The sequence below is a fragment of the Pseudophryne corroboree genome, chromosome 3 (genome assembly GCF_028390025.1).
Source record: "Pseudophryne corroboree isolate aPseCor3 chromosome 3, aPseCor3.hap2, whole genome shotgun sequence".
Lineage (NCBI taxonomy): Eukaryota > Metazoa > Chordata > Amphibia > Anura > Myobatrachidae > Pseudophryne > Pseudophryne corroboree.
Window position 1 is genome coordinate 675,745,278 of NC_086446.1, and position 72,089 is coordinate 675,817,366.

At 45.1% G+C, this 72,089-nt stretch overlaps 1 protein-coding gene across 1 annotated transcript; it reads right to left on the bottom strand.

Moving 5' to 3' along the window:
• Positions 1-7,937: 7,937 nt before the first annotated feature.
• Positions 7,938-56,728, bottom strand: SFXN3 (sideroflexin 3). The gene is made up of 11 exons (XM_063961903.1): positions 56,620-56,728; positions 48,433-48,599; positions 45,105-45,275; positions 26,753-26,851; positions 21,184-21,259; positions 19,518-19,603; positions 18,654-18,781; positions 16,993-17,042; positions 14,922-14,971; positions 12,898-12,945; positions 7,938-10,769 (listed from the first exon to the last, which is right to left on the bottom strand). Exons 2-11 carry the CDS (start codon positions 48,594-48,596, stop codon positions 10,673-10,675), a joined length of 969 nt encoding a protein of 322 aa, XP_063817973.1. The 5' UTR covers positions 48,597-48,599; positions 56,620-56,728; the 3' UTR covers positions 7,938-10,672.
• Between the last annotated feature and the right edge of the window lie 15,361 nt (positions 56,729-72,089).

Here is a 72,089-nt window from a genome sequence, read left to right on the forward strand (position 1 = left end):
CCTGCGTTCGTCCAGCGACTCCCCCGTTTCTCCAGCCACTCCGGCGTTTTAACCTGGCACGCCTGCGTTTTTTAGCACACTCCCTGAAAACGCTCAGTTACCTCCCAGAAACGCCCCTTTCCTGTCAATCACTCACCGATCAGCAGTGCGACTGAAAAGCGCCGCACGAACAACAGCAAAAGTGCTAAGTTTTTAGTTAAATAACTAAGCGCATGCGTGCTGCGTACCATGCGCATGCACATTTAGTAGCAAATAGCAGCATAGCAAAAATCAGCAACGAGCGAACAACTCGGAATGACCACCAATAAGTACAACCATAATGGGAGGCACTCGCTATACTGGCTGTCGGGATCCCGGCGTTCAGCATACCGGCGCCGGGATCCCGACCGCCGGTATACTGACACCTAATATACCTCTTTGGGTGTCCACCACATCCCTGGAGGGAGAATAAATAGTGCGGCGTGCTATGCATATTCTCCATCCAGGGGTGTCAATAGGACAATACGTAATTTAGATATTAGAGAGAATAACTATATTGATCAATCATTTGATTTATGAGATACGTAAATATATAAAAATACCAATTTTCAGAGTGATAATGCAGTACATAACATATACTTAAAATATCATCTACATAAGTGGGCAGTACGGATGGTATAATGGTTAGCATTACTGCCTCAGAGCACTGAGGTCATGGATTTGATTCCCACCATTGCCCTTAATATGTGGAATTTGTATATTCTCCCCGTACTTGCGTGGGTTTCCTCCGGGTGCTCTGGTTTCCTCCCACAATCCAAAAATATACTGATAGGTTAATTGGTTCCTCACAAAATTAACCATAGCGTGAATGTGTGTGCATGTACATGTGGTAGGTAATATAGATTGTAAGCTCCACTGGGGCAGGAACTGATGTGAATGGACACATATTCTCTGTACAGCGCTGTGGAATATGTGTGCGCTATATAAACAACTGGTAATAATAATAACTGTGTCAGTGGAAGTAAATAATAACAGCTGATGGTTATTTCTGACATTTATTTGTGGCTGTTGTCGTATGCTTCTAACACTTTACAACATGCGTCTCTAATAGCATTTTAGAAAGCTGTGCTACCGGAAGATTTCCCAAGGGTGAGGACTGACACTTTTATAAAGGGAGAGTTTGAACTCACAGGAAACTCGCTTGTTCTAGGACAGTATTTTATTAGGATTTTTTTCAGAAGTACAAAATAGAGACGTTCCCACTGTAATGTTCCACTTTGAAATACAATATAATTACCATCAGATTTCTGGGATAATGATTCATGTGTGACATTGCAGTGTTTACAGCTGTGTAAAGGATCATTACGATTCACATACAAGTTGACTTATGTGAACGAGAAGATTGGAAGAGTCACAAGTCTACATACAGAAGTCTCAGAATTGTTCCAGAGGTAAAAAGGTATTTCAAGGTTGTTCACTCCGTTTGTATTCTAGGGGGTCTGCATTCAGGGCTGTAGTGTACTGAGGGGTGTGTGACCAGTACTGCCATTCACAGCAGGGACGTGCGGTGAGCTAAATGGCTCAGGAGGCACTAGCTGGCCCCAGAGCCAGATTTACACACCATATATGAGTCAAATTGGTACATCTGGGCATTATACACAGGCACAGCAGTATAAACTCCTGGAAATTTGGTGAGGTTTGATCAGAGATGTTGGAAAAGATAGGCAGGGGAGGCACTGCCTCACCTGCCATAGACTTTTTACTCCAGAGTTTTGGCTATAAAAATTATTAGAATAATGCAAGGGAGATATTTCTAACATATTCTTTGTATTTATCATATACTTTACACAGTTAAAACTGGCACAAACGTAAGTATGACCGAAAAGGCTCTGCCTCACCCCACCGCACGTCACTGATTCACAGTACAACTGAGGCACAGTCATTGCCTTAATAGTACCCTTTTGCAGTTTATGGGGTACAAACCGCTGCCTAGAAAGGCACAGGGGGCCTGATTCAGATGTGGACGGAGTTGCTATCTCTGCTGCTTACACATAAGCAGCAGCAATAATAGCTCTAATATGGTAATGCAGCAGCAGGGGGTGCCACATATCCTGCTTACATTAGTGGCCCGAGCTGCGCACTGTATCATCTGCCACACCATCGGCCGGCTGCGTGACCCATGGGGTTGTGCAAGCTGGTCGCTGCAAATACAACAAAGATGCCAGGAAATCTCCATCAGCCGACGGAGATCCTGGCCTCGTCACTCCCCCTGGCATCGTCACTGACACACCGCCCCCTCCAACCCCCAAACGGCAGCAGACCAGTCAATCACTGACAGCCTGCTACCGATTTGCATTCAATGTTGCAGACAGGTGCAATACGTGCGCAGTACGGGTCCATCTCAAAGGACTGAACATCGGTACTTGCATGTACTGCTGATTCATCTGCGTGTATTCACTCTACACCACCAGCATGATATTCCTGCTTCCCCAGCGCTGTTTTATGATGTCATTGCATCATGTGTGCCTGGTGGGGAGGGGGGGCCGCCCTTGATCGCCCTGCCATGGCGCTGAATACACAATGCATTCATAAATCAAAGCTGTGTGGAAACAGATGCACAAACTGAGCTAGCCTCAAATAACCTATTGCCAATTATAACTTTTTAATGTTAACAGCAGCACAGGGCATTTTAGAACAGCCAAACCCTGCATGTTTATGCATGTTCATGTGTAGGCAAGTTGCCAACCTGAGCATTTACATGTTAGCAACAGTACTGATTAGTTAAATGAGGATCCTGTTAAACAGGTGTGTGAAAACTGTGGCAGTGATCACATCTAAGTTTATTCAGTAAACTTCTAATGTCATTTTACACTAATAATACCTAGCATTTAAGTAACAATTCTTGTAACAGTGGTTTTCAACTCTAAATAACTGCAGCTGGTCATGTTTTCAGGATTTCTGCCTGTGGAAACAGGTGGGATATTTACTGACTTGGCAAAATAGATTATTTGACCTGTGCATGCTTATAGAAGTCCAGAAAACATGACCTGTCGGGGGTATTTGAGAACTGGAGCTGAAAACCACTGTTCTAATAGAATCCCCACCTACAGTAACTCTCAATTTTATTTTTAAGTCAAAGCCCTATTGTAATGCCGCGACATACTTGATGTCTGGAAAGTCAGATGTCAGCCTGAATCTCTTCATGACAGCAGTTTAAATTCCTTGGATTCTATGGCAGAGACTCAAACTGTCAACGGTTTACCAATTTACACTGGGATTTCAAAGTGACTGTAGTGAGTATCAGTCGTAAGGGAAGGTTGGACTTTTTGCTGGTGTTCATAATAGTGGTAACCCAGAGTAGTGGCATAGCCAGATTTTGACACGAGGGGGAGCGAAGTTGGAAAAATAGGTGTCCCAGAAACATGTAAATACATTAATACTATTAAGAATAATAATAATAATAATAATAATTAGTACCCCATACGCACTACTAACATAAAGAAACACAGTCAGAGGCTCCAGTAAACATCATACACAGCATTTACACAGCATTTCAGCGACCGCCATAATGTACACACAGCATACACTGTGACCGGCATACTGTAAACACAGCATACAAAGTGACCTCCATACAGTACACACAGCATTGCAGTGACTGCCATACAGTACATCACAGAAACTGGCTGAACGGCCCCTATAAGGAGGGGGCTAATGTGCATCATCTGGTTGGTGGCAAGCCACTATCTGCCAACCCAACTCTCTATTCACCCACTCCTCCTGTGCTCCGCTTTTAAAAGACCACAGCACCCAGCAAAAACAAACAAACATATAAGGCATCCGGGTGGCCCTGCACTGACTAATGCCTCTCTCAGATAGTCACCGTTTTCAATATTTCTTCAGCATGGGGAGCAGTCGCTCCCCTGCACCTTCCCTGGCTGTGCCACCATCCCAGAGGAGCAGGAAATAAAGGTAAATTATGACTTCTCGGACTCTCACCCTTCAAAAAAGTGAAGTACATCTTCAATTTAAGGGAAAGCTTTTCATGCTCAAGAGTAATACCCTTAATTACATATTACAGGGGACATAACTAGATATCTATGGCGCACAATTTCAAGTATGTTATGGTGCCCTAAAACACAGTGATCATGTGGAACTCATCCCCAGCATATGCTTTAAAAATGCTAAGAATAAGTCCCACTAATCCTTGGCACTAAAGGGAGATGGTGGCACAATGATGATGTCATCATGCCAGTGCATGATGATGTTAATGAGGAGCTGCACATAGGATAATACACAGCACTACACTTACAGTGCCACATTTTCTCCACCCTGGTAGTTGCAAACTCCACGACTTTGGGGATCATTCCGACCCGTTCGCACGCAGCGGTTCTTCGCTGTGGTGCGAATGGGTTGGGACTATGGCTGCACAGCGCCCGCAATGCGCATGCGTGTCATTGCCTGGCGACGGTCGTCGCCGGGCAGCGCCGCCGCCAGCGCTGAAAGTGATCGCAGCGGCAATTGCAAGAAGATAGACGGCGGGGAGGCGTTCCGGGGCATCTACTAACCGTTTTCCGGGCGTGGAGATCCGAACACCGGCGAGTCCAGGCGTTTGGAGGGCAGATGTCTGACGTCAATCCCGGGACCTTCATCGCTGGATCCGTCGCACAGGGTAAGTAGGTCTGACCCTGGTCTTGTTTTGCAGGAAACTTTTTTTAGCATAGCAGGGCTGCACAAGCAATCGTAGCCCTGCTATGCTAAAATACTCTCCCCCAAGGGCAAAAAGTTGCTACGTGCGATCAACTCCGAATGACCACCTTTAAGCGTCCATCTGGACATGCAAAGGCTGAGACTCCCACTTTGTACATCTGCAGTCACAACTATCAGGAGCACCCTACGGGACTTGCATTTGATTTCAGACTAAAGTCATCCATTGTTACTGATCGTTATGTTTCGATATGTCAGGAAGGGGTAGGGTAAGGGGAAAGGGGAAGGGAACTAGAGCACAAGTGGTGGAATATAGATTATATGGTCATGACAACCAGTAATTTCATAAACCACAATTCTTTTGTAATTATGTCCTTAGGAGAAGGATTATAACCATAACTCATGTGGGGGTGCTCCCCTGAGAGTATATAATTACAATTGTAGAAAGAAGAAAAGAAACTCTCTTTTTCTGGGGGCACTTATTGAAAAATTAGTATATTTAAAATGTAACCTTTATTTGCTCAAGATTAAAATATTATGGCACACTACTAGACATAGACATTAACATATATATATAAGACACAGACACTTTGATTGTTCACTTTTATAATAGCCAGCTCTTCAGGGTCGAGCAGAATAAAGTCTTAGACAATTGTTGTATCACAAGCTGCTAGTTTATTGATATTATTGAGGCCTCAAATGTAGCCAGGTCTGTCAGATCTTTGAATAACAATGTATCAAAAGATATCTTTTGCTTCCTCAAGCATAGCGAAACAGCTGTCTGAGGCGGGCGTCCTTTCAGACGGCCGAACGGGACGCCGCATACCCAGTGCAGTGTATCTGCAAACCGTGCACGCTGACAAAAATCCCCACTCTCAGGTATCTCTTCTCATTTCGGATGACAGGTAGCTGGTCCGCATGTAGAGCAGTGGATCCTGCAATACCGTACGGCATCAGGATCACTGCTATCATTAGGGATCCGGCACTGCCATCTATCTACCTAATTCTATGCACCATAGGCGCTGTTGTTGTAGCGCTCACTCTGCATCAATGTTATACATATGCAGAGAAGTAGCATATAAACATAAGGGAATCGGTGCTCTATAATTATCTTTTACTGTGACTATTATATATACTTTCTAATTTCTTTATCATGCTCTCTCATTGCCTATGATAAATCTAGAGGACTCCCTGCGCTGATCCATTAGAGATTCAACAGGGTGCCCGGGTTAATCGTGACAAAAGCAGAAGCAACTGTGCTCTTTCTAACCCTTAGATGCAGACGGGACACGCTCATTTGCTGTATAATGTTTGACACACAGCAAACAGATGCCACCCCGCTGCACCAATGATAGGTGTGCCTTTTTTCCTTTTCTTTTTTCTTTTATTTCATTTAATTCCATTGGTTGCCAGCCTCTTCTATCCTATTAATTCAGGGGTGAGATTAATACCTACTATATTATTTATTAGAGAGACCATCACATGTTTCTAACCCCAAAGTGTTACATGCTAGTAGCTGTGGATACTATTCTATTCTGTAGATACTACCCCAATTTTGTGAAGATATCTTTTGATACATTGTTATTCAAAGATCTGACAGACCTGGCTACATTTGGGGCCTCAATAATATCAATAAACTAGCAGCTTGTGATACAACAATTGTCTAAGACTTTATTCTGCTCGACCCTGAAGAGCTGGCTATTATGAAAGTGAACAATCAAAGAATAGGGTGCCTGAGATCACTGTATTTTCTTTTCTATAGGGAATTGACTATTTAACAACCATATATATTTTTTTCATTTCCTTGCACTGGGTTAGTATTTTACTAAGATCAATTAATACCATACATATTTATATGTGTGTATCTTGGATTTTACCAAATATATTTGAACACTTATATCTAAATATTTCGCTAAGACCTCTTCAATGGGAACGTATGTCACGAAATCAGTAAGGAGGAGTGTTGAGGTATAAACACAAGGCCATACCTGCACTATTAATTGCCCTACTAAGCTATACCAATAAAATTGGGAGAGTATCTATAAACAATGAAACTGATTGAGATTTACTTACCTCTCTTGAAGCTGTTTCATTAAAACTATCTGGGCTATTATTAGGCAATATATTACAACGCCTATCTCCGTTAGTGACACTGAGCCATACAAATAATTAGTGTGGCTTTATCTCTTACTTTATTTTTGTTTTGTTCTTTTCTTATTTTGAGTGTCTATCTTATATATATATATATGTTAATGTCTATGTCTAGTAGTGTGCCATAATATTTTAATCTTGAGCAAATAAAGGTTACATTTTAAATATACTAATTTTTCAATGAGTGCCCCCAGAAAAAGAGAGTTTCTTTTCTTCTTTCTACAAATGATCGTTATGTTTGTCAGATAATCTCATGCTTCAAGCAGTTGATCATTTGCTATCACAAAACTTCATAATCACTGGTGATTTCATGAAACTGGATTTGAAACTGTAATTATGTAGAAAATTGCAGCAAAGAGACAATAATGCTGCTTTCACATTGCAAACCCTGCTTTTGAAATGGTTCTTTAAACGGTTCTTAAAACGGGTCTGAGCAGTTAAACCCCCTTCACATTGCATGTTGTAACCGGTATATTACCGTTTCATTACCATTTTGGTACCTTTCACACTGAACCCGTTTCTCCCATAGAAAACAGTGGTTGTCATTTTAAATGGACTTTTCTGGCCCACACATTATTAATAATTATTAATTAATTATTAATAATTTGGCTAGTCGTACGATGGAACCCAGCAGCTTCAAGCATCTTTACCATGTTTATGTAGATTACTGCATCCTAACCTCCTCATCACTCCAATTTGCCATTTTAAACTGTATTCTGTATAAAAAAAAATGCTTCTTCACTCTCATGTGTTTCCTCCAGTTTATTTCCTGCTTTTGCCTGGTGACATCACGCATGGAGACAGCCTATCACCTTCTGTGGTTTGGAAATACCGTTTCTGAGCCTTTCACATTGCACAATGAAACGGGTCTGAACCGTGTAGGACCCTGCTTTCTAACCGTTTTAAAATACCAGTAATCTGTAACCAGTAAATTCAAAGTGGCCCTTTCACACCACAGCTAGAACCGTTTTGGAAGGCTTAAAAAACGGCAATTTACCGGGTTATAGTTGCGGTGTGAAAGGGGTATAACAGTAGCTATGTATGTGTAGGTGTGTATGTCATAGCTCGCACTCAGTATTTCTTGTATGAAAAAACAAACGCAATTAAAATGTTATATTTTTATTTCATATGTAATAATATTGTTTACTACTATATGTAAAGATTATTTATTTGCCATTTACTTACTGAGGCAGTTGCTATTCAATATATTTATCAACCAATTACAAATGACGTATAAATACATATCTTAACTCTGATTTGGGGAATATTGCCTTTAAAAAAATGTTTTTATATTTTATAGAAGTGTCTCTTTAAAGTTGCACTTCCACATAGAGATTTTATTAAGTCCTGAGGTTCTTCTATGTTTTTTGTAATTTTTGTTAGAGCCCAGCCAATGTCAGGGGAAGAGGCGTAGGAAGGTGAGCTGCAGTGTTGGATTAATAACAGGGGAGTGAGGGTGACTGCTCAGGGGCCACAACATGGGGGCCCCCCACATATAGCAGCATAAGAACCCTGGGGTTTCTATGGCATAATGTGTACTGGGGGACACTACATTATTTCTTTGCACATCTGTGGTGCTGGGAGAATTGACACATTATACTTTTATACATCACCAGTATATCTTAAGATCCATACACACTAGACGATATTGCTCTACGCATGACGCAGTCTAGTGTTTCCCCTATCGGGCAGAGCGGTCGGCAGCCATGCATGCAGCTGCTGGATGATAATCCAGATAGAGCGTGCATGCACTGCCGACAGCGAAGATCATTGCCGACCCGCAGGGCCGCGCATAGATTATCGCTGGCGGCATACACACCTGCCGATAAAATGAGCGACATCACTCAGGAAGGGGGAAAATGAGCAACGTTGCTCATTTTATCGTCAAATGTGTATGGCCCTTTACTGACAATTGTATTGGCATGTGCCCCCAAACTCCTTCGTCCAGCCCTGGTCTACAGGAGCACCAATCACAAGCAAGATCAATTTATTGGCCAAGCATTTGGAAAAAACGACTACATGTAGCAGCTCCCTGGGATACAGCTAGGAGTAGGAGCATCCTAGTAAAATATTTAGCACTGGTGGAAGCACTGCTTTAATAAATTAACATTTCTTATTTTTAGTCAGCCTTAAAATCTGTAAGATATCTGTTAATGCAATGAAACAATAGGACATACAATACTCATGGAACCCGGTGGTGAGGGCTGGCCTGGCAGTGCCTCTCTACCCATGACCCTCTGCTATGCTCTTCTTAGCTTGACAAGTTGTTAATTCAGAGTATTGTGCATTTCCAATATTTACGGTGTTGAGCGAATATCGGTAAACTGCGCATGCGTTACACTGTGCAAGCACCAAGGTACTTTAGAGATCTCGCTCGCAGCGAGGTTTTATTCTCAAAGTGATTGACAGCCAAGGACTGCTTGAGAGATGTGTGGGCAATGGCGGCAAAAACACAGATGAGTCATTTTCTGTGACCATTTTCTGGGCGTGTCTTAGGCTGCGACTGTGATTCTCTATGCAGAAAACATGGTGGTAGCGTATCAGTTCCCGCGGCCATCCTGTGCGACCTTATGGTTACTTAGATGGTCTTTTATGGAAGGATTTGCGTCCGGTGCTGTGTTTCTGTATGCAGCTGCTGGGGATGCGGTCATGTGATGGGCGCTCAGGACTACGACACCCATAGAGTGGGAATAGAACCTGTGGTGAGTGCCGGGATCTTGAAAATACCGGCAGACAGAATGCCGACCCACAGAGACTATTCCCACTCGTGGGTGTACATGACACCTATAGAGTGGGAATAGAACCTGTGGCGAGCGTAGCAAGCCATCGAGCCAGCTGTGTGGTGAGTGAAAGGGGCTTTGTTGCGCTCGTTCCCCTGCATTCTGCTGCCGGGATCCCGGGGTCAGTATACTGACCGTCGGGACCCAGGTGTGGGTCTCCCAGCCCCAACCCAGCTGCTGGGATTTGCGATGCAATAGCATATTTTCACACATTAGTAGTGTACACCTCTAAATAAGGCCCAAAGAGGGGATCCGGTGTCAGCAACAAAGGAATGAGATTTATCAAAGCTAGGATAGTGATAAAGTATCAACCAATCAGCACATAAGTGCCATGTTCCAGGCTGTATTTGAAAAATGACAGGAGCTGATTGATTGGTACTTTCTCTCTCTCCACTTTATCACTCTCCCCGTTTTCAGAAATCTGTCCCCTAATTTGTCATGTGCCCCTGTAATTAAAGATTTTTCCGCAGCAGTGTTTTCTATTCCAAATGATGTGCTTATGTCGACATATAAGGTTTGCTCCTCATAGCTGTCTTGTCTCTCACATAAACATACTAGTATGTCTATATGTATACGTTTGGAATAACTACAATAGTACATACATGTACAGCAGAGCTAAAGAATATTCAAAGCACATTCAGCCTCTGATTTACCAAAACAGTTCCAGTCAGTAATTTACTGCAGGGCATCTTATTTGCACTCTGGTTCAGTTACCGATTTCCTAGGAAAAGAAAACGACTAATAGATGAGAAGCAGAAGTATGTTTTCTTGTATATTTAATGAGCGCCATATGTCTTCACTTCTCAGCTTCAAATGACAATGCATCCTCTTGTAACACCTCCTGGAAGATGTCACTGGAATGTATTCAATTCTCCAGGAAAACATCAAACCAAAACAAAGTCACAAAACATGAAACTGTTGCTGGTTGTACCTGAGAAAACCGGGGAATATACCCACATGGAAAAATGCAATGTGTGATAGCAGCTTGTAAAGTGAATTGTATAAACGCCATGTTCATATATAGTCTGCTCGATGTATGTGGATGGTATTATTCGGTTCTAGAGTCCTTTGTTGAAGTATACAATGTCTGTGTTTGGGCTCTTCTCCAAGATGAGTTTGCGGACCTCCGGCTCCAGGCTGGATACTCTCATGGAGCTAAAGGAGAGAATAACAGAAATGTTGAGGGGGGGTACACATGGAGAGATCCGTGCTTAAATTCTAAGCAATCTGACTAGATTGCTTAGAAATTAAGCACAGATCTCTCCGTGTGTAGGGTGCCGGCGATAGTGATGCACGGTCCCGTGCGCCGATATCGCCAGCTCTAGATTTGTCTTAAGGGGGGTACTCACGGGAGAGATGTGTGCTGAGCGATCTTAACACAGACCGCTCAGCACACATCTCTCACCCTGCTCAGCACAGCGCGATGTGCTGAGCGAGGGGGAAAGCCGACGGGGGGCCGCTCACTTCACACAACGGTGAAGTGAGCGACCCGCTAGATTGAGCCTGCATGCAGCTCAATCTAGCATCGGCGATAGCGATGCGCGGGGCCGCGCATCGCTATTGCTGGAGGGCATACACATGGCAGATCCGTGCTTAAAATCTAAGCAATCTAGCAAGATTGCTTAGATTTTAAGCACAGATCTCTCCGTGTGTACTCCCCTTAACATCGCTCATTTCACCCAGCGCCCTCGCTCAGCACACATCGCGCTGGGTGCTGAGCGGGGGAAGAGATGAGTGCTGAGCGGTCTGTGCTAGATCGCTCAGCACACATCTCCCCCGTGTGTACAGGCTTAAGACTTTTAATGGATTGTTACAGTTTTATAAGGATTTTGGCAAATCAATAATGAAAGCAGGTAGTTTGACAGACAAATAGATCCACAAAGAAATCCATTAACAAAATAGAGATAATAATTAGATTAGCTTACATAAACAGATCTATCTATCTATCTATCTATCTATCTATCTATCTATCACTAACAGTAATTGCAGACTATCCCTGACCCTAATTGCAGCCTAAACCTAATTACAGGATGCGGTCAGGATGCCGCAATCAGAATATCGACAACGGTATCTTGATTGTCAGAATCTTGATGGTAAGTACTGGGGTTAGTAAGACACTAGGGGGAGGATTAGGATGTGTTGGGAGGGGGTTAGACTGCAGAGGGGGCTGTTGGGGTTATGATGTGGAAGGGTGCTGTTAGGGTTAGGCTGAGGGAGGAGAGGGTTAGGGTTACACTATGGAAGAGGGTGGTTAGGGGTTAGACTGCGGGAGATGAGGGTTTTGGACAGGATTTAGATATATGCCGCTGTCGGCATTCTGACGGTCGGAGTAGTAAATGCTGGGATTTCAATAACAACCCCTAATTGCATCCTATTCCTCATCCTAATTGCAGCCTACTGTAACCCTAATTTCAGTTTATCCCTAGCATTAATTGCAGGATAACCATAACTGTACCCTAACCATAATCCTCATTACAGCCTAATACTAATTGCAGCCTAACCCTAATTGCAAACCCTAAATCAGAGTGTAGAATTCGCTACCTGCCTCCCAGCCTGCAGCCAGCCACGCTAATTGGTGGATGGCTAGAGTTATCTATCAGAGTGTTTATAACCATTCACTGTATGCAGGGCTGCCATCAGAAATTGTGGATCCTGTAACTGCCAAAGAGACAGGGCCCCTCCCTCCCCACAAAAAAAAAGATTCTGCCACACTGCTCCACCCCTATGTGATGTCATACATTGTGACATTACATATAGGTGGAGCACTGCGGACCTACAGGAACGGTTCAGAGAACTGATGCGCAGGGAAGGCTTGTTTGAAGAAGTCCTCTCTGTGCATCAGCCTGCTGTTGTTGCACAGTCTGGTGCAGCTCTCCAGGTATTGATGGTAGGAGCCAGCGATGGGCCCACCTCTCTGTATGGGCCCGGGACACCAGTCCCCACAGTCCCCCCTGGTGGCTGCCCTGACTGCATGTGGAGAGAGAGTGGGGGACTACAGTAGAGGTAAGTTATTATTTTAATTTATTAATTTATTGCCCTAAATGGGTTGGTAGAGGCCCCAGTGCTTTGCTTTGCCCAGGACCTACAATGCTGTTAAGATGGCCCTGGCAAGTTTTCAAACATAAATACAATTTGATATAATGCACCAATTGCAAATCTACTGGCTGTGTCACTTATGTGATACAAATCACCTATTCCAAGCATTTTACAGGGGAGGGAAACCTCTTGTTGTAAGACACGGACCAGTCACACAGGACGTGTAATGCTCATGCTTTATACATACCTATTTTGAGGGAAGAGTGCACAGCAAAGCGGAGTTGCGAAGACCAGGCTAGAATAAGACAAGAACAAACGTTTCATGTTTTATATTGTATTTAGTCAGGGGTTCTCAACCATATTATATCATGTACTCCGCCATCATAGAAATGTTTACCAATTATTCCCTATTGTGTAGCAGTCTATGGAGTATATTTACTAAGCCTTGGATGGAGATAAAGTCGCTGGAGATAAAGTGCCAGCCAATCAGCTCCTAACTGCTATGCCACAGGCTGTGTTCGAAAAATGACAGTTAGGAGCCGATTGGCTGGTACTTTATCTCCATCGACTTTATCTCCATCCAAGGCTTAGTAAATAGACCCCTATTTCATATACTGTTCAAATATGTAAATAAATTCACAGACTGCACACACTGGTGAGTGAGGTGCGAACTGATTTGCAGCTGTCCGCTGACTGAGGGGGGTTTTAGCAGCTCAGCGTACACATGTGATTGCACACTTGCATGGCGAATATACACTCCCTTTGGGCGGCAACAATTTTAGCAGCCCAGCGATCAGGTGTGAATCACCCCCAATGTACGCTACAATCTCATTTTACTCTTTACTGCAAATTCCACTTTTTTCTTGGTCTCCTCCTCATTTCTCAATGAATTTGATAACTTGGGGCCTTATTCAGGTTGGATGGCTATTGAGACAGAAATTGCGATTTTCTTAAGCCTGCTTCTGCTAAAAATCGCATGTGAAGAGCCGCCCAGAAAGGTTAGAGACGCCTACCAATGCAAAGGCAAAATTGCATATGTAGTGGCACATCTGCGATGCTTACGCAGAGATTGAGTACCATCAACAGTTGCGGATGACCCAGGGCTACTCAGAATAATGAGAATGCAGTCACATCAGGCACCATGTTTTAAGTCGCAGCTGACGTCAGATGCACGCGATGACACGCCTGCGTTTTCCCAAATACTCCCTACAAATGCCATATTAACTCCCACTATAGGTCACTTCCTGGCAATCACTATGCAATTGCACTTTGCTTGGCCTGCGATTGCATTGCGAACGGATTTTGGCTTACGCAAACGTGTGATGCAGATGTAGCGCGTGTGCAGTCGTCCGACAATCTAGGCTTCGAGGCTGAATATGGCACCTCAGCAGTCCCTGCAGCGTCTTTTACGTTCCGGTGCACATGCGCAGTACAAAAATGTGATAAAAATTGCAATTTAAAAATTACAAAAAATGGCTAACATTGCATACACTATAAATATCGCATTTCATGCTAAAAAATATGCCAATCAAATGCGATATTAGACCAAGAAAAACTGAAGTGAATTGCCATGAATGATACATCAGCACCAAGATGTTTTGCCTATGGATAGAGTCAGAATGCCCAAACTTGAAGTCACCTCTCCAAGCTCAAGACTTGAGGTTTTGGCCATATTCCCTTTATTACGCATACAAATGGGTATTATATCATGTGATGTGATTTGTTGGTACAGTTTTATCTGGGTGTGGTATGAGTGTCCGGGGGCCGGGATCCCGGGGGCCAGCATACCGACAGCTGGGCGTGCGCTAATGTGCCTCTTGCAGGATCGTTGCGCTCGCCACGCTGCAGGCACGGTGGTTATTCTCCCTCCAGGGGGGTCGTGGACCCCCAAGAGGGAAAATATGTGTCGGTATGCTGGCGGTCGGGATACCGGCGCCGGTATGCTAGTCGCCGGGATCCCGGCCGGCGGCATACTGAAGACCACTGCCTAGTAACTGATTAAACATAAGAATGAGTGTCTAAACAATACTGGGGGTCAGTTCTTCATTCCAGATCTGCCCTCATGCCGCAGGATGTATCAGCTGGATATCTTTAAATGAAATACCTTACGTTTACACTTTTAACAATATTTTGTGACCCTGATTATTATTGGATTAATTGAGATTTCTATATAAGAAACATTTATAGTAAAACAAAATTTGACTTATATAAAGAAAACACCTGTAAAACGTGATAGTAATCAAAGACAGGGTCAGCCTAAAGGCAGCTTACCAGAGCCCAACCAGGCCGACCTGCAGTGGCGCATTCATCCATGGGTAGCGCTGTTTCAGGGATACACAGAAGGAGCACAGACATAAGGATTATGCTATTTTTCTTTGACTATTTCAAACAGACACATACAGTATGTGAAATACTAATTGTCAAAGAAAATCAATGTATATTTTTGGTGGCACTGCTCCCTGTTTATTATTTATTTTATTTATTACCAGTTATATAGCGCACACATATTCCGCAGCGCTTACACATAGGCCCTCATTCCGAGTTGTTCGCTCGCAAGCTGCTTTTAGCAGCATTGCACACGCTAAGCCGCCGCCCTCTGGGAGTGAATCTTAGCTTAGCAAAATTGCGAACGAAAGATTCTCAAAATTGCGAATAGAAATTTCTTAGCAGTTTCTGAGTAGCTCGACACTTACTCTGCCACTGCGATCAGTTCAGTCAGTTTCGTTCCTGGTTTGACGTCACAAACACACCCAGCGTTCGCCCAGACACTCCTCCGTTTCTCCAACCACTCCCGCGTTTTTCCCAGAAACGGTAGCGTTTTTTCACACACACCCATAAAACGGCCAGTTTCCGCCCAGAAACACCCACTTCCTGTCAATCACACTCCGATCACCAGAACGAAGAAAACACCTCGTAATGCCGTGAGTAAAATACCAAACTTCTTAGCAAATTTACTTGGCGCAGTCGCAGTGCGAACATTGCGCATGCGCAGTTAGCGGAAAATCGCACCGATGCGAAGAAAATTACAGAGCGAACAACTCGGAATGAGGGCCATAGTCCGCAGTGCTTACACATATTCCGCAGTGCTTTAATAATCATTATTTGATTGATGATTTTTTTTGTCATTTGCTTGATGCCTATTGTGGTTATTTCTTCAAAATATCTCTATTCGTGAGGTTTCTCAGATGCCGCCATTGTTTCATTTGCTATTATTAATCAATTTCCATTCCAAATCTAATCTGCCTTACATTGATCTGTCCTGGAGCAAAACTCAGCTGGTCATTAAGGGCCTGATTATGAGTCGCATGTTTCTCTGTTCAAGGACGCACTCTGCAAGTTGTTGCATACAGCAAATGCACAGATATGAATTTACACATCTTTGTGTATATCCGTCCTAGTCTGAGTTGGGCGGAACTTGATCAAATCTGTCTTTCCATGAAATAGGGAGTTTTTGGGGCATGAAGTGGGCAGTGACAATTCGATAGCACCTAACCGCCCAGCCTTGTGGGAGTGTCATGGGCATATGTCAAAGGCTCTGTGTGATTCAGAGTCATGCGTATAGAGAGGAGGAGCCTGGGTATGAAGGATCTCCTGCACCTAGAGTAAGCGCCCATATACACGTGACTATTGTGGCAGCTGGCATAATATCAGTAGGCGGCACATGATTCTGCTTGCACACTCACAAAGCTCTGCATTAGTTAAACAGATAATCTCTTTAGCATAAGGTGGTAAATCAGACTACCGCGGCTGCCTGCATCTTTTTGTGCAACTCAGAATCGGCCCATAGGACAGGGTTTTACAAGCTTATAGTATTGTCTAAGGGGCTGCTTCAGTACTGTGGGATGTGCCACGGAGCATGGCCGTGATACTCGGCTGTGTCCGCATCTGCCATACATGGCACCCTTATCACTGCTAGTTTTCTTGTGTACCTCTATGGAGTGCGTGAAAAAACTTTGCATGTTTCTGCCCAAGATGTGCCATTCAGGAACGTCTGGCACCACTGAATGTGCTCCTTTCACAGATTCTTATTGACCTATATATTTTTTATTACAGACATATTAAACCTTCAGACTGTAGGTTGCTTCTACCAACAGCATGTTCATTTATACCAGCATCTGGGATCAGTATGATATACTGGCGGCCGGGATGGCGGCTGTCAGTATACCGACAACGGCATCCCGGCCGCCAGTATGCCGGCAGCATGGCGAGCACAAAGAGTCCCCTTGCGGGCTCGGTGGCTCGCGCGGCTGGTGGCATTGTCATCAGTCGGGATTCCAGCGTCGGTATCCTAGCCACTGGGATCCCGACTGCCAGCAACCTAACTTCATCCCCAGCATCTTACCTTAAGAAATGCTCTTTTCTCCAATATGTTCATTATCACTGGAGGAATTGCTGCAAAATAAAGTTACAGTCATTACTCTCACGCTGCACTACATGTTTCATTATCACACTTCCCAATGCCACTGTGGCACCAAGAAGTCCTACTTTTACAGGACAGCGCATTCTGGCCGCACTTCAGCCAATGTGATAGACTCATGTGATAAACAGAGTGCCAATGTCTTCCTAACTTCAAGACATATAAAATAATACTATAACTCAGTAAGTGTGAATGATGGGGATTACGGAACTCCAATTTCCCTTAATACTGTATTCCCTGTGATGTGCTACATACTGTGAAACATTCAGTAACCCTAGCTATAGCAGCTCGGGTCACTGTTTTACAAAATGTGACCAAGCATTTAATATTTGATGGGGCTTTCTTTAGTTCTGATCAAAGTGCATGCAACAGTGTATAGTCTCTGTTGGATCAGCACGAGATCCCGGCGGTCAGGAGACAGACGCCGGGAGCCCGACAGCTGGGATCCCGGCGGCGAGTGCAGCATGTTCCCTTGCGGTCGCCACAGTTTTCTATTCCCCTTCGGGTGGTGGCGTGGACCACCACCCAAGAGGGGTAACCAGCCGGCGGTCAGGACTCCAACCACCGGTATTTCAGCTAGTGTTGGGATTCCGGTGTCGGTAGCCTGACCGCCGGGATCCCAACAGGCGGTCAACTGACTGCCTTCCGTCTCTGTATGTCATACCTATATCTCTGTATATCAATGGCACATACAAGTAATCATATTCCAGATATTACTACAGTACAGTATCCTGCAGAATAACAGGGATGCCAGCCCATCCTGCCCCAGGGCAGCAAGCTATTCATGTTAATGAACGGCTAATGCTATTATACAGCACTGTTCGCACCCCAGAGTTGCACCGGCCATACCCAGAGTACTAAGAACAAGTTGTTTTTGTTTTTTATATGTTCAGATATTTGCCATTAAATATTTATTTCATTGCAGAAAAAAACAAATATTCATTTTGTGTTAAACCTTGATTTGTGACAACCACTTCAGCTGGCAGTTCCCACTGGTGTTTCATGACCTTTCCATCAAATTAGTAGTTTTAATTAAATAGAAATCACCGTGACTAGTAATGTACAACATGTAAAGGGCCTCCCTTCTTACTAATAAAATAGGCTGTTAGGATAAAATTTACAATTTAGCCCGTGAAATGTCAAACGGCTGGAAGTGAGGTTACATAAAGCGTGAACATATTGTATATTTTGAACTCTGTGATTACTGGCAGCAATTCTTCTACGGCTAGCCAAAACATTACGCTGTAAAGGTCATTATCAAGCAACTTGTACAATGCAAAATACCTGGATGGTTCTCCCAATACCCCTAAACAGCATAGACACAACCTATAAGGTAACCTTTGTATGTAGAGATGCAAAACATTTTTAAGAGCTGCACCATGTAAAAGTAACTATGTAATGACATCAAAGTCTAATCCGCCTCCACTTTTGAACCATGGCTGCCACACAAAATTGCCCATACACCTAGTTTTGCAATGCGTTTTGCACGCTCCACCCTAACTCTTCACCTCTGCCTGTGAAATGTTCTGCTGCCAGAAGATACAGCTACCTATGTTACTGTGGTAACAAACAGAAATTGCACTCACCCATGGCTGGCGCTGCCATGCCAATCCGAGATACCACCACCTGGGCGATTGCTTGCCTGGCTGCTGTCGTAGACTCTCCCAGTCTGTTTCCATTCTCATCTGTAATGGGGATTCCAAATTTCAGCTCTCTAAAGAGACATGAAAGACAGCAGGATTATAAAATTAATTCTTCATCTACTAATGAGCATTGTAAAAAACAAAATCTTTTAGCAGGAACATTATATATGAAGCAGCAAAGAAAATCCAGTGGGCTCCAATATCTCCTATACATCTTATGCCTGTTTGCAAAATCAATTAATATGTAATCATCAATTATGATGCTGTTATTTTAAGAGTCTGTTATGGAGTCAACCCCCAGTATATTTCAATGTCTTGGGTATAGACCAGTATTTCTGCCTTAAAAAGTATCTGAATATGAGGATAAAGGGCGTAGATGATGTCTGTCTAGTGTCCCCTAGTGGCTGTTAGGGAAATCCTATTCGTCGCAAAAAAACATGGCAAATTAGCACTGGTCAGCTTTTCGCATCTTTCGAAACTACGTCCAATTCTGTGCTAGGACTGTCATGTTTCACAATTTTGTATCCTGTTGAAAGGTATACTTAAAAGAATAAGAAGCCGTCCTACAGATGTAGAAGGACCTCCAGCTGTATGTAATGAAGTGGGAAGGTTGTACTTTACTTTCTAACAGCTGTGAAAATCACTTAAAATAATGCTGAGATTCAAACTAACTCAATAAGACATTAAAAAACAATGGCAAAATGTTGGCTGTTGTGTTAAATGTAATTATGCTTTTTAATGATTTCATTTGCATTCACAACAATAGTTTAAGACCAATGTGTAATGAGGCAATTAATAACTACTTACCTCTGCCTCATGAAGGGGATGTTGATGCAGTTGGCAGCTGCTACAGCAGCAAAGGGCACAAATCGCCCCACCAGGGAAGGAAGATGCTGGCAATACACAAGAACCGTCAGTCAATAAAAACAAAGAAGTCATAAGCAATATTAGAGATTCACTTGTAATGCTGACCCCAAAATAACGTCCAGCCAATTGGATCATTATCTGGTGTGTTGGTGAGTCTGATCAGAAGAAGCTACTATTGACCATCGTGTTAGAGCATCTTCTGAAAGCACTAGGAGGGCATAGTGGCACCATAACTAGATAAATTCACCTCTGTACTTGGCAAAACTGGACACGGACCCATATGCTCAACATGTGGCCCAAGCAACAGGGCTGTACCCATGTGATGCAGCCATAAGCAGTGGCATATCCAGGCGACAGTGTGCTAGGTGGTCCAATTGTTCCACGTCCTAGCACACTGGTGCCTTCAGTGCGACGGGACTATCCCGGCAATCCTGCTTCCTCCTCTAATTTCTCATTGACTGATGTTGTCCTGTGTGTACCTGCCGCCGAGCTGCCTAACGCAGCATCTCACAGGTTCCTCCTCTAGCTCCTCCCCTCGCACCCCATTGGCTGACAGGGCTGGTAATGTTAAAGCTATCCATGCTTCTGCTGTGTCAGTGGGGTCAATTTACTAAAGCTTCTAATAGGTGATGTTACCCATAGCAACCAATCAGATGCTATCTATCATTTTCTAATAGGCACTAAAGAAATGATAGACAGAATCTGATTGGTTGCTATTGGCAACATCACCAATTCTCTGTTTTAGAAGCTTTAGTACATTTACCCCAATGTGTCTATGTCTACGTGCGTTCATCTGACTGAAGGTTACAAGAACAGAGATGGGCATATAGATCTCACTGTTCTGTATTGGGACTGAAGAAATCACTACAGACCTAACACATGTTCACTTCAACAGCATGAGCCTTAGGACCTTATTCAGAAATGGACGCAGATCGCCGCATACGCAGTCAGATTTGCGCCCATCTCCTCATATGCTGGGGGGCCGCCAGGCATAGGGTAAGCCAATTGCGGACGCTTCGAATTAAGGTGGACCCCTGGCAGTGCAGCCAGGCTGTACTGTAAGGTGGTCCACCGCCATTTTTCTTTAATCGGAGTGGCTGCGTGCGACATCACGCAGCCACCCCAAAAAGGCTCCCGGCCTGCCTCCGTTTGGCCCGCCACGCCCCCCAACGCCGCCCTGCGAACACCCGCTGCTGGCAATCATCTTGCAGCTGCATCCTTCCTGGATTCCCAGTATTCTCGCAACCACCACCTCAGTGCATAATAATATTAATCTCTCACCTCTAGTAGAAATGGGTGAGATACAGAAAACATCTCTATTTGCAAACCACAATGTACTTGCTGTAGATGTAAGGTAATTACATGCATCTAATGCACTAATAACAGTTTACTCAGATGTCTGTACTTAATCACTTATGTCTAATACAGGCCTGGCCAACCTGTGGCTCTCCAGATGTAGTGAAACTACACAGCCCAGCACGCCCTTCCACAGTTTTAGCATTCCCTAATAGCAAAACTGTGGCAAGGCATGATGGGACTTGTAGTTTTACAACAGCTGGAGAGCCACAGGTTGGCCAGGCCTGGTCTAATACAAATCTTTAGATACCTTGGTCAATGACTTGAGTCCTAGAGCCGTAACAACAGCTCCAGTGGTTGCACAGACGTAAGCTGTGCCCAGCTGGCTGCAAGGAAATATGCAAAAGGGAAAAAAAGAATCTGCATTATAAACGATTTAGGAACTTACTGTATCTATATTTAATGCATGTAAGACGGAGGAATAAATTTCTCTTGTGCTTAATAGACATCCTGGAGTACTGAAGAAAATTGCGTGGGGCCACTCTGTACTGGGTATGAAAAAGCTTTCCACAGACACCTACAACTCTTGGAGCAAATACCCAAAAATAAAACAATAAAATAAATAAGAAATACTTAAATAAATACTGAGGGGGATATGTACTGTACTAAGCAGTGACAAAAGTGGAGAAGTGAGCCAGTGCAGAAGTTTCCCATGGAAACCAATCAGCTGCTCTGTATACTTTTTAAGTATGCAAATTATAAATGTTACATCAATGCTGATTGGTTGCCATGAGCAACTTATCCACTGGCTCACTTCTCCACTTTTATCACTGCTTAATACATATCCCCCTAAAATACGTAAACTAAGATACTTAGAATTATGGGGGTCATTCCGAGTTGTTCGCTCGTTGCCGATTTTCGCTATACTGCAATTAGTCGCTTACTGCGCATGCGCAAGGTTCGCAGAGCGCATGCGCTTAGTTATTTTACACAAAAGTTAGGTATTTTACTCACGGCATAACAAAGCTTTTTCATCGGTCTGGTGATCGTAGTGTGATTGACAGGAAGTGGGAGTTTCTGGGCGGAAACTGGCCGTTTTCTGGGAGTGTGCGAAAAAACGCTGGCGTTTCTGGGAAAAATGTGGGAGTGTCTGAAGAAACGGGGGAGTGTCTGGGCGAACGCTGGGTGTGTTTGTGACGTCAAACCAGGAATGAAACTGACTGAACTGATCGCAATGTAGGAGTAAGTCTCGAGCTACTCAGAAACTGCTAAGAAATTTCTATTCGCAATTCTGCTAATCTTTCGTTCGCAATTCTACTAAGCTAAGATACACTCCCAGAGGGCGGTGGCTTAGCATGTGCAATGCTGCAAAAAGCAGCTAGCGAGCGAACAACTCGGAATGAGGGCCAATGTTGCTGTATTTGAGTAAACTGTGCAAATATCATGCTATGTGTGCATCAGCCACTTAGGTGGGGTTTCCTGGTGCCGAGACTTGGTCCAAAGCTCCACTCACACTCCACCCATTACTCCACCCACTTTTATGTAATAACAGTCTGCAGTTCCGTTTGCTCCAAGGATCTGCAGTTAGAAGACACTGTGAGAATCATGCCCTTTGTTATGTGTATCCTAGTGAGTATCCTGTAATGGAATACATACAATTTACCGGTAGACGGGATGCCGGCTGTCAATATCCCGACAGCGGCATCCCGTCCGTCAGAATGCCCGCAGCGGGGTGAGCGCTCTATGGGTGTCGTGGACACCCACGAGTGGGAAAAGCCCTGTTGCTCTGGTATTCTGGTGGTCTGTATTGTCGGCTGGCGGGATTTCAGCATCGGTATCCTGAACACAGGGTTCCCGATAGTCCCCTGTAATACCTTAACTTCCTGCAGTACAGCGACATGAGTGGAGCATATTCTGGCTGTCAGATTGGGCCTAACTGACTGGGCAGCTGCAGAATTTCACGGCTCATTCAATCAGGTAAATTTTAACACCTATCATAAGTCCGCTTAGTTTCACAATTATCCAAATATTTAAGTACAGAAAAGAAAAAAAACAACAACAGGACTATATGGTGGTGATCAATTCAACAATGGGAGGGCTCCTGAAAAAGAGACCCTCACAGTTTACTACTAGTAGGAAGGAGGTCATTGGGGAAAAATAGTCAGGGGAGTAGAGATATGTAAACCTGTTTATGTAACTAAAAATGGTGATCTGGCAGTCAGTTATTGGTCAGTTATTGAACTACAATGATTGATATCTTAGGATAACATTTCTAAGTAAGCAAGCTGTACCGACTTCATGAGTCATTTACAATAGGTAAATAACAGTTATAGAAGATGAAGCAAAACTAAAATACATAGAAAATAAATATTCATATTAGTCATGAATCTCCTTGTTGGGTAAATCTGTGTGTAGCTTGGAGCACAGCAACATTCGGTGGGGTGAGGCAAGTGAGGCAGAGCCTTTTCTGTCATGCTAATGTATAAGCCAGAGGTTTGACTATATAAAGTATAAGAAAAATATCAAGAATATATTAGAAATATCTTCTTTGTATTATTCTAATTACTTTTATAGTCAAAACTCTGGAGTAAAAAGTCTATGGCAGGTGAGGCAGTGCCTCTCCTGCCTATCTTTACCACACATCTCTGATCAAACGTAGCCAATTTCCAGGAGTTTATACTGCTGCACCTGTGTATAATGCCCACATATATATATACAGCTGCCCCTGTGTATAATGCCAACATGTATATAACTGTTGCACCTGTGTATAATGCCCACATGTATATACTGCTACACCTGTGTATAATGCCCACATACATATACTGCTGCACCTGTGTATAATGCCCACATGTATATACTGCTGCCCCTGTGTATAATGCCCACATGTATATACTGCTGCACCTGTGTATGATGCCCACATGTGTATATACTGCTGCACCTGTGTATAATGCCAACATGTATATAACTGCTGCACCTGTGTATAATGCCCACATGCATATACTGCTGCACCTGTGTGTAATGCCCATATGTATATACTGCTGCACCTTTGTATAATGCCCACATGCACCCCTTGGCTCATATCTTGTGTGTAAATCTGGCTCTGGTACAGGGGCATTTTAACAGAGGAGGGGGCCAGTGGGCAGACTCCAGGTGGGCACCCTCCTCTTCACGGTGCAGTAGACTCAGGCATTGTGCCAGAGTCTACTGCGCATGCGTAGGTCTCCGAAAACATGGCACCCTCCATGTTCCAGAGACTAAGGCCCTACTGCACATGCATGGTGCCCATTTTGACTGCAGACTGCAGCTCCAACGCGGGACTCCAGAAAGATAAGTAAAAAAATATGGGTGCAGAGTGGGGCACACATAGCACCCATTATAGAAATGCCAATGCTCTGCTACTAGCCAGTGCCTCCTGAGCCATTTACCTCACTGCACGTCCCTGTTGAAACATACAAACAAGTCTTTTGTATTGTTACCTCAATTCTGCAGTCAAAGTGCAGATTCAAAGTTATGCATTTTTTTCTATTTTGCATTGCAATTGCGCACATGCATTTATGTTTAGATACTGAAGGATGTGCGCTTATGTCTGCCTGCATTTGGAGATGCAGAATGGAGAGGGGTGCAATCGTTGGGCAAGTACAATGAAGCTGGGTACACACTGGGCGATATATATCGGGCGTTCACCGATCGATTGCGTCTGCCCTGCAGCACAGCCGATGAACGATATATATCTGCAGATATACAGGCGCATCTGACTGTGTGTACGGGCGGTCCGCCAACCACCCGTACACAGCTGCAGGGGCTGACGTCACAGCTGGATGGGCCTACTCAAATGCTCACCCAGGTGGATGACAGTACCAACAAATCCAGCAGCCAATCGGTAAGTATATATGGTTATCTGAGTCAGCCTCTCTGTTGGTGCAACAGCGGCTCTGCCATCAAGTCATTACGGTGTGTACCCAGCCTAAGGTTGTGCTGTATTCCAAAGCTTGTCATGCAGAAAACAAGAAAAACAGATATGCACCTGCCAGAAGGTAGATGTTCATCCCTTGGTGTAAAATATGAACTCATGATGATGACAATCAACAGCCCCTTCTGAATGGATGAATACAACTTGATCCCTCCCACTGGCACTATTAGTATTATTGGTATGGCTTCTATACCTTGGATATATTATTGATATTTGAAAATTGGCTCTTGTCAGGAAAGCAAATTCCTATTTCTTTCTTTAACCACTTGTCAGGCTTGGTGGCATGTGATGCGAACAAAGCCAGGAGTCCGTTACCTGGCCAGGTCGCATCACATGTAACCCGCTGCGCCTGCCGGCTGCAACCCCCGCCATCCGCTGCCAGCTCTGTGTGCCCCAGACCGGCACACAGAGCTGATCACCAGTCCCCTGTGACAGACACTCACGCTGCGCCCTGGTTTTGCAGATACAGAGGCTATTAACAGGGGGTGGGGTTACAAAACATGTTTCGTTTACTACGAGGGGTGTGTGTGGGGGGGTGGTACTATTATTACAATTTAAGATCACTGGAGGGTTTATTGCCAGTGGATGGATGGGAAAAAAAATTAGAATGGGGGACTATTTTTTTTTTTTAAATAAAATATTTTCATATTTTTTATTAAAAATACTTTTAAAACTTTATTAAGTAATAAAAGAAAATGATAATTTTTGTGGGGGAAAAATCGTCAGTTAAGTGGTTAAAGGTGAAGACAACAGGTGTTTTTATTTTAATTAAATTTAGTTGGTGCTTCAATATTCATTAATAACATTGTCCAGATGCTTATTTATAGTGGATTATACAGTACTTTATATAAGTGCTGCATTGTGTATGAATTGTGTACTATAACGTTAGCATTTACTACTATCATTGACAAGTCACATAATCTCCTTGCGTAAACCAGGTGCATATACCGCTGTCCTCTCCTGGCGTAAAGCTGACACTAATGTTACCCTCTTAAACTGGACTTACCCGTAGCTTAGAATTCGCACAGCTCTATACAGTAAGCTGCAGAAAACGTATTCTTCTTCAGGAACACCAGTGTTTTTGGCGCAAAGTGCATCCAAAGCAAGAGACCATCAATGGTCACTGATTGGGAGCTGCTACCATGACTTCTGTTTCTGTCGAAGCAACTATGTTGTGCTTTTCCAAAGGCTTTTGGTTATTTATTTTTTTTAAATGGGTATTGTATTTCAAAATTGATAAGCTGCTAGACAGGCAGTTTGTCAGCGGAACATGCTCATAAACTGTATATTGTATAATAGTAGACTGAGAGAAATACATTACTCCCTGAGAAAACAAAGCTGTTCTGACAATAAAATAAAGACAGCCAGTGCAGCTCTTCTTCTACTACAGTCAATGTCCGATGGGGCATGGAGGGCCCACCGGGGGAATGCAGTGGCAGCAGTGGTAGGAACCAGTCTGCAGAGGAGGTGTGGCCAGCAGCCACATTGGTTTGCCTAACTATGAGAGAAAGTGCATGACCTGGGCCACCCCCATAAAGGCTTGGCTAACCATTAGAGAAGTCATGGTCTGACCCCCTTGATAAATATATATATATATAGTAAATAGTGCTAGTGCATGCAGATAATGTACCAGATTAATAACGGCAATGCACTGTAGAAAATATCCCATAGCCCTGGGCAGTATAAGGTAACATGTATAATGTATAATTCAAGTGCACAGTCTGGAACCTGATCCCTAGAGAAGGTGGTGGAAGTGGGTCCCATCAGGGGTTTCCCCAGTACCCCTGTGGGCCAGCCCAACCCTAACTAAAGTATATCATAATGTGATGTACAATATCTTGTATTATAATTATTTAACACATTTTTTAGCTAACAAAACCTTTACAGAAAAGTTTGAAGATATTTTTACCCTGGTGTGATGGGTGCATCTCCGCTCCTGTTGGTGTAGTTCACAACCGCATTAAAGGACTGATTCACCCACTGCCAAAATATAACTGCTGGAGTAGTCCTGCAGGAAAAGGGACAAAAATAGGTTCAATCACATATTTTGTGTGAATAACATTTTGCCCAGGTATTTTTTAATGTTAGAATAAATGACCCTACTTGTTACGCTGAGTGATAGTATCCTGGCTTCAGAATGCTGTGGTTCCCATATCAGAGCATAGCAGCATTCCAAATGGTATCCGTGTCCCTATTTCTGTAGCCCTGCCCACAGATAGCCTGAACCCTACTATTTGGTTGGGCCTTGTGGCGAACCAAGAAAAAGTGGTTGTGCAGCTTTCATCCTATCTAAGCGCAGAGTTTTAAACAGAATAAAACATAAAAATAAAAATAAAACATTGTCTATGTTACATTGATTACACTTTACTGCCCTACGGGATTGGTGCATAATTAATTGACTGTCGGATAAAAGTTTGACTGAATTTAAATATGCTTAAATAATTCCAATAACTGGGGGCCTGGCTCAGAGGTGGCCGCTATGTCGCTGTTTGTGGGAGACTCCATTTCACCTGGTTTTAATCAGCCACAGAACCTGTGTCATTAATATGTGTCCAGAATTAAAGGGATGAGGTGGTAACCCTAAGCACAGACATAGACCCACACCCTTAAAAACACTCTGCACTGCTTTTTGTAAGGCCAGATAGGAAATATGCATGAAAAAATAAGTAATAATGATGCCCTGAAGTACAGCTTACTATCACTTTAGCTTCACCCTCTTCATTAATTTAAATATAATTTGGTTTTCTCCTCATGTACTACTTAGTAGAGGTTCATTTAATAAATTTTTTATTATGATGTTAGAACTATAGATGTTCTCATTCACCTAGCATTTTTTTATCATATGAAGTGAGACGCATGACGTAAGTTAGACGCTGCGCAATGGATAGCGGGAATCACACATTCCCATTTCTCTAACGTCCTAGGGGATGCTGGGGACTCCGTAAGGACCATGGGGAATAGACGGGCCCCGCAGGAGACATGGGCACTTTAAGAAAGACTTTGACTCTGGGTGTGCACTGGCTCCTCCCTCTATGCCCCTCCTCCAGACCTCAGTTTGAGACTGTGCCCAGAGGAGATGGGTGCACTGCAGGGAGCTCTCCTGAGTTTCCTGCTAAGAAAGTATATTTGTTAGTTTTTTTATTTTCAGGGAGCACTGCTGGCAACAGACTCCCTGCATCGAGGGACTGAGGAGAGAGAAACAACCCTACTTCTCTGAGTTTCAAGGTCTTGTTTCTTAGGCTACTGGACACCATTAGCTCCAGAGGGAGTCAGAACATAGGTTCGCCCTGGACGTTCGTCCCAGAGCCGCGCCGCCGTCCTCCTCACAGAGCCAGAAGAAAGAAGCCGGGTGAGTATGAGAAGAAAGAAGGCTTCAAAAGGCGGCAGAAGACTTTGTGAGCTTCACTGAGGTAACGCACAGCACGGCAGCTGTGCGCCATTGCTCCCATACACCTCACATACTCCGGTCACTGTAAGGGTGCAGGGCGCAGGGGGGGGGGGGGCGCCCTGGGCAGCAATATAAATCTCTTATTTGGCAAAAGAGAGCATATATACAGCTGGACACTGTATATATGCAGGAGCCCCTGCCAATTTTACACTTTTAGCGGGACTGAAGCCCGCCGCTGAGGGGGCGGGGCTTCTCCCTCAGCACTCACCAGCGCCATGTTTTTCTCCGCAGCACCGCTGAGAGGAAGCTCCCCGGACTCTCCCCTGCTTATACCACGGTAGAAGAGAGGGTTTTAAAGAAGAGGGGGGGCACATAATTCGGCGCAGATAATAATAACAGCGCTACGGGGTAAACACTAAATTGCTGTGTTTTTCCTGGGTCATATTGCGCTGGGGTGTGTGCTGGCCTACTCTCTCTCTGTCTCTCCAAAGGGCCTTGTGGGGGAACTGTCTTCAGAAGAGCATTCCCTGAGTGTGTGGTGTGTCGGTACGTGTGTGTCGACATGTCTGAGGTAAAAGCTCTCCTATGGAGGAGATGGAGCAAATGTGTGTGTGTGTGGTGTCTCCGTCGACAACGCCGACGCCTGATTGGATATGTGAAATTAAGTGCTAAGATGAATTTATTACACAAAAGATTAGAGAACAGACAGGGAATCTACCCATGTCTGTCCCTATGTCACAGAGACTTTGAGTCTCACAACGCTCACTATCCAAAATAATAGACACTGATATCGACACGGAGTCTGACTCCAGTGTCGACTACGATAATGCAAAGTACAGCCAAAACTGGCAGAAAAGTATTCAATATATGATTATTGTAATAAAAGATGTTTTGCTTATCACTGATGACTCATCTGTCCCTGACACGAGGGTAGACATGTTTAAGGGGAAGAAAGCGGAGGTAAATTTCCCTCCTCTCATGAAGAAAAAGAGCGGGAATCTCCAGACAAGAAGCTGCAGCTTCCCAAAAAGAATCCTCAGGGAGTATCCTTTCCCTAATGGGGCCAGGATAAGATGGAAATCTTCCCCTAGGGTGTACAAGGCATTGACACGTTTACCATAAAAGGTAGCGCTGACTTTACAGCTATCCTCAGGGATCCTGCAGATAGCATGCAGTAAAAGTACTTTGAAGTCCATTTACATGCATTCTGGTACACTACTCAGACCGGCGATTGTGTCGGCATGGGTTTATAGCGCTGCGTAGACAGATGTCTTATCAGCGGAGATTGAAACCCTAGATAAGGATACCATGTTATTGTCCCTATATATATATATATATATATATATATATTTATATGTAAAAGATGTTGGGCGGGATGTACTAAAGCAAAAATGCGGTAAAACCCCCGAAAACGGGGGTTTTACTGCATTTTCATATTTACTAAGACCCTACCGCAGCGTTTTCGGCGTCCAGGGTTTCGCCATCTCTGGATGGCGAAACCCTATAGAAGCCTATGGGCTTCTTTTCGTCGACTGCCGCAACCCGCCGACACCGTCGACCCCCGCCGCAGACGCCGACCCCCCTTCCCCCTGGCTTACCTTCCTCCAGGCTGCCCTGGACCCGGAAGGTAGTGTCCTCCTCCCCCTAGCAACGCAGCCGGACGTCCTTCCGGCTGCAGGGGGGAGGAGGAGGTGCCGGGGGCAGCCTGCTGCTGCTTCCCGGCATCTAGCCAGTGTGGGGACCCCGGGGAGGTGACGGAGACCCCCCGCAGACCACCTAACAGGTATCGCGGGGGGCCTCCGTCACCGCATCGCGATGTTGATCGCATATGTTAGTACATATGCGATCAACATCGCTGCGGTAACCGGCGAGGGGCGGCGATGTATGTTAATACATCCCGCCCGTTGTCTTATATATATATATATATAAAGAGACGTTAGTCTACTGGGTTCTAGAGTCAAACAAGGGTGAGGAATTGTTCGGAGAGGGCCTCTCGGATCTCGTCTCCACGGCTACGGCAGGTAAATAAAAATTTTTGCATATATTCCCTCACAATCTAAGAAAGTGCCTCATTATCAAATGCAGTCCTTTCGTTCCAATAAAAACAAGAGAGCACGTGGTTCGTCCTTTCTTGCCAGAGGTAAGGGCAGAGGGAAAAAGCTGCACAACACAGCTAGTTCCCAGGAACAGAAGTCCTCCCCAGCCTCTGCTAAACCCACCGCATGACCCTGGGGCTCCCCTGAGGGAGTCAGCTCCTGTGGGGGCACGTCTTCGACTGTTCAGCCGCGTCTGGGTCCACTCACAGGTGGATACATGGGCAATAGAAATTGTTTCCCAGGGTTACAAGCTGGAATTCGAAGAAGTGCCTCCTCGCCGTTTTTTTCAAATCGGCCCTACCGAAACAACCCCTGGAAAGGGAGATAGTGTTACATGCGATTCACAAATTGTGTCTGCAACAAGTGGTGGTAGAGGTTCCCCTGCTTCAAAGAGGGCAGGGGTACTACTCAACTCTGTTTGTGGTTCCGAAACCGGACGGTTCGGTCAGACCCATTTTTAATTTAAAACCCCTGAACCTTTACTTAAAACGGTTCAAGTTCAAGATGGAATCACTCAGGGCGGTCATCGCCAGCCTAGAAGGGGAGATTTTTTTGGTATCTCTGGACATAAAGGATGCATACCTACATGTCCCCATATATCCTCCTCATCAGGCGTACCTGAGATTTGCGGTACAGGATTGTCATTACCAATTTCAGACGTTGCCGTTTGGGCTTTCCACGGCCCCGAGAATTTTCACCAAGGTAATGGCGGAAATGATGGTGCTCCGGCGCAAGCAGGGTGTCACAATTATCCCGTACTTGGACGATCTCCTCATAAAAGTGAGATCACGGGAGAAGTTGCTGAGCAGCGTATCACTTTCACTGAATGTGTTACAGCGACACGGCGGGATTCTCAATATTCCAAAGTCGCAGCTGAATCCTACAACTCGTCTGCCCTTCTTGGGCATGATTCTGGACACAAACCAGAAAAGGGTTTTTCTTCCGAAGGGAAAAGCGCAGGAACTCATGACTCTAGTCATGAACTTGTTGAAACCAAAACAAGTGTCAGTACATCATTGCACTCAAGTTCTGGGAAAGATGGTGGCAACATACGAAGCCATTCCATACTGCAGATTCCATGCAAGGGCCTTCCAATGGGACCTATTGGACAAATGGTCCGGGTCGTATCTGCAATTGCGTCAGCGGATCGCCCTGTCCCCCAGGGCCAGAGTATCTCTCCTGTGGTGGCTAAACAGTGCTCACCATCTAGAGGGCCGCAGGTTCGGCATTCAGGACTGGATCCTGGTGACCACGGACGCGAGCCTCCGAGGTTGGGGAGCGGTCGCACAGGGAAGAAATTTCCAAGGACTTTGGTCAAGTCAAGAGACTTGTCTTCACATCAACATCCTGGAACTACAACGCCCTAAGTCAATCGGAGATCTTACTTCGCAATCGACCAGTTCTGATCCAGTCAGACAACATCACCGCAGTAGCTCATGTAAACCGCCAAGGCGCCACAAGGAGCAGAGTGGCAATGGCGGAAGCCACCAGAGTTCTTCGCTGGGCGGAGAATCATGTAAGCGCTCTGTCAGCAGTGTTCATTCCGGGAATGGACAACTGGGAAGCAGACTTCCTCAGCAGACACGCTCTGCATCCGGGAGAGTGGGGACTTCATCAGGAAGTCTTCGCGCAGATTGCAAGTCGGTGGGGACTACCCCAAATAGACATGATGGCATCCCGTCTCAACAAAAAGCTACAAAGGTATTGCACCAGGTCAAGAGACCCTCAGGCGGTAGCTGTAGACGCCCTAGTGACACCGTGGGTGTTCCAGTCGGTATATGTGTTTCCTCCTCTTCCTCTCATACCCAAGGTGTTGAGGATAATAAGAAAAAGAGGAGTGAGAGCAATTCTCATTGTTCCAGATTGGCCACGAAGGACCTGGTATCCGGATCTGCAAGAAATGCTCAGAGAAGATCCGTGGCCTCTTCCTCTAAGGCAGGACTTGTTACAACAAGGTCCCTGTCTGTTCCAAGACTTACCGCGGCTGCGTTTGACGGCATGGCAGTTGAACGCCGGATCCTAGCGGAAAAAGGTATTCCGGATGAGGTCATTCCTACGCAAATAAAGGCTAGGAAGGACGTGACATCTAAACATTATCACCGAATATGGAGAAAATATGTTTCTTGGTGTGAGGCCAGGAATGCTCCTATGGAAGAATTCCACCTGGGCCGTTTTCTTCACTTCCTACAAACTGGAGTGAATTTGGGCCTAAAATTAGGCTCCATTAAAAGTTCAGATTTCGGCCTTATCCATTTTCTTTCAAAAGGAATTGGCCTCATTACCTGAAGTACAACTTTTGTGAAGGGAGTACTGCATATTCAGCCTCCTTTTGTACCTCCGGTGGCGCCTTGGGACCTTAACGTGGTGTTAAGTTTCCTTAAGTCACAATGCTTTGAACCACTTAAGACAGTGGAGTTGAAATATCTCACCTGGATGGTGGTCATGATGTTAGCCTTGGCTTCAGCTAGGCAAGCTTCGGAATTGGCGGCTTTATCACATAAAAGCCCCTATCTGGTTTTCCATATGGATAGAGCGGAATTGCGGACCCGTCCTCAATTCCTACCTAAGGTGGTCTCATCCTTTCATATGAACCAACCTATTGTCGTGCCTGTGGCTACACGTGACTTGGAGGATTCCGAGTCCCTGGTTGTGGTCAGGGCTTTGAAAATTTACGTGGCCAGAACGGCTAGGATCAGAAAATCAGAAGCACTGTTTGTCCTGTATGCAGCCAACAAGGTTGGTGGCCCTGCTTCAAAGCAGACTATTGCTCGCTGGATCTGTAACACGATTCAGCAGGCGCATTCTACGGCAGGATTGCCGTTACCAAAATCGGTTAAGGCCCATTCCACTAGGAAGGTGGGCTCTTCTTGGGCGGCTGCCCGAGGGGTCTCGGCACTACAGCTGTGCCGGGCTGCTACTTGGTCGGGGTCAAACACCTTTGCAAAGTTCTATAAGTTTGATACCCTGGCTGAGGAGGACCTCCTGTTTGCTCAATCGGTGCTGCAGAGTCATCCGCACTCTCCCGCCCGTTTGGGAGCTTTGGTATAATCCCCATGGTCCTTACGGAGTCCCCAGCATCCTCTAGGACGTTAGAGAAAATAAGATTTTAAACCTACCGGTAAATCTTTTTCTCGTAGTCCGTAGAGGATGCTGGGTGCCCGTCCCAAGTGCGGACTACTTCTGCAAGACTTGTATATAGTTATTGCTTACATAAGGGTTATGTTATAGTTTCATCAGTCTTGGACTGATGCTATGTTGTTGTTCATACTGTTAACTGGGTAGTATATCACAAGTTATACGGTGTGATTGGTGTGCCTGGTGTGAATCTTGCCCTTGGATTACAAAAATCCTTTCCTTGTACTGTCCGTCTCCTCTGGGCACAGTTTCTCTAACTGAGGTCTGGAGGAGGGGCATAGAGGGAGGAGCCAGTGCACACCCAGAGTCAAAGTCTTTCTTAAAGTGCCCATGTCTCCTGCGGAGCCCGTCTATTCCCCATGGTCCTTACGGAGTCCCCAGCATCCTCTACGGACTACGAGAAAAAGATTTAACGGTAGGTTTAAAATCTTATTTTAAGCATCTTTTGTTGCACCATAATAGTGTCTATTTCACATTGCAGCCAAATACCAGCAGACTGCTAGTGTACTGGGGACTTTGTATCTGCACTTTTCTCACTATCTTCGCACAATGGGGGTAATTCCAAGTTGATCGCAGCAGGAAATTTTTTAGCAGTTGGGCAAAACCATGTGCACTGCAGGTGTGGCAGATATAACATGTGCAGAGAGAGATAGATTTGGGTGTGGTGAGTTCAATCTGCAATCTAAATTGCAGTGTAAAAATAAAGCAGCCAGTATTTACCCTGCACAGAAACAAAATAACCCACCCAAATCTAACTCTCTCTGCACATGTTATACCTGCCTCCCCTGCAGTGCACATGGTTTTGCCCAACTGCAAAAAAAATTCCTGCTACGATCAACTTGGAATTACCCCCCATGCTGTGTGGTGGGATGCATAGCACAGTTCAGTCATATCAGTCCCAAGTCGCCTGCCTTTTTTCTCAGATAAGCATCGTCTAAGGACTGCTATAGAACAGGCAGGGGGGTAAATTTACTAAGATGGGAGTTCTATTTAAGATGGGATGTTGCCCTCCGCAACCAATCAGATTCCAGGTATTATCTTCTAGAAGGTGCTAGATAAATGAGAAGTAGAATCTGATTGGTTACAACTCCTATCTTAGTAAATTTACCCCAGGGTCTGCCTACTTTTGCTTCTTTGGCATTATCCGTGAGAGAAAGATTCCATTTCAGTACATTTTTGAGTGGAAAAAACGCATGGCGTGGCTTAGTCACATATTTATGGCGCTCTAAAGGGGGGAATATGGGGTAACTTTAGGATGGGTGTCTTGTATGTGGACACATTCCTCATGTGCCTTTCCTTTTCTTACTTAACTATCGCATACTCCATACTCCCTTTGATGGCACCTGACTCCTACAGATGGAGCCACGCTAGTCGTGGCTCCGTCTGTGCGCACCTAGGACTCTGCGTCTCCGTCTCCAAATGGGCGCGCGAACCCGTGACGTAGATGCGCCCCATTCACACTCTGAATGGGAGCGTCTCTGTGCACTCCCGGCGGACGGATCGCCTAGTCACGCCGGGAGTGCTCATTTGCGATGGAGCCGCCTCAGATGAGCGCGGATCCATCTGTATATTATCTTGAACTATAAGTTGCTGTTTTCTTGTTTGCTCATTTGATGATGTACTGTGTAATGGGTGCTGCGAATCCCTTGTGGCGCCATATAAATAAACAACAATAATAATAATAAAAGAAGGGAAAAAATAAGAATTTACTCACCGGTAATTCTATTTCTCGTAGTCCGTAGTTGATGCTGGGGACTCCGTAAGGACCATGGGGATTAGCGGCTCCGCAGGAGACTGGGCACAACTATAAAGAAAGCTTTAGACTACTGGTGTGCACTGGCTCCTCCCACTATGACCCTCCTCCAGACTTCAGTTAGGATACTGTGCCCGGAAGAGCTGACACAATAAGGAAGGATTTTGAATCCCGGGTAAGACTCATACCAGCCACACCAATCACACCGTATAACTCGTGATACAATACCCAGTTAACAGTATGATAACAACTGAGCCTCTCAACAGATGGCTCAACAATAACCCATTAGTTAAGCAATAACTATATACAAGTATTGCAGACAATCCGCACTTGGGATGGGCGCCCAGCATCCACTACGGACTACGAGAAATAGAATTACCGGTGAGTAAATTCTTATTTTCTCTAACGTCCTAAGTGGATGCTGGGGACTCCGTAAGGACCATGGGGATTATACCAAAGCTCCCAAACGGGCGGGAGAGTGCGGATGACTCTGCAGCACCGAATGGGCAAACTCTAGGTCCTCCTCAGCCAGGGTGTCAAACTTGTAGAATTTAGCAAACGTGTTTGACCCCGACCAAGTAGCTGCTCGGCAAAGTTGAAGAGCAGAGACCCCTCGGGCAGCCGCCCAAGAAGAGCCCACCTTCCTCGTGGAATGGGCTTTCACTGATTTAGGATGCGGCAGTCCAGCCGCAGAATGTGCAAGCTGAATCGTACTACAGATCCAGCGAGCAATAGTCTGCTTTGAAGCAGGTGCACCCAACTTGTTGGGCGCATACAGGATAAAGAGCGAGTCAGTCTTTCTGACTCCAGCTGTCCTGGAAACATAGATTTTCAGGGCCCTGACTACGTCCAAACACTTGGAAGCCTCCAAGTCATTTGTAGCCGCAGGCACCACGATAGGTTGGTTCAGATGAAAAGCTGATACCACTTAGGGGAGAAACTGGGTACGAGTCCTCAATTATGCCCTATCCATATGGAAAATCAGATAAGGGCTTTTACATGACAAAGCCGCCAATTCTGATACACGCCTGGCCGAAGCTAAGGCCAACAACATGACCACTTTCCACGTGAGATATTTCAAATCCATGGTTTTCAGTGGCTCAAACCAATGTGACTTTAGGAAATCCAACACCACGTTGAGATCCCAAGGTGCCACTGGAGGCACAAAAGGGGGCTGAATATGCAGCACTCCCTTAACAAAAGTCTGAACTTCAGGTAGTGAAGCCAGTTCTCTCTGGAAGAAAATCGATAGAGCCGAAATCTGGACCTTAATGGAACCCAATTTAAGGCCCATAGTCACCCCTGACTGTAGGAAGTGCAGGAAACGGCCCAGCTGAAATTCCTCCGTTGGGGCCTTCCTGGCCTCACACCACGCAACATATTTTCGCCATATGCGGTGATAATGGTTTGCGGTTACTTCTTTCCTAGCTTTAATCAGCGTAGGAATGACTTCCTCCGGAATGCCCTTTTCCTTCAGGATCCGGTGTTCAACCACCATGCCGTCAAACGCAGCCGCGGTAAGTCTTGGAACAGACAGGGCCCCTGTTGCAGCAGGTCTTGTCTGAGCGGTAGAGGCCATGGGTCCTCTGAGATCATTTCTTGAAGTTCCGGGTACCAAGCTCTTCTTGGCCAATCCGGAACAATGAGTATAGTTCTTACTCCTCTTCTCCTTATTATCCTCAGTACCTTTGGTATGAGAGGAAGAGGAGGGAACACATAAACCGACCGGTACACCCACGGTGTCACTGGAGCGTCCACAGCTATCGCCTGCGGGTCCCTTGACCTGGCGCAGTACTTTTCTAGCTTTTTGTTGAGGCGGGACGCCATCATTTCCACCTGTGGCCTTTCCCAACGGTTTACAATCATTTGAAAGACTTCTGGATGAAGTCCCCACTCTCCCTGGTGGAGGTCGTGCCTGCTGAGGAAGTCTGCTTCCCAGTTGTCCACTCCCGGAATGAACACTGCTGACAGTGCTAACACGTGATTTTCCGCCCATCGGAGAATCCTTGTGGCTTCTGCCATTGCCGTCCTGCTTCTCGTGCCGCCCTGTCGGTTTACATGGGCGACCGCCGTGATGTTGTCTGACTGGATCAGTACCGGCTGGTTTTGAAGCAGGGTTTTTGCCTGACTTAGGGCATTGTAAATGGCCCTCAGTTCCAGAATATTTATGTGCAGGGAAGTCTCCTGACTTGACCATAGTCCTTGGAAGTTTCTTCCCTGTGTGACTGCCCCCCAGCCTCGAAGGCTGGCATCCGTGGTCACCAGGACCCAGTCCTGTATGCCGAATCTGCGGCCCTCTTGAAGATGAGCACTCTGCAGCCACCACAGCAGAGACACCCTTGTCCTTGGAGACAGGGTTATCAGCCGATGCATCTGAAGATGCGACCCGGACCACTTGTCCAACAGGTCCCACTGAAAGGTTCTTGCATGAAACCTGCCGAATGGAATTGCTTCGTAGGAAGCTACCATCTTTCCCAGGATCCGCGTGCAGTGATGCACCGACACCTGTTTTGGTTTTAGGAGGCCTCTGACTAGAGATGACAGCTCCTTGGCCTTCTCCTCCGGGAGAAACACTTTTTTCTGTTCTGTGTCCAGAACCATCCCCAGGAACAGTAGACGTGTCGTAGGGACCAGCTGTGACTTTGGAATGTTTAGAATCCAGCCGTGCTGTAGTAGCACCTCCCGAGATAGTGCTACCCCGACCAACAACTGCTCTCTGGACCTCGCCTTTATCAGGAGATCGTCCAAGTACGGGATAATTAGAACACCCTTCTTTCGAAGGAGTATCATCATTTCGGCCATTACCTTGGTAAAGACCCTCGGAGCCGTGGATAGACCGAACGGCAACGTCTGGAATTGGTAATGACAATCCTGTACCACAAATCTGAGGTACTCCTGGTTAGGATGGTAAATGGGGACATGCAGGTAAGCATCCTTGATGTCCAGTGATACCATGTAATCCCCCTCGTCCAGGCTTGCAATAACCGCCCTGAGCGATTCCATCTTGAACTTGAATTTTTTTATATATGTGTTCAAGGATTTCAAATTTAAAATGGGTCTCACCGAACCGTCCGGTTTCGGTACCACAAACATTGTGGAATAGTAACCCCGTCCTTGTTGAAGTAGGGGTACCTTTACTATCACTTGTTGTGAATACAGCTTGTGAATTGCCTGTAACACTGCCTCCCTGCCTGAGGGAGTGGTTGGCAAGGCAGATTTGAGGAAAACGGCGGGGGGGAGACGTCTCGAACTCCAGCTTGTACCCCTGAGATACTATCTGAAAAATCCAGGGATCCACTCGTGAGCGAGCCCACTGATTGCTGAAATATTTGAGACGGGCCCCCACCGTACCTGGCTCCGCCTGTGGAGCCCCAGCGTCATGCTGTGGACTTAGAGGAAGCGGGGGAGGACTTTTGCTCCTGGGAACTGGCTGTATGCTGCAGCTTTTTTCCCCTACCTCTGCCTCTGGGCAGAAAGGACGCGCCTTTAACCCGCTTGCCCCTATTGGGCCGAAAGGACTGTACCTGATAATACGATGCTTTCTTTGGCTGTGAGGGAACATGGGGTAAAAATGTAGACTTCCCAGCTGTTGCTGTGGAAACGAGGTCCGAGAGACCATCCCCGAACAACTCCTCACCCTTATAAGGCAGAACTTCCATGTGCCTTTTGGAATCTGCATCACCTGTCCACTGCCGAGTCCATAACCCTCTCCTGGCAGAAATGGACATTGCACTAATTTTTGATGCCAGCCGGCAAATATCCCTCTGTGCATCCCTCATGTATAAAAGTGCGTCTTTTATATGCTCTACGGTTAGCAATATAGTGTCCCTGTCTAGGGTATCAATATTTTCTGACAGGGAATCTGACCACGCAGCTGCAGCACTGCACATCCATGCTGAAGCAATAGCTGGTCTCAGTATAACACCTGTGTGTGTATATATAGATTTCAGGATAGCCTCCTGCTTTCTATCAGCAGATTCCTTCAGGGCGGCCGTATCCGGAGACGGTAGTGCCACCTTCTTTGACAAGCGTGTGAGCGCTTTATCCACACTAGGGGATGTTTCCCAACGTGACCTATCCTCTGGCGGGAAAGGGTACGCCATTAGTAACCTCTTAGAAATTACCAGCTTCTTATCAGGGGAAGCCCACGCTTCTTCACACACTTCATTTAACTCCTCAGATGGAGGAAAAGCTACTGGTAGTTTTTTCTCTCCAAACATAATACCCTTTTTTGTGGAACCGGGGGTAACATCAGAAATGTGCAACACATTTTTCATTGCCTCAATCATGTAACGTGTGGCCCTACTGGAAGTTACATTAGTCTCATCGTCGTCGACACTGGAGTCAGTATCCGTGTCGACATCTGTGTCTGCCATCTGAGGTAGCGGGCGTTTTAGAGCCCCTGATGGCTTTTGAGTCGCCTGGGCAGGCACAGGCTGAGAAGCCGGCTGTCCCACATTTGGTATGTCGTCAAACCTTTTATGCAAGGAGTCGACACTGTCACGTAATTCCTTCCACAGCACCATCCACTCAGGTGTCGACCCCGCAGGGGGTGACATCACATTTACAGGCATCGGCTCCGCCTCCACATAAGCCTCCTCCTCAAACATGTCGACACAGCCGTACCGACACACCGCAAACACACAGGGAATGCTCTGACAGAGGACAGGACCCCACAAAGCCCTTTGGGGAGACAGAGAGAGAGTATACCAGCACACACCAGAGCGCTATATAACTCAGGGATCCCACTATAAATAAGTGTTTTCCCTTATAGCTGCTTTTTATATATTTATATATCCTGCGCCTAAATTTAGTGCCCCCCCTCTCTTTTTTACCCTTCTGTAGTGCAGGGGAGAGCCAGGGAGCTTCCTTCCAGCGGAGCTGTGAGGGAAAAATGGCGCCAGTGTGCTGAGGGAGATGGCCCCGCCCCTTTTCCGGCGGACTTCTCCCGCTTTTTCTGCAATACTGGCAGGGGTATTTTTACATCTATATAGCCTCTAGGACTATATATGATGTAGATTTGCCAGCCAAGGTGTCATATATTGCCCTCAGGGCGCCCCCCCCCCCCCCCCCCCCCCAGCGCCCTGCACCCATCAGTGACCGGAGTGTGAGGTGTACATGAGGAGCAATGGCGCACAGCTGCAGTGCTGTGCGCTACCTTGGTGAAGACCGAAGCCTTCTGCCGCCGATTTTCCGGACCTCTTCATGCTTCTGGCTCTGTAAGGGGGACGGCGGCGCGGCTCCGGGAACGAACACCAAGGTCGGGTCCTGCGGTCGATCCCTCTGGAGCTAATGGTGTCCAGTAGCCTAAGAAGCCCAAACTACCACCTGTTAGGTAGGTTCGCTTCTTCTCCCCTTAGTCCCTCGCTGCAGTGAGTCTGTTGCCAGCAGATCTCACTGTAAAATAAAAAACCTAAATATACTTTCTTTCTAGGAGCTCAGGAGAGCCCCTAGTGTGCATCCAGCTCAGCCGGGCACAAGAATCTAACTGAAGTCTGGAGGAGGGTCTTAGTGGGAGGAGCCAGTGCACACCAGTAGTCTAAAGCTTTCTTTATAGTTGTGCCCAGTCTCCTGCGGAGCCGCTAATCCCCATGGTCCTTACGGAGTCCCCAGCATCCACTTAGGACGTTAGAGAAAAGGAGTTGCATTGAAAGTATATAGCAAGGACGATCTTTACCATCTCCAAACATGTGCAAGAGTCAAGTTCTCTGTAGGAAGAAAAATACCCTGCTTCCCCAGCCCCTGTAAGTGCTCTCTCTCTCAGCCCTTATGCCGTATTAAAATATCTTGTTCCACAACATCTTGGTGCAGTATAAGGCACATGAGTGTGTCCAGCTTGCACCAGCAAGGAACATTGGGGGTAATTCAGACCTGATCGCTAGGGTGCATGTTTTGCATCCCTGTGATCAGGTAGTAGCTGCCTACAGGGGGCGGGGGAATTAGCTGTGCAGTAGTGCGATCGCATGTGCAGGAGAGCTGCACAAACAGAAGTTTGTGCAGTCTCTGCACAGCCCAGGACTTACTCAACCGCTGCGATGATCGGGGCCGGAGCTGATGTCATGAATCCTCCCACAAAACGCCTGGTCCCTCCTGCATTTTCCCAGAACACTCCCTAGAAACGGTCAGTTGCCACCCACAAATGCCCTCTTCCTGTCAATCTTCTTGCGATCGCCGGTACGATCGGATTTTCCGCACGCATTGCGGTGCAGATGCATGCACAGTTCAGACCTGATCGCCCGCTGTGCGAAAACGCACAGCAGCGATCAGTTCTGAATTAGCCCCATTATCCTGATGCTCCCATTACAGGATTGGCTGAAGCCTTTTTTTATGTCCAATCGTTATGTGCTCCGTGCAGAACACAGTGCATCACACAGAAGGAATTCTGCCCTGTCAACAAACCCTTACTGTCTAATGAATAACTGGAGAGTAACCTAACGCCAACCCTCTCCCCCTTCTCACTCCTACACTGGAACAAACTCTCCCAAAGTTATAAGCAGTTCTCCTGATCCCTCTACAGGAAAATCAAACAAATATGCACATTTTCATTGTTGTTTTATTTCCTTAAGTAAGAGACTAACAAATTGTATTATATCATTCCCAAGCTTCCCTTAATTGTTTAGTCAAATGCAAACTAACCTCTTAGCTTTAACTGTCATTTATATATATATATATATATATATACAACTCCAATTCAGTCGGCACTCACAGAAGGGAAACAATTGCCCCGGTGTCCAGCTCACAGAAAGTCCATAGTTATCCAAGAAAAGCGGCACTCAGAGACTGTCATATATGCAAGAAGTGGATAACTATATATATATATATATATATATATATATACATACACACTGCTCAAATGTTGTGCTTTTTCAAAGGCTTTTGGTTATTTTTTTTAAATTATTTTTTAAAAGGGAATTGTAACTCAAAATTGATAAGCTGCTAGACAGGTAGTTATCCAATGGTAACGCAGCTGATCCAATGGCTGCGTCCTCAGACGCAACATTTGATCAGAAAAGATGGCAGTGGGCGTCCGTTTCCTGCAGGTTTTACATATTTTAGCTGCGTACAAAGATACAGAGCAGTGCTATAGCGCCCACCTCTGAATCAGGCCCATAGGTAGGTAGATAACATTTGTCATTTTGGAACATGTTTGTTAGAGTGGCCTCATTTACAGAGTGCACTTGATGCAGTCCCCAGGCATCTCTGCAAATGTATGGTCTGCACCAGGCACAATGCATAGGGCACAATGCACAGCAACGTAGAAGTGCGTCTAGGTGTGCAGAGAGGTGGAAAAATCTCCAATTACACTTTTCAAAAGTATAAATAAAACACATAAGGAGAGATTCAAATCCGCACCGGTGTAACAAGCTGAAATGCGCGTAAAGAGACTCGTTTGGGCTCCAAACGGGTCTTTTCACGCTCGCACCCATTACTTAAGTCGAGGTGGTTTACGCGCCTAAACCCGAGTGTAATGGGCACGATCAGCGCGATAAGTGGGTGCAATTGAATATCGCCCCACAATCTCCCGTCACTTTAGACGGGAGATTGGGGCTGCGATAACATTTGAATTCCCCTCATAGAATCCAAACTACAACCACTTCTGGTCCAACCCTCTCACTAAAATAAGTTATGACTATTTTCTGTTAAGGTGCTCCTTAGTTCATCCTTATTTATTGTTTGAATTAATCACGAGTCTTTCTCCGCACCTCTGATCATCTTGCGCCGCAACCTTTTGTGCTTTGGCATAAATCCAAGCGCACTGTACAAATGAAGGTGCACACAGAACCAAAGACCACGCAGCAAACATTTGGCACTGCAAAAATTACTTCCAGTATATTTCATTTTCAGAATAAAGAAGTGAGCACAATAGTACATTACCGCAAAGCTGTGCATAGAATTATTTCATTAGTGTCTCTCCCACCCTAAATCACATGACAACAATCTGATACTTTGTCACACATTTGTTCTTGTACTTCTGTGTGGACTACCCCATCCTTAATGCTATCATGTTAATTTAGATTACTATTCCTTAGTGAATTCTCTTGATCAGATCACCAGTATAACTACGGAATAGAATGGAGGACTATGTAGTACACAATTGTTATTTCTGCAAATGTAATTTTTTTTTATCACCAGAACAGTACAGCGCGCTCTAATTGCTCTGTGTTTTTAAGTCATAAAAATGAACACAGAAATCTATCCTCTGGCGCTATTCTTTTATATAAATAATATTATAACATACAGAATAAGAGTTCAGAATCATGGGGGTCATTCCGAGTTGTTCGCTCGTTATTTTTTTGTCGCAACGGAGCAATTAGTCGCTAATGCGCATGCGCAATGTCCGCAGTGCGACTGCGCCAAGTAAATTTGCTATGCAGTTAGGTATTTTACTCACGGCATTACAAGGTTTTTTCTTCGTTCTGGTGATCGTAATGTGATTGACAGGAAGTGGGTGTTTCTGGGCGGAAACTGGCCGTTTTATGGGTGTGTGCGAAAATACGCTACCGTTTCTGGGAAAAACGCGGGAGTGGCTGGAGAAACGGAGGAGTGTCTGGGCGAACGCTGGGTGTGTTTGTGACGTCAAACCAGGAACGAAACTGACTGAACTGATCGCAGATGCCGAGTAAGTCTGGAGCTACTCAGAAACTGCTAAGAAGTGTCTATTCGCAATTCTGCTAACCTTTCGTTCACAATTTTGATAAGCTAAGATTCACTCCCAGTAGGCGGCGGCTTAGCGTGTGCAGAGCTGCTAAAAGCAGCTTGCGAGCGAACCACTCGGAATGACCCCCCATATTCCTTAAATGCAACTGATCTGTTCCTTCATGATCAAAAATCCTCCAACTGTCAGAGTTTGAAACAATTCCTCCTCCTTATTCTCCTTTTATACATGGGTCAATTATCTCCCTTCATCTCCTCACACTCAGCGATATTCCTACACTCAAGGAGTCGGGCATGCATAGTTAGCAACGGCTAGTTGTTAAAAAGGATTACATATGTTTTACCGGCAGGCTGGATGCCTGCTGTCAATATTCCGCCAGCGGCATCCCGTCAGCCAGAATGCCAGCTGCAGTGCGAGAGCTAAGAGTCCCCTTTTGAGCTAGCTGAGCTTGCCACAGGATCTGTTCCCACTCTATGGGAATAGATTCCCATATAGTGTGAGAATAGCCCTGGTGCACCGGGATTCCAGCTGTCGGCATTGTCAGCTGTCGGGATTTCAGCGTCGGTATTCTGAACGCCGGGATCCCAACAGCCGCCATTTTTCCTGCAACCCATTAAGAACTGTCAACAGTCACTTCTTTCAAGGTGAATATTCAAAAACACGTTTGTGGCAGCAGAGTGTCCTATCTGTAGTGGTGAGTGAACGATCCGGAAGTATTTACAAGCAGGACCAGGAGACGCCGAGGACTGTATTGGTGTTTGACACACTACACTTGAAAGAAGTGACTGTTGCCAGTGCGTAACACCTAGCGGCTGCTAACTACGCATGCCTTACTCCTTGAGTGTTGGAATATCGCTGACTGCAAGCAGATAAAGCAAGTTCATTGACCCATGTATAAAAGAAGAATAAGGAGGAGGAATTGTTTAAGACTTACAGATGGAGGATTTTTGACCATGAAGAAACAGATTGGATCCCTTTAAAGAACGTGATTATGAACTCTTATTCCGTATGTTATCATATTATTTATATATAAGGATAGCACTAAAGGATAGATTTCTGTGTTTATTGTATGAGTGCTTTGTTTCGAATGTGGGGAATCACCTCTCAGGATATCAAACTACGACTGCCATCGGTTGCGCATGAGAGGCTTACTATGCTTGTTTTGAAGCTCTGTGTTTTTAAGTGCACTAGTGTTTTGTGTGTTACTTAGATGGAACGATTTAGGAGACATGCCTGTAAAATGTCAGCATGCAGCCGGTGATTGTCATGTTCATGGGCACCTGAGCGGACATCCGTCCTATCAAGACCATCTTCTCTCCTGTGTCTGGATGGAAAGCGGAGTCGTAGATGTATTTTGCCCGCCATAGTTGGTCTTCAGTAAGGCCCGGTGTGGGTATTCCCTTTCTGTAAGTCATACAAAGTAAGTTATATCTGTAACGTGCACATTTAGTAACTCACAAATAAAATAAAAACAAACAGACATGTGCAGTAAGTGCAGAGGACTGCTCCCTGGATCTTGTAGACACAATTAGGACAAGGTATTTATTGAACCACCTTATTTTGCATAATATTTTATTATATATAAAAAGAAATAATCAATGAAATTAATAAAAGTACAAGCAATAAAACATGAAATACATAAAATAAATGAGCAAATATTACCAACATGTAAGCTTTTACAGTCATGGTCTCCTAATCATATAAGCTGCTCAAAAATACAGATGAGGGATTTGACAAAGATCCCTCTCCTTCATGCAGTCTGCTAAAATGCCTACTAATGCCATGTGAACCTTTTCGGACCTTGATACATTGGACAACATCATCGTTCCCATAGGGACGGGCAATTTCCCACAAGTATCTCTTGGTAATATTAATTAGGTAACGCAGGAGAAAATTTCAAGATCTCTTGGGTTAGCTGTTTAATGCGTCTGACAGAAATAAAAAAGCCCCAAAAATAGGCATTTATCATAAAGAAAGATTGATACACATGCCTTGAAATCCTGCACAGTCATATATACAGCAGTGTTGTGTTTAGTGTTTCTGCACCTAGTTAAAGGGAGTAACATAGTGCGGGATGTAATGAACTACGAGTCCGGCGGCTGTGTGGAATGCCAGCTGAACTTGTACACGATTACCCCTTTAAAAAAAAACCTCCAAGGCATGATTTAGCCTTTAACAAAATGTCCGAGTACAACAGTCATTCCACAAAGCCGCCGCACTCGAAGTTCATTACATCCCGCCCATGAAGTCTATTCACTAATAACGCAACTTGTGTTTATACATACTCTCCTAACAGCAGGGTGCAATGTAATCTTCAGTGGCCCAGCAATCTATCAATCGTTCTTTATTTCTACTGCTGCCTTATTGCAAGTCTATGGGGCCTATGTATTAATAATCGTGGCAATGCTGCAGAACACTCCATCTCACCACTGACTGTTTTATACTAAATAAAAAAAAACTCCTACATATTGAGAAATCTCACAGGGACAGCGGAAGTGATAACTACTGTGAATCAGATTCCAGCCGCATTGGAAAGACTCCTCCAGGGAAATCGGACACTGCGTATGCATACAGTGGTCTATGTCATCTGAGGATGGTGTAAAACACCTGGGCCAACACATAGGGGTCAGACTGTAGTCCTTATTGACCATAATGGAAATCGCGATCTGCAGTGCTAATTAGCCTTCTGCATAAGAATTCTGTGAAATCTCCAGCATTAGTCTGTTAGTACATAGCATCAAGTCATACAATTATGCAGAAAGTGCTGTTTCTACATGATTTTCGGAATCAAATGCTAGATAAATAGGCCACTATCATTTTATATTTTCTACAATAATGTCCATGAGTAAAGAGGGCTGAGAAACACACTGAGAGATAAAGAGAGGTGGCGATAGCAGACAAGGCTCTACTGTATGTGCTATGACTTTTTTAGAGCAAGCGAAATAGGCCATATTGACTAATTACATATAATGCAGCTCTGGTAAGAATGTAGCAGTGTTTATTCATATCACTAAGAGATGATGAATTAGTAAAGGTGGAGGGGGAGGGGTGGGGGCAGCACAACACATCACGTGGTAACGATTAATCTTGTTACAGGTATCATGCAAGCGCACCTTGCTTCACCCTGACTCCACCTTTGGCTACTCCCCCATTGGAGCCAGAAAAGTATAATTTCCACTTAGATACATAGACCTTAATACCAATGTTTAAGTGACTGCTCTGCATGGAAAAAATCACTCTGCATAGATAAATATATAAAGTGGGCAGTATTATCAGGATGCAGTTGGCATCCTGACGTATGCCAGCGGTCAGAACACCGGCGCCGGAATCCCGACACCTCTAAGAATCCCGATGCCAGAATCCCAACAGCTGCAATCCCGATCGTAAGTATGCCAGGGAGAGTTAGCATTAGGCTGTGGGTGGGGGGTCAGGGTTAGGCACTAGGCGGAGGTTTAGGGTTCAGCTGTGGGAGAGAGGGTTAGGCTGCGGGAGAAGAGGATAAGGATTAGGCTGCGAGTACGGAGGGTTAGGGTTAGGCTGTGGAAGGGGAGGGTTAAGATTCATGTAGGGAGGGTTAGAGGTAGGCTGTGGGAGGGGAGGGTTAGGGTTAGGCTACGGGTATGGAGGGTTAGGGGGAGGAAACAGAGGTACGGTTATCAAAAAAGTGTCAGTATTCTGGCCATCAGGATGCCACCGTCGGTATTCTGACCGTCGACATCCTGACTGTTGGGATCCTGCAGGGCCGCCTCTACCATTAGTCAGATTTAGGCGCCTGAAGGGCACCATTGAATTTATCTAGCAAAAAACTGAAGGATGTCTCTGTATGCAGTCACCTCCTATTACACTGCACTGGCCACTGCTGCGGGTCTAATCAGGCGCAGCCGTCACTATCAGGGCTATACCACATAGTGTCTCAGCGCTTCCTCCGTGCTGACACGTGCACATGTGAAAGCACATAGGAGGCAGCAGTAACTATGGCTCCTGAGGGGACATATATACACAGATATTTAGATAGATAGATAGATAGATAATATATACAGAAGAACAATAAGGTGGCACTCCCATCACTCAGCGCAAAAATGTGAAACTGTCCTCAGTGTCCTATACAATTCCTAGCATGCCAGCTAGTATGTATACATAAACATATAGAATGGTTGTCACTCAAGGATTTGAAAGTGAAAGTTTATTGTGAACAACAATATACTGTTTCACTTTGAAAGTCCTTGAGTGTTGTCCCTTTTCTCTGTATATGTATAATGATGCAATTCACCTCAGCCCACCTAATGGCCACGTGCTTCTCCCCTCTGAGAGATGGTGGTGAGGGGGTCGCAGATTAGGGAGCACTAGGCTGAAGCTTTGCCTAGGGTGTAGTAAAACCGTGCACCAGCCCTGGGATCCTGTACCCAACCCGTAATATCTAGGCACTGTCTAATACTCCCTGCAATACTGTAAAAACATATATAGTAGATTTGCAGGAGATTTACTGTGCTCATCATATCATTAAAGGCACCAACCACAGCAGAATTGCTAAACAGAAAGGTAGAGGAAACAGCTGGCAGACCTGTAGTTCTCTACAATGTTCTTTGCATCATCCAGAACTTTAGGTCCAAGAAGGACGTTGCGAGGATCCGTCACCATGAAGAAATGCCTGGCTCTGCCCTCGAATGTGCTCTGATCCCATCGTGGCTCCTTGATGTTTATGTTGAAAGGGAGCTCTTCAGGCATTGTCTGCGATACAAAAGAGAGGACTCATGACAAGAAACCAATGGCTTGTGAACTGCAAATTATGTTGTTGTTGTTACTATTATTATTATTATTTAGACTAAGGTTTGATCCAACATAATTGTTCCTTAATACACATAAGGGGTATCCAGTTAGCCACGGTAATTTACTGCTATAATGGATTCGCCGGAGTCATCCAATTAGCCGTGATGCCAGAGCTTATCGAGGGGTTGGTTTTGCCTGTCTCAAGCAGGCGAAGCCAAATTCACGATAAAGAGGCTTTTTTTCATCGATTACGGCAGCAAAAATGCATAGGTCTGCTGCTTTTCACAGACCTTGGGGTATATTTATTTACTAAGCTCCCGATTTTGACCGATTTGCTGTTTTTTCTTCAAAGTGTCATCTCGGGAATTTACTCAACTAAAATCTCGGCAGTGATGAGGGCATTCGTATTTTTTTGGAAGTCAAAGAAAAAAAATACGAATGAATACACCATCGGTCAAATACACCTGTTATTTCATACAACTCGGTAATTTACTAAAAATTCTATTTCACAAACACTGCCGGCAATAGCCAAACACTGCCGTGAAAAAATACAATTCGTAAAAAAAAAAGCAGTTTTAAAATAGACCTGCTATTTTTTACCGTGTTCTGATAGTCATGCACGGATCCATGAGATCCGTGCATGTTTATCAGTGGGAAGGGGTGGGAAAGTGTTAAAATGTAAAAAAAAAAATGCGTAGGGTCCCCCCTCCTAAGCAAAACCAGCCTCGGGCTCTTTGAGCCGGTCCTGGTTGTAAAAATATGGGGGGGGAAATGACTGGGGTTCCCCCATATTTAAACAACCAGCACCGGGCTCTGTGTCCGGTCCTGGTGCAAAAAATACGGGGGACAAAAAACGTAGGGGTCCCCCATATTTTTTGAACCAGCACCGGGCTCCACTAGTCAGAGAGATAATGCCACAGCCGGGGGACACTTTTATATCGGTCCCTGCGGCCCTGGCATTAAATCACTAACTAGTCACCCCTGGCCGGGGTACCCTGGAGGAGTGGGGACCCCTTAAATCAAGGGGTCCCCCCCTCCAGCCACCCAAGGGCCAGGGGTGAAGCCCGAGGCTGTCCCCCCCCCCCCCCCATCCAAGGGCTGCGGATGGGGGGCTGATAGTCATGTGTAAAAATAAGAATAATGTTTTTTGTAGCAGTACTACAAGTCCCAGCAAGCCTCCCCCGCAAGCTGGTACTTGGAGAACCACAAGTACCAGCATGCGGTGGAAAAACGGGCCTGCTGGTACCTGTAGTACTACTACTACAAAAAATACCCAAATAAAAACAGAACTCACACACCTTGAAAGTAAAACTTTATTACATACAAGCACACCTACATACACACATACTTACCTATGTTCACACGAGGGTCGGTCCACTTCTTCAAGTAGAATCCATGAGGTACCTGTGAATAAAATTATACTCACACAATCCTGTGTAGATCGGTCCTCTTCTGAGCTTGTAATCCATGTACTTGGCACAAAAAAAAACCGAAAAAACCCGAACCATGCACTGAAAGGGGCCCCATGTTTACACATGGGACCCCTTTCCCCGACTGCCTAGACCCTCCCGTGACTCCTGTCATAGAAGGTCCCTTCAGCCAATCAGGGAGCGCCACGTCATGGCACTCTCCTGATTGGCTGTGCGCTCCTGAGCTGTCAGTCAGGCAGTGCACGGCAGAGATACAATGTAGCGCCTATGCGCTCCATTGTATCCAATGGTGGGAACTTTGCGGTCAGCGGTGAGGTTACTCGCGGTCAACTGCTGACCGCAAAGTTTCCACAATTGGATACAATGGAGCGCATAGGCGCTACATTGTCCCCCGTATTTTTTGCACCAGGACCAGGCGCAGAGCCGATGCTGGTTGTTCAAATATGGGGGAACCCCTGTCAATTTTTTCCCCATATTTTTACAAACAGGACCGGCTCAAAGAGCCCGAGGCTGGTTTTGCTTAGGGGGAGGACCCCACGACAATTTTTTCTTGATTTTTAACACTTTTTAAAAAAAAAGGTGCACAATGAAGCCCTGCACGGATCTCACAGATCCGGCCGAGATTCATTGTGTTAATGTCGGCAGTGTTTTACTATTCACTCCCGTAAAACACTGCCCGAAAATACGAATGACATCGACATCGGAAAACTCGAAAATGCAGAATACGACAGCATAGTTTTTATCTTTAAAAACTATGCAATTTAAAAAAGTATCTTTAAAAACTATGCAATTTAAAAAAGTTGCAATTTCACACATTCGATGTCATTCGTGTTTGAACTTTAACCTCATTCAGAAAAAAACGAATTTTAGTAAATATATCCCCCTATGCATGTTCGCACGAAAAATGGGGGATTTTCATGCATAACAATAGGATGTTGGTGAACAAAATTGGTGAAAATGTTTTAAAAATCGCAAGACAACCCCCATTTTTTTTTTTTTTACCAGCGGAACATTTTCGGAGCTAACTGGATACCCCTCATAGACAGAGAAATATTCACAGAAGAAAACTAGCCAGCCAAGCTTTTCTAATAAAAATTAACTACTTTGTTTTGTTCAGTGATATTATCAGGGCCGGCGCTACCACTAGGCAGCTTTAGGCAGCTGCCTAGAGCGCCAGCCACTGGAGGGCGGCACTGATCCCCTTAACAAACAACACAGAAGGATGTCTCTTGTCTGAGAGACATCGAGACATCCTTCCATTTAGATAATGCCGGCAGCAGCTGCAGGCCGCGGGACTTGTCAACCCTCCCTCACAAACCCTCCAACCCCTTCCCCACAGGCTAGCATTGTTTTTCATGCAATGAAGTCGCCAGCCCAGACCCGCTATTTAAGCCCCGCCCCTCTCTGCATTTGGCTCCGCCCCCTTTCCACTGACCAGAACACATTGCAAGGGGGCAGGGCTTCATTAAGTTAGGCACCCGGCCGGCTCCTGTTCCAGTAGTGAACTACTGTAATAGGCTTTCTGCTGTGCTGTTCCTGCTGCTGACCTCAGTGGTAAGTTAAGCATGACGGACGGGGTGTGTGTACAGTCTGACTTGTAATTATTGCTGCCAGTGTACTTATGGGGGTGTATATATATATATATATATATATATATATATATATAAATAAAATACATACACACTAACACTAACAAACCCAGCATATAGATGGTCAAATCAGTCTCTGCAGTTCTCCATCCCATCTTTGGAAACACCCTGGCACGAATTCTGCATATGCCCTGCACACAGAGCCGTAACTAAGCGACAGCGCAGTCGCCCTGAGGGCGCAACTGCCCACTTTCCCTAAAATCATCAGCAGCTTGTAATGTGTAATAAGGGGGACGCTGTCTGCCGTAACGTATAAAAAGCGGAACGCTGTCTGCCGTAATGAGTAAAAAGGGGGTCGCTGTCTGCCGTAATGTGTAATAAGGGGACGCTGTCTGCCGTAATGTGTAACAACGGGACGCTGTCTCCCGTAATGTGTAAAAAGGGGACTCTGTCTGCCGTAATGTGTAAAAAGGGGAATCTGTCTGCCGTAATGTGTAAAAGGGTCTCTACATGGTGTAGTGGCGCTACTGTGTGGCGTAATTTGAATAATGGAGACTACTGTGCACCGTAATAGGAATTGGTATTATTTTGTGGCCACACCCCTTCCCCATGAAGCCACGCCCCTATATATTTTTCTGCATGCCTGCGGCGCGCACTGCCCTTATATTACGTAACGGGGGCGCCAATGCTGTATTTTGCACACAGCGCTAAAATGTCTAGTTACGGCACTGCCTGCACATATGACTAAACTGCCATCATGGCTCTAGGTGCTGGTCTCAGCGTGGATACAGCATCGGCACTGACAGTCACATGACTGTCGTGTGCTGTGATGTCACCTGCCCGTACAGCACCTGTTCTCGGGTGGCTCCTCCCTGGCTGTAGTCTCTCCATTTCCTCCTGGTCAGCAATGAATTATCCCACCCCTTTTGTTTCTGGTGCATGTCACCACATTTGGCAACTGCAGCTGCGGATAATGGGAATTTTGTGAATCCCGTATTAATACACGTAACTGACTGCATGCCTATGCCCAGCTAGCAGAGGGACCACCAGTATCCAGCAGTAGAGGTACTACAAGTCCCAGCACACATTGTACTCAGTGGACTGCATTGCAGTATTGCAATCCCAAAGGTGTCGTCTGTATGGTATGGTGGTCACTGATACCGTGTGCAGTCTGTGCAATACGGCAGATGATAGAATGTTCTCTGGGGGTAATTCAGATCTAATCGCTGCTGGACCTGCGATCAGGTCCAAACTGCGCATGCGTATGCACCGCAATACGCAGGCGTGTCGGACAGCTACAACGGGCATCGCCGGTCAGCGATGGGATGGTGCAAAGGATCCGTTCGCACAGGCACCGCAAGGTGATTGACAGGAAGAGGCCGTTTGTGGGTGGCAACTGACCGTATACAGGGAGTGTCCGGAAAAATGTAGGCGTGTCCAAGCGTTTTGAGGGAGGGTGTCTGACGTCAGCTGCCGCTCCGATCAGCCTGATTCAATCGCATTGGAAGAGTAAGTCCCGGGCTGCGCAGAGACTGCACAGACTGATTTTTAGCAGCTCTGCTACACATAGGAACGCACACTTGCACAGCAAAAATGCACTCCCCCTGTAGGCGACTATCTGATCACAGGACAGCAAAAAACACAGCCCAGCGACCAGGTCTGAATTACCCCCTCTGTGTGGTACGGCAATTACTGGCATGCTGTCTATGTGGTATGGTAGTCGTTGGGACAGTGAATGTGCAGCATTGCAGTCACTGCAGTGATATCAGTATTGTATGGTCTGTCACTGCATTGATGCCTATAATCATGGGTGTAACTATTGTGGGTGCAGGGGGTGCCATTGTTATGGGGCACAGAGGCTTAGGGGGGCCTGGACCCAAGTTATAAAGTTGCATAGCAATTTCCCTAGTTATGGCTGCTAAGTAATAGAGTCTGATCCATTCCCAGCCTGAGCTGTGTCACACTGTCAGTGAGAGCAGTGTGTAGTGGATGTTATAATGGTAGGGGGGCGCTGTAATGTGACATAATATGAAGTGAGGGCACTGTAATGTGGCATAATTTGATCTGCTCATCATAATGAGCAAAGAGGATCGGTATGGGATCCCGGCGGTCAGAAGACCGACGCCGGGATCCCGACAGGCGAAATCCCAGAAGCGAGCACAGCGAATCCCCTCTTGCTCGCTGCGGTTGCCACTCGTCGGCTCCGGTGGCGACCTTTGGCCACACTATTATATTCCCTCTTGGGTGGTGACGTGGACCACCACCCAAGGGTGAATTCTGGGCTTGTGTCGGTATTCCGCCAAGTGTTCGGATTCCGACATCAGTATCCTGACCACGGGATCCCAACAGTCGGGATGTTAACCGCATTCCAAGCAAAGAACCCTCCCTCCCCCACCCCCACAACTATAGTCCATATGCTGTATATCTCCTGCCTGTGTTGTCCCCCTTTCCTACAATACAGCCTACATGGGGTCCCCGCAAAAGTCGTGCTTAGCATTTTTTATTTTTTTTGTAGGTGGCGTTCTCTATTCAACAATATCAGCTGTGGAACTTCTGAGACGCCACCTCCACATTTTCACCTGAGGGGGAGGAGTGGGGGGAGAGTGCGCAGATTTTTTGCCTAGGGTGCCGAGAAACCTTGCATTGGCCCTGGATATTATATATGGCACATATAAAAAATACTTTGACCATATCTGCTTCCTTAGGGGGTGGGAGTGTTAAGCTTTTTACAGGGAGTATCTGCTGTACATTACAAGGGCATCAGACAACACATAACTAAAGGTTTGGTATGCTACTTGCTGCAGTGTTACTAAAGGAATTGCTTTTTACAAACCAGAACTGAATATGCCTTTTACAGTAATAATGTATAATCTTTTCCAGGACTCAGCCATGTGCCAATTGCAGGCTGCTGACACCATGCCCAGAAACACTCAGACTTTCCATTTTCATGTTATTCACCAGTAAAATTGTATTTCCTGGTCCAGAATATTAACTCTTTCTATCTCTTGCTACTTACAAGTCACACACTGTATCATCAACAGTCACATACACTGTAAGGGGGAGTGTTCTCTGTATTCTTTTATAGATATCAGTCACATACATTACATCTTTCTTTCTGCAGTGAATAGTAATGTGGAGAATTGTATTATGTTCCAGTATACTATAGGGGTCTGGGACTGAGGGTCGACAGCACAAAGGTCGACACACCTTAGGTCGACGCCAATTGGTCGACACACCTTAGGTCGACATGGACAAAAGGTTGACAGGAACAAGGTCGACGTGGAAAAAGGTCGACATTAGTTTTTTATGGGGGGGGGTTTGTGTCGTTTTCTTCGTAGAGTGACCGGGAACCCCAATTAGTGCACCGCGTTCGCTCGCCATGCTTCGGGCATGGTGCCTTCGCTCCGCTACCGCTTCGCTCGGCACACTTTACCATTCCAATCGTAGTCCACGTGGATCGTTAAGTATGAAAAGGTTCAAAAAAAGAAAAAAATCGTGAAAAACTCACGTCGACCTTGTTCCTGTCGGCCTTTTGTCCATGTCGACCTAAGGTGTGTCGACCAATTGGCGTCGACCTAAGGTGTGTCGACCTTTGTGCTGTCGACCTGGAGTCCGGATACCTACTATAGACTGTTAATACCTGCTGCAGGTCACACTTTATACAGTTTACGTTTCCATGACAACCACAACACTAAGCTCCCTTCTTGCTGCTGCCATATGGAGGGCTGTACCAAATACAGCATAAGAAGTCATTCCTTTGTGTGTAATACAGTATCTACAAAGGAAGGAGGAAGGAAGATGACTAAAATCTCTCCAACTAAAAAAACTTCTTTGTTTAGCAAAAACGCACAGCAAAAACTGCATTTATTAATGTGATTAATGCAGAAATCTGCAAAAACAGACTTGGATGTCTAACACAAAGTAGGATGTCTAACATAAACTGACAGACTTTTACACATATCAAATACAAACCCTTCTATAGCACTGACAGCATAATATAGACAATGTGTAATAATATGCCAAGTACATTTTCATGGAAACTTGTTTTTTGTTCAGATAATCTCACTTAGCAGTGCCAAGACCCCACCCTATCTGCTTGTAGCACACTGAAACATCCATCTGCACACATTTCATTTCATCTCCTTATATTGTACAGAATAAAAGCGCAAGAGAGAATATACACTTATTGCACAGATGGAGTCGGGTTTATTGCAGCAAACAGCAGAGTGGCGCGACACGTTTTATTTATAAAACTGAATATCTCAAACTATTCACAGCTAAATGAATTTGAGATCTGCCACAAAACAGTGTCATCTTAAACTTTACATACATTTCTGTGTTTCTACATGTACAGATGAAGCTTATTCAAGTTACAGTAGCAATTCCTTATGCTAGAGTTATTATCATTTTTACAGCAGTGCCTACATATTACACAGCGCTTTACAGAGAATATTTCATTATCAGTTTGGAGGGTGGGTAGAAATCGGAGCAACAGGGCTAAACCCACAAACACAGGGAGAATATAAGTGACAGATAGATTGATCGATAGATAGAATGTGGCACACTGAGATCTAATTTTTTGCTATGGAACAGCCACCTGATTGCCAGGGCTGTGGATACAAAAGGTAACATTTCTGTATGCCTGGGGGCAGCTAAACAGCCCTGGGTAATCCCTTCCTTTCAGAACAGCCCTTGCTCTAGTAAACAATGGATAAGAGAGGTGCTTTCCAAATATATCTTTAATCGCTGGCTTGGTCCCATTGTTGTCTAATCCCCTTCTCTGTGCCACCTACACTGTAACCCATTCAGAAGTGTGAGAATACCCAAACAATGCTGTCCTGGCAATGATAGACAAGGCACAGTAATATAAATATGTCTGCAAAGTATAACCTGTACTGTTACATTACAGCTAGAGCCAGTGCCCAGATCATCTATTACATAGAATTATAATTGCACACTTACGCTTTTCTATGTCCTTTCTCAGAAGTCAAATGCTATATACAGGCTCCAGTGACAGCAGTGACCTCTCAGTTACGTCACTAGCTTGTAGTGTACATGGGAGGGAGAACAACCTAACTTGTTAGGTCTCCCTGCTGTACTGGCAGCCAATGCATTAATAATACAGCACAGACAAACGGCAGTCAGTGGATAAGCTGGTTTGCTTTGCTGTCAGTGGAAACAGCACAGGGCTGTGTGGGTGTGTAGGGGACGCACATAGGCTGGCTAAGAATAACTGACTGACATACTGTAGGGGAGGAAAGCTGGCTAGAGCCAGTTAGGGAAAAGCAACAACCATGTGACAATTTTAAAACGGCATCAAATGGCATGAGGAGAGGATACATAGAGGACGCCTGATAAATAACACTTTGTACAGAAGTCATTACAGGCTAGAAGGATTCTTACTTCGTGTTGTGCTGCATATTGGCAATTGAATTTTAATATACAAATCCACAGCAAGTCTCGTTTCGTTAACACAAATATAGACTTCAAAATTCCTAAAGGGTCTATTTATGAAACAGTGAAAACCCCTTTCTCTGGTTTTTTTTTTTTTTTGGCTTTTTTTTTTTTTTTACAGAAAAGGGATATTACTACTTCCTCCTGATTTCTCTTGTAGCTCCTCTGTTATCATAGCTTGTGTAGTAGGGGTCCGCTACATTGGTCACACTACAGCATCAGACTGTCATATTTAACAGTCTGATGCTGTTTGGGGTTAGGGAGTGGGGGTGGTGATCGCCTCCATTTCTCAAAATGGAGACTTGTTGCCACCATTTTTTTCAGAGGGACGTGGCCAGGATCTCTGTCTGAGGACAGAGATTTCCTGGCCTGTTTATAGTAGATGCGTCCGCCAGATTGCCAGACCTGAGACTCCAACGATCCGACTCCTGCTTCATTAACAAATCAGAGCTATTGCACTGCTTCCATGTAAGCAGCAGCGAGAGTTACTCTGTCCACCTCACAATCAGGCCCGTTGCCTGAAAATGTGGAAATTTGGAATGTTAAATTGGGAAAATCGCATATATTAATAAACTTGCTTTCCCTGTATTTTGTATTTAATGCAGTTCGCAGTGTTACTGTAGAGCCTCCCTGTATACAATATTTGTTGTTTCGGCTGCTTTGAGTGCAAATATAAAGATCTCTGCTTGTACTGACTTGACAGACTACATAAACCTGACCATGTGAAAAAGTATCAATTTGACAGGTCCACCCCTACTCTATGTAGAGTCTGACCTCATAGCAGCGGTAAAAGTATGCGGGTATGCTCGGGTACGGAGTACCCTTAAGAATTTGGTAGTGGGTACGCAGTACCACCTCGCCACACACTATGCCATTACCACAATTATAATGTGCCACAAAGCAACAAGACCATGGTGCTTGGCAGCATGACGGCTCCTCCCACTTTGTCAGGGTTTACCGGGAGTGTGACAGTGGCTGTATTTTCCTGTTATAATTGAGACATTACTATATATTGTTATTAAATTGGGGGCATTACTATATATTTCTATTACACAGGAGGTATTACTATATATTTCTATTATACTGGAGGCATTACTATATATTTTTAGCCTTGCCTCCAGATTCCCCCCAAAAAGGGGCTGTGTGTAGCCACTCCCACTAGCAGCATGTGGCCATACCCCCACACAACACATGACCACGCCCATTTTTCAGCACTCAGTACCTCTAAGAAAATATTTCTACTTGCACTACTGCCTCATAGCAAAGCAGACGTTTACTGGGAATTGAAGTCTCTTAAACTGGAAGGAAAATTTGTTGGGAATTCGAGGAATACATACAATTTCACCTTTACTGCATCCTGTCAATATAGCAGCCTAAATAACATTTATTCAAAGAGATTTAACTTTCATTGGTGTCTCATTGCTCAATTTAGGTGGATTCAAATTTCTCATTAGTATTATTGGCACACCAACTTTCAAGGCTAAGATGTACGGGTAATTCTGATGCTGATAGATTATTTAGGAATTCAGGCGCAGTATAATATGATGGTGATATACATATAAACAATCATAATAATTTTCATAATAAACCCCTCACCTTGTTCACTCTAGATAAAATAGATTATAGAATTGTAGTCCAGGAGAAAGGACATCTCTACCCTCTGTGCAGAGAGATTCAGCTGAAAGGACGATTGCTGGCTGCTCTTATCAGTGTTGGAAATGTGTGTATAGTTTGGTGATTTAGCAGTTTATACACACCGGAATTGTTAATCCAGGGCACAAATCCAGTGAATTTAGCGAGGTATTATTGAAAAAGTGATTATACAGCCGTACTCACTGTTACACTGTATAAGGAGGAGCATGAGGCAGAGCAGAGCGGGATCAAACAGTTCACCAGATAGTGACTGTCTTAGGTATGTGGTAGCGGTTGCTGGAACAGCAGTCAAATGCAGGTATTAGTCGCAGGTCTCTGTAGCTAAGGGGACAACAGCCATTCCCCACTGTATTGCTCATACAACAGTGACACGGGGATGCAGTGCATGTGCAGTAACAGTGCCAGTGGCCATCTTGGTAAGGGAGAAGAAGCATTCCTTGAGGAGTCATGTTTGCTAGTATGTCCAATGACACATATTTGCTCTACATGTCAAACCATAGCTTTTCTTCAACTATAATTGACTCTTTAAATACGTCACTTGACTTGACAAGTTTTCTTATACTTGGATTCCATAATTGGTAACCTTTACTTTCATGGCAATAACCAAGCATTATGCACTTTATTGATTTCAAATCCAGCTTCATAAGTAGTACTTCCAAATGTTCTTAGGTATTTCACACTTAACTTTCTTTCTGACCAGACCTCAATCGATGATATGTCTTTCAGGACAACTGTTGGAGAACGGTGCTTTAGGTAAACTACTGTGGACATGGCTTCAGCCCAAAACTATTTCTCTATGTTTGCATCCATCAGCATACATCTTGCTTTCTCCACTAATGTATGGTTTACTCATACACTAACACCATATTGCTCAGGACTATAAGGAATGGTCAACTGATGCTCTATTCCATATTTTCTCAAGACTTGTTCCACCTCTCTGTAAAGATATCCTCCACCATTATCATATCTCAGAATGTTGAGTCTGTGGACTGTTTGGTTATCTACAAGTCTTTTGCAGTCTGCAATTGTCTTTGTTACTTCAGATACTAACACTCCTTTCCCCCTCTCAGATCACAACCTTATCACCTGCATGCTCTCCTCAGTTAATTCAAACCCTGTGTTGCTGAAGTCCTCCAATCTTCCTCAAACCCGCAGAAATATTAACACAATTAATCTGCAAGAACTTTCCACTTCACTCCAACAACTGCTTTCACCTATTTCTGCATTCACCTCTCCTGAGATGACTGTATCACACCTGAACGAGACTCTAGAACTAGCCCTTAATGAAGTGGCTCCAGCTACCTATCACACTCCACGTAGGCCCGATGTCAACCATTGCACTCCAAATTAACAAGACAACTACACAAACTCACACGAAAACTTGAACGTCAGTGGCGTAAATCTTGTATTTTAAAAGTGACTTCCTCACATATAAGACTGTCTACCACTCTTATAGAAATGCCCTGGACGCTGCCAAACAAACATATTTCCAAACTCTTATCTCTGCTCAAGCCTCTAACCCGAAACGACTCTTTAATACATTTAAATCACTTCTGAATCCTCCCTCACCTACCCCACCAGCCACTATCAAGGCACAGGATCTTGCTTCCTACTTCAAGGAGAAGATTGATAAGATCCGAGATGAAATGGTATGCTCTTCGGCAGCCAGTGACCTGCGCCATTCTTTACCTGAACCCTCTGGCACTCTCTCTTCATTTGATCCCACAAATGAAGATGAAGTATCCTCACTCTTCTCATCCTGTTTCTCTACTACCTCTCCTCTTGATCCTTTACCTTCACAAATAAGTAAAGCTCTGTCTCTGGTGCTCATCCCAACCTTAACTAACATATGTAATCTCTCTCTCTACTGGTATTGTTCCTTCACTCTTCAAGCGTGCAGTGATTTTACTCCCATTTAAAAAAAAAACAAAATTCTGACCCTAATGCTCTCTCAAACTACCGCCCTATCTCTCAGCTACCTTGTCTCTCTAAGCTACTTGAGAGACTTGCCTACACTCGACTCACACACTTTCTTAACTCATACACTTTATTGGACCCACTTCAGTCAGGCTTCCGTTCCCAACACTCCACAGAGACAGCACTGACTAAAGTGGTTAATGATTTGGTCACTACAAAGTCTAAAGGCCATTACTCACTACTTATTCTTCAAGATCTATCTGCTGCATTTGACACTGTAGACCACTCTCTTCTCATACAGACACTACAATCCCTAGGTCTTAAAGACACAGCCCTTTCTTGGTTCCTATCCTACCTATCTAATCGCTCCTTCAGTGTTCGCTTCTCTGAATCTACCTCCTCTTCGCTACCTCTTTCAGTTGGAGTACCGCAAGGCTCAGTCTTGGGTCCTCTGTTTTTCTCTATCTATACCTCATCTCTTGGTAAACTAATCAGCTCTTTTTGATTTCAAATCTACCTATCCTCCCCTGACTTGTCCCTATCTGTACTGGACCGTGTCACTGAATGCCTTTCTGCCATTTCATCCTGGATGACATCTCGCCACCTCAAACTTAATATTTCAAAGACAGAATGAATTATATAAAAGACGCTGTCCTATATATGAGGGATGCCCAGAGGGACATTTGCCTACTGGGCTCTAGAATAAATGCAATGTCGATTTCTGCCAGAAGGGTCCTGTGGACTCGGCAATGGACAGGTGATGCTGACTCAAAAAAGCACATGGAGGTTTTACCTTATAAGGGTGAGGAATTGTTTGGGGACGGTCTCTCGGACCTAGTTTCCACAGCTACGGCTGGGAAGTCAAATTTTTTGCCATATATTCCCTCACAGCACCGTATTACCAAATGCAGTCCTTTCGATCACAAAAAGGCATGAAAGTCAGAGGTACGTCCTTTCTTGCCAGAGGCAGGGGTAGAGGAAAAAAGCTGCACAATATAGCTAGTTCCCAGGAACAGAAGTCCTCCCCGGCTTCCACTAAATCCGCCGCATGACGCTGGGGCTCCACAGGTGGAGCCGGGAGCGGTGGGGGCGCGTCTCCGAAATTTCAGCCACCAGTGGGTTCGCTCACAGGTGGATCCCTGGGCTATACAGATTGTGTCTCAGGGATACAAGCTGGAATTCGAAGTGATGCCCCCTCACCGTTACCTAAAATCGGCCCTGCCAGCTTCCCTCATAGAAAGGGAGGTAGTGTTAGCGGCAATTCACAAATTATATCTCCAGCAGGTGGTGGTAAAGGTTCCGCTCCTTCAACAGGGAAGGGGTTACTATTCCACAATGTTTGTGGTACCGAAACCGGACGGTTCGGTCAGACCCATATTGAATTTAAAATCCCTGAACATTTACCTGAAAAGGTTCAAGTTCAAGATGGAATCGCTCAGAGCGGTCATTGCAAGCCTGGAAGAGGGGGATTTTATGGTGTCTCTGGACATAAAGGATGCTTACCTGCATGTCCCCATTTATCCACCTCATCAGGAGTACCCCAGATTTGTGGTACAGGACTGTCATTACCAATTCCAGACGTTGCCGTCTGGTCTGTCCACGGCACCGAGAATATTTACCAAGGTAATGGCGGAAATGATGGTGCTCCTGCGAAAGCAAGGAGTCACAATTATCCCATACTTGGACGATCTCCTCATAAAGGCGAGGTCCAGAGAGCAGTTGCTGATCAGCGTAGCACACGCTCAGGAAGTGTTGCAACAGCACGGCTGGATTCTGAATATTCCAAAGTCGCAGCTGATTCCTACGACGCGTCTGCCCTTCCTGGGCATGATTCTGGACACGGACCAGAAGAAGGTGTTTCTCCCGGCGGAGACGGCTCAGGAGCTCGTGACTCTGGTCAGAGACCTCTTAAAACCAAAACAGGTGTCGGTGCATCAATGCACGCGAGTCCTGGGAAAGATGGTGGCGTCATACGAAGCCATTCCCTTCGGCAGGTTCCATGCGAGGACCTTTCAGTGGGATCTGTTGGACAAGTGGTCCGGATCGCATCTTCAGATGCATCGGCTGATCACCCTATCCCCCAGGGCCAGGGTGTCTCTTCTGTGGTGGCTGCAGAGTGCTCACCTTCTCGAGGGCCGCAGGTTCAGCATACAGGACTGGGTCCTGGTTACCACCGATGCAAGCCTCCGAGGATGGAGGTCAGTCACTCAGGGAAGAAACTTCCAAGGGCTGTGGTCAAGTCAGGAGACTTGTCTGCACATCAATATCCTGGAACTAAGGGCCATCTACAACGCCCTGAGTCAAGCGGAGCCTCTGCTTCGCAACCAACCGGTGCTGATTCAGTCAGACAACATCACCGCAGTGACTCATGTAAACCGCCAGGGCGGCACAAAAAGCAGGGTGGCGATGGCGGAAGCCACCAGAATTCTTCGTTGGGCGGAGAATCACGTGCAAGCACTGTCAGCAGTGTTCATTCCGGGAGTGGACAACTGGGAAGCAGACTTCCTCAGCAGCCACGACCTCCACCCGGGAGAGTGGGGACTTCATCAAGAAGTCTTCACTCAGATTACAAATCGATGGGAACTGCCACAGGTGGACATGATGGCATCCCGTCTCAACAAAAAGCTACAAAGGTATTGCGCCAGGTCAAGAGACCCTCAGGCGATAGCTGTGGACGCACTAGTAACACCGTGGGTGTTCCAGTCGGTCTATGTGTTTCCTCCTCATCCTCTCATACCCAAGGTGCTGAGAATCGTAAGAAAAAGAGGAGTGAGAACAATACTCATTGTTCCGGATTGGCCAAGAAGGACTTGGTACCCGGAACTGCAAGAAATGCTCACAGAGGACCCATGGCCTCTGCCTCTCAGACAGGATCTGTTGCAACAGGGGCCCTGTCTGTTCCAAGACTTACCGTGGCTGCGTTTGAACGCAGGATCCTAGTGGAAAAAGGCATTCCGGATGAAGTTATTCCTACGCTGATAAAGGCTAGGAAGGACGTGACAGCAAAACATTATCACCGTATATGGCGAAAATATGTTGCTTGGTGAGAGGCCAGGAAGGCCCCTATAGAGGAATTCCAGCTGGGCCGGTTCCTGCACTTACTACAGTCAGGAGTGACTATGGGCTTAAAATTAGGGTCCATAAAGGTCCAGATTTCGGCCCTATCCATTTTCTTTCAAAAGGAACTGGCTTCACTTCCTGAGGTTCAGACGTTTGTAAAGGGAGTGCTGCATATTCAGCCCCCTTTTGTGCCACCAGTGGCACCTTGGGATCTTAACGTGGTGTTGAGTTTCCTGAAATCTCACTGGTTTGAGCCACTTAAGACCGTGGAGCTAAAGTATCTCACGTGGAAAGTGGTCATGCTATTGGCCTTAGCTTCGGCTAGGCGGGTGTCAGAATTGGCGGCTTTGTCATGTAAAAGCCCCTATCTGGTTTTCCATATGGATAGAGCAGAATTACGGACTCGTCCGCAATTTCTGCCGAAAGTGGTGTCATCTTTTCATTTGAACCAACCTATTGTGGTACCTGCGGCTACTCGTGACTTGGAGGATTCCAAGTTACTAGATGTAGTCAGGGCTTTGAAGATTTATGTAGCCAGAACGGCTGGAGTCGGGAAAACTGACTCGCTGTTTGTCCTGTATGCATCCAACAAGTTGGGTGCTCCTGCTTCAAAGCAAACTATTGCTCGCTGGATCTGTAACACGATTCAGCAGGCTCATTCTGCAGCTGGATTGCCGCATTTAAAATCAGTAAAAGCCCATTCCACAAGGAAGGTGGGCTCTTCTTGGGCGGCTGCCCGAGGGGTCTCGGCATTACAGTTGTGCCGAGCAGCTACTTGGTCGGGGTCAAACACCTTTGCAAAGTTCTATAAGTTTGATACCCTGGCTGAGGAGGACCTCCTGTTTGCTCAATCGGTGCTGCAGAGTCATCCGCACTCTCCCGCCCGTTTGGGAGCTTTGGTATAATCCCCATGGTCCTTACGGAGTCCCCAGCATCCACTAGGACGTTAGAGAAAATAAGATTTTACTCACCGGTAAATCTATTTCTCGTAGTCCGTAGTGGATGCTGGGCGCCCGTCCCAAGTGCGGACTTCTTCTGCAATGCTTGTATATAGTTATTGCTTAATTAAGGGTTATGTTATGTTGGCATCCGTTTGTTTAATGCTCTGTTGTTGTTCATACTGTTAACTGGGTATGTATCACAAGTTATACGGTGTGATTGGTGTGGCTGGTATGAGTCTTACCCTGGATTCCAAAATCCTTTCCTTGTAATGTCAGCTCTTCCGGGCACAGTTTCCTTAACCGAGGTCTGGAGGAGGGACATAGAGGGAGGAGCCAGTGCACACCAGTAGTCCTAATTCTTTCTTAGAGTGCCCTGTCTCCTGCGGAGCCCGTCTATTCCCCATGGTCCTTACGGAGTCCCCAGCATCCACTACGGACTACGAGAAATAGATTTACCGGTGAGTAAAATCTTATTTTTACTCGCACACAAGGCAATTAACCAAACTACACCAACGTACATCACTTTGCTTATCTCAAAATATCTCCCAACCCGACCTCTTCACTCTTCACAAGACCTGCGTCTCTCATCCACACTCATTACTCGCTCCCACTCACGATTGCAGGACTTTCATCGTGCTGCACCCACTCTGTGGAATGCCCTACCACACACAATAAGACTCTCCTCTAGTCTCCAAACCTTCAAGCGTTCCCTGAAAACTCACCTCTTTAGGCAAGCATATCAAATTCCAGAACCACCCATATAACTTTCATAAACCTTCCTATCAAATTGCATCCACTTGCCCACCAAGAACCTTTGCAATCTGGCGGACAACTATGCAATAGATAGCACCTATCCCTGTGTATACATGCCTATTTCCCTATAGATTGTAAGCTTGCGGGCAGGGCCTTCATTCCTCTATGACTGTTTGTTATCACCTAGTTTGTTATATCATTGTTATTTCCAATTGTAAAGCGCAACGGAATTTGCTGCGTTATATAAGAAACCTAATAAATAAATTTAAAAAAAAATTCTTCTTTATGAAGTATATGTGGATAATTCTCATGAAGTCATCTATAAATGACAAAAAGTATCTGTATCCACTAACAGACTATACTTCCATCGGTCCACACACGTCTGAATGTGCTGTTTCAAGTGGTGGTGTAGCTCTACTTATTGACTTTGGAAACAGCTAACGACTCTGTTTCCCAGATATGCAGTTTTCACACGTGGGTCTGTCTGTATTAGTCACTGACATTCCTGTGACCATCCAGTTCTGTAGCTTTTGAACACTGTTATATCCAAAGTGACCAAAGTTTTTATACCAGAGTTCCAACAATTGTGACTCACTAGTCATCATTGCATAGCAGTGCTATATACCAAGGACACACAATTGCTGGCATCTTGTACCTGTAGCGATAATTGTCACACTTCTGTTTCTCACATTGCACTTTCTTTTGGCGAATTGAACTCTGAGTCCTTTCTGTTCTAGGACAATGATAGCAATAAGATTTGTTTCCATCTCTGGTACATAAAGTACATTTTGGAATTCTGTGTATTTTGTTCTTGAGCCAATTTTCAATCAAGCTTTAATTGTCCCAACTTTTGTGACTGTCAACATTTCATTTCATTTCCAATTCCTTTGCTTGTGATGGTGTCACACTCACTTCTCTCGGTGAACCACTTACTGTATACCAAACAGGTTATAATTATCATCATTTTCATATGTAGCTCTGTTGGAGGCTTAAAACTGGGTGAGGAACAGCCAGACTCTGCTACAAACGTGAAGTTGTGGAAGAAAGTTTTATTTCACATGTCATACACCATGGCAAGACTGAGCCACAGCAACAAGATACAAGGTAGTTGTACTATATCAGCAAGGTCTCTCCCAGTCAAAGATTTCAAAGCAAACTGGGGTTTCTGGATGTGCTATTCAAGCTCTTTTGAGAAGCACAAAGAAATGGGCAACATTGAGGACCGTAGACACAGTGTGGTCGGCCATGGAAAATGAGTGCACCCATCTACCCTTCAGAGAAGTCTGGCCAGTTAGGCTGCGGGGGGTTAGGGTTCAGTTGTAAGGAGGAAGGGTTAGGGTTAAGCACTAAGTGGGGAGGGTTAGAGTTATGCACTAAGGGGGGAGGGCTAGGGTTAGGCTGCAGAGAGGGAGGGTTAGGGGAGTAGAGGGGAAGGGTTAAAATACTCACCTAGCAAGTGTTGGGATTCTGCATGTCGGCATGCCGCTGTCGGTATTCCAACCACCAACATCTCAAGCACCGGGATCCCAATACCATTCCCTTGGTACTGTACAAAAACTACCGTTAGTAGTAATTTAGGTTTTTAATGTAACATTTCAGGTGAACTTTTAGTAAAAATCTACTACTTTAAAAATCAGTGTGTGTGGGTGGGGGGGAGGGGGGGGGGGTTTAACTGTTTATTTGAATTTTTCAATAAAGCAAATCAGAAGAGTAATTCATAGTAGATGAGATACATATGTATAGTGAAGGAATGTCCCATGTTACAATAAATTCCATAGGTAAAAATATACATAATAATGCTTCCAGCTGAAAACACTGAAGTTAGATTAATCTTAGCAGTGCACATAGCATCATAATGACTCACTATGGGGTAAATTTACTAAGCTCCCGATTTTGACCGAGATGCCGTTTTTTCATCAAAGTGTCATCTCGGTAATTTACTAAGCAATAATCACGGCAGTGATGAGGGCATTCGTAATTTTTTGCAAGTCCAACAAAAAAATTACGAATGAATACACCATCGGTCAAATTACGCCTGTTTAGATATGAATCTCGGTCATTTACTAACCATTCGTAATTGTAATTGCTGCCGCAAAAATGCATTCGCGGCCGCGAAAAATTACAATTCGTAATTTTTTCCTAAAAAAAAACGCGCCAGCCTTTGAAAACCGCGTTTACATGTGTACTCAATTATCCATTACTCACACCTGAATGTTTGGCCCTATAAAAGTGTTTCAGGCACATTCTGAACTTCTCTCACTCTGAAATGGCGGCTGTGGTGTGTGGCAATGGTTTTTTGTTTGCTGTGGGATACCTTAGACTGCTCCATGAGGCTTCCAGGAATCAGGCCCAGGTAAGTGAACATGGTCAACAGGTTGTCCAGGTACCGCGGAGGCTGCGCCAGCCTCGTTTTTTTAGAGGGCGTTTAAACTTAAATGCATTGTCCGATGATAGGGTCATACAGATGTTCCGCCTAAATAGAAACAACATTTTCCACCTGTATGACCTTGTCAAACTGGGCATAGACCCTGAGACAGCACGCTCTCGCTCTGTCTCAGGCCTACACAAACTCCTGGCTGTGTTACACTTTATGGCTACTGGGAGCTTCCAGGCTGTGGCAGGCGACGTCATTGGTATCTCACAGCCCACCTTTTCAAGATATTTGATGCAGGTGAGTCTAAAAACACATATGCGGATATGGCTAAGTGTTGCTTCTGGAAGTTGAAACACCACAGTATTGTAGAGAATACCTAACATGACACTCACCTTAGCTTCTTTAATGTCCACTCAGGTTTTGGATGTGTTGGAGCCACACATTAAAGCCTCAATCTGCTTCCCTACCGAGGAGTCGGAGTGGAGTGCTGTCAGGGTAGCTTTCTATGAGCTTGCTGGCATGCCCAATGTGCTGGGGGCCATAGATTGCACACACGTTCAGCTGAGATCACCTAAGGGCCGCCAATATATATATACTAATAGGCATCTGGCTCAATCAACTAATGTCCAGGTGGTCTGTGATGCAAACTTAAAAATTATGAGTGTTGTTGCAGGTTACCCTGGTGCCTGCCATGACTCCTTCATCCTCAGGCAGTCATCGCTCTTCGATAAATTTGAGGAGGGACAAATGCCTGATGGCTGGCTGTTGGGTATGTTGAAAATGTTTTGTGTGTATGTCTTTTAACCACAAACTAGAGTTTGGATGAGGTGAAAGAATAATCTAACATATGTACTAATGTTGACTATATATGTTTTTCAGGTGATGGGGGTTACGGCTGCTACTCTTGGCTCCTTACTCCATTGTCCCAACCTGATTCTCCTGCTGAACACAGTTACAATCATGCACATAAGGCTACGCGGAATGTGATAGAAAGATGTTTTGGTGTGCTGAAGTCACGGTTTCGGTGTCTGGATAAATCTGCCGGCCTTTTGTTGTATAGTCCCTCAAAGGTGACTAGAATTGTGTTCTGCTGCTGTTTTCTCCATAATCTGTGTTTAAGTCAACATCTGGCACATGATGAGGGAGAAAGCAGTCAGCAAGCAGAGGAGTTAGAAACATCTGGTGACAGTGAGAGTACAAATGTAGGGAGGCAGGTACGGCAAGAAGTGATCCAGCGATATTTTTCAGGTCAGTTTTATTAGGCTGTAATTATCCTTGACTCAACACTTTGCACTACTTTCTATTGTGTGTTTTGTTCATTACTGTTTGTTGGTTATAGTGGTGTGTACATTGTGCTTAGTTTATGCTTAAAATCCATTTTCAGTCATTACCCATGAAAAACATACATACATACAGAGCAGCTTCGACAATGTTGGAGACGGACACAGGAAGTTGTGTGTTTGACAAATAAATTTATTTATTTTTTCAAATAACATTGTTGTTATTTTTTTCGCTTGTGTGTGCTGGGTGCTGGCTCACTGGCACGTGCTCTTGAGGAACGCCGAACAGGGGAGGTTACTGGCGTTTGGATAGGGGTCGTGGTCCCCGAGCTGGAGGTTACTTGCTGAGCTCCCATCAGAGAAATATTGCTGCTCAAATTATTTAGGCTTGCAATCAGCTGAGTGTTAGTAGCAGTGTGGCTGGCTACAATCCTGGATAAGGACTCATTCACCACTTGATTGTGTTGAATGAGCTGAACGAGTGCCTGCTGATGTCGCTGTTGCTCATCTATGATGCGGGATAAATGTGCAAGCATTTGGCTGTTGTCAGCCCTAATTTGCTCCATTGAGGTAGCCATTCGCCCTACTTGTACTATCAGTCTGCCCGAGTTGCGACTAATACGCGGTAGATGATGGGGCAGACTGGCAAGGTGTTGTGTATGTGCGGTCAGGCTGGCATTGCTTTGGGCCTGTTGGCTTGTCCAACTGGCCCAAAAATCATCAGGAATTTGGCTTGGTGGCGGAGCTTGTGCCAGTTGTGGACTGATGGATGCTTGGGGGATATCCTGCAACTGTATTGGCTGGCTTGGGTCAACAGCTGTAAGTTGCAGTGTGATGGTTGGCTGTTGTTCTTGGCCCTGCTGGTCCACGTCGGCCATCAAGCTGTGCTCTGTATGGGGTGGGCAACATGCAATGTTTTTTTTTTTTTTTTTTTATTCAAGGCTAATGCTACACATTACTACATTCATAATACTCCATTTTTGAATTATTAACACTTGAGTTTAATAACTTTTAATTTTTTAAAGCTATTTAAAAATATATACCAACACAGGCGCAAACATAGACAGATTTGCATAATCCTCACCTAACTAACTCCCCTCCACACCATTACACTGTTAGATTCCCTCCCCTGACCACGATATAGACTACTTACCTGTATAGTCCAGAGGAGCCGAGCAAGTAAGCCATCTACATACTGGACAGGGGCGATGTGTGAACACTATAATGTTGTGGTTTGTTTTTTAAATATTTAATTGTATTCATATTTTAGAATAATGTGCACGTGTGTGTGCTTAATTTGGAAACAAATCTGAACTTTTCTTACAAAGATGTTGTCGAGAACATCCACTAAGACCTTATATAATTTTTTTAAAGCACCTTTAGCAATTGAAGACGGAACAACACATTGCTTGTTCTTGAAAACATGTAAACTCCAAACCAACTAACAACATATTAACTGTACTGTGTATATTATTGCTTATGTGTTTAATTTCTGATTTTACTCACCAGATAACTGAGGTGATCGGGGCTCATCACTCTGAGAACTCGCCAATAGTGCCAGTGGTGGCTGGGGTGACACTGCCGAAAGTCTTCGCCTGGGTGGGGATGATGGAGCCGCAGAATCCGAGCCAAGACGCCGTGTCTTACTTGGCCTCCTGGGTAAGTGGCCCAAGCCCTGTGATGGGCGCCTTACAGGAGGTCGGCTTCCAGAAGCAGAACTTAGGTGCCCAAAAAAAAATTAATATTTTGTACTTCTATGTGTTTTCAGAATATGTGACTACAGTGAAGACTTACCTGCAATCCCAGCCTCATCCTGACTTGTCTGAGGCCTGTCTGGGCGGCTGGTCTGTGTGACTGTTGAAAAAGTTAACCAAACATTATTACCATGCTTTTGGTAAAAAGAACCACTGCAAAGCATTATTGTACTGTAACCATCTATTAGGTATTGTTTAAACAAAATCTTTAAGCTTAAGAGCTTCTAGCTTCATGATTTTGAGTTGAAGATCAAAATGTACATGATGTGGCACACAATAAATATGTTACATTTTTGAATTTTGACTCAGATATTGCAGAGATTGACTACTTGCAAATGTGTAAAAAATGTAATGTTTAAAAAATTGCCCCGCTTTTCTGTTAGTTTTACAAAAATACCATTTTTTAAAAATAAAACAACACACATGTTCAAGCATTATCGCCAAAAAAAAAAAAAAAAAAAGCTTTAATTTAGAAAAAACACTGCACATGTTTTGGCACTAAATTAAATTGAACAAATAGCCTAGGCAAGGTGAAAAAAGCACATTCTAAACACAAACACACCTTAAGGGAGCATAGGCCTGCAATATGTTTTTTTTTAAAAAATGCATCCTTTACCCTTTAAAAATGACATTATCTACATTTTACGGACATTTTAAAAACAAGATAACAAATCAAACTTACCATCCTGCGTGGGTCGGTCCGAATCCCGGACATGAGTAGCAGACACCACTTCGGCAGGAATCAATGCCCGCACAGGCTCCTCCCAGTCCCGATAGCTTACACGGAAAGGTGGCCCACCTCCGGTTTTCCGTGCCGATTTGGCCTCTTTGGCCATCTTGGCCTTGACACGCCGCTTAATATCATAAAATCGCTTGCGGCACGTGTCCTCAGTCCGCCTCACCACACCCTCACTATTCACAGCAAGTATTACTTGACCCCACAGGACAGACTTCCTGCGGGAGGACACCTTGGCAGCATCCTGACCAAACAATTGGCGATGGTGCTTCATCAGCTCACGCACCAAAGCCATGTTTTCAGCATAGCTGAACTTTATATTCCTGCCAGTCTTGGTAGTGGTGCGTGGCTGCGGAGCCACAACACCATCACTATCACTGGAAAATACAGCAACAGGCACCCCCTCCTCCTCCTCCTCACTAACCTCCTCCCTCTCACTACCCCCCTCCACCTCACTACCAGCCTCCACCTCACTACCAGCCTCCACCTCACTACCAGCCTCCACCTCAC

Coding starts and splice junctions, on each gene's coding strand:
- SFXN3 (XM_063961903.1), bottom strand. CDS start 48,596: ATGCCTGAAGAGCTCCCTTTCAACATAAACATCAAGGAGCCACGATGG. Junction 26,852..45,104: donor TGCATGCTGACATTTTACAG/GCATGTCTCCTA, acceptor CTTTTCCTGCAG/GACTACTCCAGCAGTTATAT. Junction 19,604..21,183: donor GACTCAAGTCATTGACCAAG/GTATCTAAAGAT, acceptor GTGTATTGCCAG/CATCTTCCTTCCCTGGTGGG.